The sequence below is a fragment of the Poromitra crassiceps genome, assembly GCF_964638095.1.
Source record: "Poromitra crassiceps genome assembly, chromosome: 3".
In the NCBI taxonomy this organism is placed as follows: Eukaryota; Metazoa; Chordata; class Actinopteri; order Beryciformes; family Melamphaidae; genus Poromitra; species Poromitra crassiceps.
The window spans coordinates 28,365,080-28,433,162 of NC_139625.1; the positions used below are offsets into that span (position 1 = coordinate 28,365,080).

The 68,083-nt window shown below is 42.7% G+C and overlaps 4 protein-coding genes across 4 annotated transcripts in view; 2 read left to right on the forward strand and 2 right to left on the reverse strand.

The window, feature by feature from the left end:
- Positions 1-12, reverse strand: part of rtn1a (reticulon 1a) — a gene marked incomplete at its 5' end in the record, with an annotated part of 33,610 nt that extends 33,598 nt beyond the window's left edge. The window contains one exon of the mRNA XM_083633626.1: positions 1-12. This exon is cut by the window's left edge and continues 226 nt beyond it. Coding sequence (XP_083489752.1) covers positions 1-12 — 12 coding nt within the window.
- Positions 13-974: 962 nt separating this feature from the next.
- On the forward strand, positions 975-24,835 carry lrrc9 (leucine rich repeat containing 9; the record flags this gene model as incomplete). The annotated part of the gene is made up of 32 exons (XM_083632981.1): positions 975-1,031; positions 1,284-1,502; positions 2,115-2,255; positions 2,621-2,684; positions 2,805-2,875; positions 4,153-4,335; positions 5,042-5,197; positions 5,313-5,521; positions 5,991-6,122; positions 6,235-6,414; positions 7,317-7,434; positions 7,783-7,906; positions 8,005-8,145; positions 8,228-8,352; positions 10,609-10,764; positions 12,256-12,375; positions 12,771-12,962; positions 13,090-13,215; positions 13,617-13,757; positions 16,183-16,360; positions 16,705-16,925; positions 17,099-17,221; positions 17,331-17,461; positions 18,117-18,225; positions 18,307-18,446; positions 19,018-19,154; positions 19,629-19,846; positions 20,639-20,707; positions 21,637-21,762; positions 24,052-24,226; positions 24,517-24,679; positions 24,796-24,835. The coding sequence occupies 32 exons, from the start codon at positions 975-977 to the stop codon at positions 24,833-24,835; spliced, it is 4,485 nt and encodes a 1,494-aa protein (XP_083489107.1).
- A 10,385-nt stretch (positions 24,836-35,220) lies between these two features.
- On the forward strand, positions 35,221-48,750 carry pcnx4 (pecanex 4). The gene is made up of 11 exons (XM_083633603.1): positions 35,221-35,342; positions 35,904-36,678; positions 36,819-36,998; positions 38,556-39,091; positions 39,261-39,361; positions 39,587-39,709; positions 41,255-41,615; positions 46,130-46,233; positions 46,350-47,458; positions 47,586-47,772; positions 48,496-48,750. Exons 2-11 carry the CDS (start codon positions 35,981-35,983, stop codon positions 48,745-48,747), a joined length of 3,651 nt encoding a protein of 1,216 aa, XP_083489729.1. The 5' UTR covers positions 35,221-35,342; positions 35,904-35,980; the 3' UTR covers positions 48,748-48,750.
- A 12-nt stretch (positions 48,751-48,762) lies between these two features.
- dhrs7 (dehydrogenase/reductase (SDR family) member 7) lies at positions 48,763-58,656 on the reverse strand. The gene is made up of 7 exons (XM_083633604.1): positions 58,496-58,656; positions 57,409-57,561; positions 56,977-57,083; positions 56,427-56,666; positions 55,483-55,605; positions 53,638-53,853; positions 48,763-50,145 (listed from the first exon to the last, which is right to left on the reverse strand). Exons 1-7 carry the CDS (start codon positions 58,623-58,625, stop codon positions 50,104-50,106), a joined length of 1,011 nt encoding a protein of 336 aa, XP_083489730.1. The 5' UTR covers positions 58,626-58,656; the 3' UTR covers positions 48,763-50,103.
- Positions 58,657-68,083: the final 9,427 nt, after the last annotated feature.

The window sequence follows — 68,083 nt, forward strand, 5'->3', positions numbered from 1 at the left end:
CTTAGCAGACATGCTGTTTTGTTGGCGAGAGGATACACCTAGGCTTCTGTAACGCGGGGCTGTACTCGTACTGTCAAAGAAAGAGCGCTACGTGTGGACAATGGAAACAAATAACTGGTGACTGCCTTCTCTCGTGTAGCTATGGATACTCGGCGTGTTGTTTAAATTCCACTGATAAGGCGGTCCGGTCGGGGAGCAGAAGAGGAGTGAGGTTGATTGTTTTAGTTCAGTGCTTCGACGCTGACGTCATGGTGTCCGTGTAGCTCATGGTTGCCACTTATTTGGGGCAGTCAATTCTGAAAGCCATTTAATCTGCGACGCTAAGTATCGGACAGTCATCAAGCGATATGACGCTTTGTGATGTGAAACATGTATTCGCACAAATGCACTTCAATTTGGAGGCATGTGGCCCAAGAGCACTAATAAACCTCATGCAGGTTTGGTGAATGAGAATGGAAAATATTGGAAACTGGTATTTTATATGTAATGTTTGGTGATGATTTGTGTCTAAAAATGTAACGATATATTTAAGAATGGTTTAGTGTTCTTGTGGAGATTTTGCTTACAGCGTGGCGCCCTCGTGTGGTAGCTCAAAGTATCAGGGTTAAAAAGTTTCAACATGGCTGCCTAGCAACCAGACGCTTGTGCCTAGAAACCATGCGAGAAACATTGCTGAGCTGATCAGATGTTCGCAGTTGTTATGGCCTCCGCCCTGGAAAAAAATAGTTAACTTTGTTTACCATGCAAGGTTGGGTTTAACATTTCAAATTATTTAAATATTACAAGTAATTTATAATAACGTTAACTAACGCTACACAACAACTGCACAGCTGTCTGCACAAAGTGGGTAACAACAGAACCTTAACAGCTATACCGTTAGCTAACTTAGCTAATTGTACTCTCATTAACTCTGTTTGCAAGTTCTTTGGTAAGGATACTCACCTTAGTTGCTGTCAATTTCAGGACAGAAAGTTATGATACTGAGTGAAAAGCAAAAACTCCGTTATGACGAGGAGGTCGTCAAAGAACTGGTGAGTTTGACATTCAATTATAAAGAAGTACAGTAGGCCTGTTTGATATGCTTTCTGACAAGGCATGGCAACATGTCACAAAGTGTAGGCATGAGGGCATGTATTAAACAGGCTACTGTGATATTTTATGTACTACATCCACTGCTCTTCTGTGCACAGCTATTCCATTGCAGGTGGTGATTTTTCCTCCCAAACTATGATTAATTACTAAAAAATATCATCTTGGAACATTATTATTATTTTCCCCAACAGTGCATGGCCAATGGAGTGTCCTATGAAAAAATAGCACAAGATGGGAGCAGCGTCAGCTCCCTGGAGGTCTTCTTCTCAGGTTATCCCCGCATGGTGGGGCTTTCCTTCTTCCCCAGGCTCTGTCAGCTCACTATAGTAGGCCAGAACATAAGCCACATTCAAGGCCTTGACTGCTGCCCTCTGCTCCAGGAGCTCTGGCTGGTCGAATGCCAACTGAGAGTGAGTTTGCCACGCTGATGATAGCTATACAAATAATAACTGGGGTAACAAGTAACAACTGTTAACTAGCCTGGGTAAACCCAGCCCCCAGTGACCTGCTCTCAGACAGACCCTGCTAGTGAGCAGCTCTGAGAGCAGGTCACGTGGGGGCTGGGTTTACCCAGGCTAACTGTTAACAAGAATAACTGATTGCAATAATTACCAATTCTTAGATTCATTAGGGTTCATTATAGCTGCTTTTGCGATTTCAACTTTGTTTTATTGGGCAGGTTCTTAAACCTTTTCAGACTTTACCACAATTTTGGGTCACAACCCATTCTTTCATAGTCTATAGGTAGGCTATTTAAAATAGACACTCTACACCACACTTATTGTATAATAGTAGGCTAGTTATTGTAAATGTTTGCAAATGTTTAAATGTACCCGTGCTTTGTCTGTTTTAACTTGTGCATATATATTTTTTCTGTATGTGAGTACTTTGAGAGAAACTCAAACCCGAGTCAAATTCCTTGTATGTGTACATACTTGGCCAATAGTCTGATTCTGATTTAAGAAAAACTGTTAGTGAACCCCTGGACGCATCTAATGTGCTTTGTCTTCCCTATATTACAGGGAATATCTGGACTACAGAATTCCCTTCAACTACAGAGACTCTACCTATATGATAATCAAATCAGTGAAATAGAGAATTTGGAGTTCAATATCAACCTACAAGTGCTGTGGCTCAACAACAACTACATAACTCGCATAGAGGTTTGTTTCTTTTTTATGTTTATCATTATGCTACTGTAGCATATGTATTTTATTTTTAAGCAGTGCAGCCATTTCTATAAGTGACTATGTGATGTTTGAGCATGGGATGTGTCGTGTGTGGACGAGATGTGTGTAGATTTAGCCTAGGCCACTCCCCCAGCTCACCGGGCGGCAGAGAGAGGGGAGAGGGGGGTGGAGCGGGTGGAGCGGGTCGGTACTGCAAATCTGTACCGCTTACTGATTACTGATTTTTTTTAAATGTATGAGATTGATTTTGCTTGTCAAAAACTACTATAGTGCGTGTTTTGTCAAAATAGCATGCTCCCATTTTTGATCAGATGCCTCGTTTGTGTTTTCTCCTAAAGGGGTTGAACACTCTTCAAAAACTGAAAGAACTGAACGTTGCTGACAACAATATTGAGAAGATTGGTACGTTTAGGAACTGTCTACTTTTTTTCTGCCAAGTTAGATTGTCATTGAGCTGTTTTGGACAAATAAAATAAAAAATAAATTTAATAATAATTAAATAATTTGTTAACTCCTTCCAAGGTCATAGCCTTGACCCTAATGTCAACCTTCAAAACCTCAATCTGTCAGGGAACAAGATCAGCTCCTTTAAGGTAAGACAGAAAAAACATTCCTTCTTTAAAAAGTGATGTCTATATATATGATATATAATTCTTGTGCAATGTCCGGGTTCTTGACCAGTTCCGATTTTTTATTCATTCCTACAGTAGCTCTGTCACAAATAATATATATATATATATATATATATATATATATATATATATATATATATATATATATATATATATATATATATATATATATATATATATATGATTCAAAATACAATGCTACAGCATGCGCTGGGACGCGTCATCAGTGATGTTAACTGGGGTCGTAAGGTGTTTCGGGTCTATCCAACATCATACACCCTCGCCCAGTAGACCCAGCCGAGGCCGATTAAGACCCCGACCCGCGTCCCGGGTATATATATATATATATAAGGACACAAGAGGTTTTGTGAGTCTTGCCTTGATGGGAGTTAATACCTCAGATCATAGTCATCTGCCTGCAATCCACCTTTTTGACCCGCCTCGACTCAGCCATTGCTGAGAAGAAGAATCCAATTATAGTCCTCATTCAATGCATTCAGACAACTGCCTATTCAAAGATGTGCTGCTTTTAAGTGTTTTTCAATTTGTCAAAGTCTCTGCTCTCTTTGTCATTATGATGTGGCAATTCTTCTTTAGCTGCTGAGTATGGAAAAAAAGAAGAAAGGAACAGACAATTTCAAGAAGGAGTGTTTGACTTATTGAGCCATGTAAATGGCACATTTGTATGCCTCCTTTGCAGTGTGCAATCAACAAGTCTGGGATTGCGGGCAGTTCGCTGAACATAATGCACTAATTTGAGTTTTCTTTTTGTCCGTTTTGCCCACAGAAGTTGCTATCGTAAAACTCCCCATCATGCATCTAGGCTGCGTCTATTCACCTATCTATCCAACATTTAACTATTAGTAATGCAGCAGTTATTGCAGGATTGATTTGGCATATTGTAACACAAAACTCATGTCTGTCAGTGTCAAGTGGTTGCCAGATCATTCTTCTGCCTTCGGATTTGATTTGGATTTGGATCTCTTTTAGCCCATTGGCTAATCTTAAACATTACAGCCATGACAGCCTAAGTGAGAAAAAAAAAATCTAAACAATTTCCTCTTGATGGCAGTGCAATACAATTCTGACTTATATGATTGCTACATCTGTAGGTTCTTATAGAGTCAAACATAAATGTGAAGGCTTGATTCATTCTTGAGGAACAGTAGTGCTTAGAGATTAAATAACCCCTGCCACAAACTAGCTAGCCTGTCTCCTCTGTGGTTGTTGTGATATAGGAGCTGACCTTCTTGGCCCATTTACCCCACCTGAGAGAGCTGGGACTGAAGGACCCCCAGTCAACTCCAAACCCAGTGTGTCTGCTGTGTAACTACGCCACACATGTCCTTTACCACATGCCAGGCCTTCAGCGACTCGACACCTATGATGTCTCAAGCAAGCAAGTGAAGGAAGCAGCGGAGGTGAGAAGACCAGTAAGGTCTAGAGATAGTAGATAGATTAGAGAATACCGTTTTTCTGGCCCTTAATGTTTTTTGTTTGTTTGGTTTTTAATATATTTTTTCTTTTTTCTCCCATTTCCCCCCAATTGTACTTGGTCAATTCCCCCTGCTGTCCTGGTCATTGCTCTACCCCCTCTGCCGATCTAGGGAGAGCCACAAAATAGTGCATGCTTCCTCCGACACATGTGCAGTCACCAGGTGCTTCTTTTCACCTGACAGCAAGGAGTTTCACCAGCAGGATCCTATCTATTCAGTATGTTTGGCCTGTAGATGTTTAGCATTCGTAATGTTACTCTGGACTCTGGAGTTACTTCCGATGTTGTTGCTACGCAACGCTGGGGGTACGGGGCTCGCTCTCTTATGGGTTACGACCACTGACGCCAAACTCAATACAAAAACCTGTCTGTTTTACTGTTGTCTTGTTTGTCACTAAGTGCGCCCGACTGTTATAACATGACTTTAGACCTGTTATGAGTCAGTGGAGTCTTTTGTAATATTTGGGCTAAAAACCGAAGCTCAGACCACATATGTGTCTTGTTTATTTACAAAATTCACATCCGCGCTCATTGTTTTGAATGGCAGGTTACCCCCAGTTCTGGGTCCCTTCCTGCCTCCCTTGCTTGCGTGATGTCAGACTAACATTACGAATACTCTGCTTTCCCTGCAGTCCACAGTAATGAAGAAAATGATGTACTATAACATGCGTGTCCGCATTGCTCAGAGGAGCCTGGCAGAGACCCAGGCCAGTCTGATGGAGCAGAAGAAGACTCTGTTGCAGTTACCTGAGGAGTGCATCAGAACACTCAATTATGCCCTCAAAAATGTATGTACAATCCTGGAAATATGTGCAGATAACTCATTTATGAGTTGTTTAGGCATTATCTTCAGCTGCTGTGTTGTTTACAGTTGACTTACATTTTATTTGTGCCCACTCCCAGCTGGAGGGTGAGCTATCAGAGGTGCAGACCGGTTGCAGGACGTCCGTCCGCACGTGTGAGGATGGAGCCTCCCCACTGACCAAAGGTTCAGTGGACAGCGGTGACATGTCCGCTGACATCGGCCACGATCCCACCTTAGAGCACAAAATGCTCAGCAAGATGGCTGCACTGAGGGGGAGGCTGAGAGTGTGGAGCAGGAGACTGGAGGAGTGAGTTTGTGTATTTGGAGAAGATATTGAGAGATTTTCTTTTAATTGAATATAATACCTTTCTTTCTTTACACACATGCCTCTGAACGCTGCATGAAGCATACTCTTATACCAGTGGTTCTCAATGTGGGGTCCGGGGACCACTAAGAGTCCTTGAGGGGGTTCTAGGGGGTCCGCAGCAAATTGATGAATTGTTCAACTTAACCATTATTTAATTTACAAGAAGATAACACATTAGAGAATGTAAGAATGACTGTTTTCATCATAGTTTCACTCTCCACAATACGGATAGTCATGGAATTCTGGACAGAAATCATATCAAACAATAAAGATTGTATTCTCAGATTTAGCTCTGAGAGAAATCTCATCAAATGGGGGCGTCTGTGGACCTAATGGTACTAAATTAGGGACCCTTGATATGAAAAAGGTTGAGAATCACTGCTCGAAACTATGCTCTCTGTTTTTTCAGGATTGAGGCCTGGTATGAGCAGGAATTGGCCCAAGCCACAAACAGGAAGGAATATATGGTTCACTTTCTGTTAATGGAGCTGGAGACTGTTGGAAATATTCGTTTTGAAGAGGGCTGCTCCACAGACGCCTGGTACTTATTGTGGCATTATTAATTATAACTAAAGACACAACATAACTTGAGATGATTGACGTGAAATCAAATTCAGAATTCACTCTATAGTTTTTTCTTATGTGCCCAACAGGTTTATTCCCTGTTACGACCTCCTGCTGTCCCGTTTCTCTGCCACAGAATACAAGGTTCATGGCATCACTGGCATCAAGATTAATCGCATTATCCGCATCCACAACCGTGCTTTGAGGCTTCGCTTTGAGGACAAACTTCATACCCTGTTAGCCAGTGATGAGTCTGCTGTGTTTTCACAGTGAGTGAAACTGGACTGTAATAATAATAATAATAATAATAACAATAATTAATCATTGCAATAATGAATCATTAATCATTAATAATAGGATTTTATTTCGAATCATCGTGAGATGACTCTCTATGGGACCAGATCCTCTCTGGACCCTAGACAGAACCATATTTATTTTCTACACTAAATATCCATATTTTGGGGTCAGAGGAATAAAAATGTTTCCTCCCTCTGCCACTAGGGGCACTAGCCCCACCCTATATATGTGGGATAATCAATGCCATTCTCAGCATTCTTCTTGCCCATGAAGCAGCACACCAGTCCTGTTGCAGTAGCTAGCTTAACTGTTCACAGTGGTTTAGCACCGCAAAGAGCAGTGTGACAGAGGCCACCACTCTCAACTTTTGGGAAACTATCCTCGATGATAAAGAAGCCACTTTTCATCAATTGACTTCAGCCCGAGTCACCCACCCACCCTCGACCTCCATCGTTTCCCCCGTCTACCACGAAAGTTTCTCAAGTTTCACCAAATCCCCAACATAGCCAGAGCCTAATGATTCTGGTGGGAGCTTCCTCTGACCCTAAAATCTGGATATGGTGTAGAAATAATACATATGCTTCTGTCTAAGGTCCAGAGAGGATCTGATCCCATAGTGAGTCATCTCTCTCATATTATTCATAAAACTGGGGTTATATTCATAACCCTAAGTTATTTATCAGTGGGTTAGCAGACATTTAAAACTGTGTATCATCATGAGCACTGTAGCAATACAGTTAAATGTTATGTCTACAGTACTGTACAGTAACCAACTGGGAGCATGTTATTAGAAGACAAAATGATACCCAAAATGAAACCTTGTCATAATAGCTACAAGACATCTGTTTGAATTTAATCTCAACTTTGCCGGTAGGAATTACAAGCGCTGGCTGGAGTACTTGTTCTATGTATCTGACCCAGAAAGAACCGATGAGAAGAACGAAACCTTGTATGTTCCAGAGGAAGGTTTCAAAACAGCAGAAAAGTATAAGGTATGTAAAGTATATTGCTACAACAGCTCAAAGTATTCCCCCCCACCACAGTGTTTTTATTCCAGGTGAGTCCAGGTGCAGGTCATCCAGGTGAGTCACGTGTGACTGTGAGACACACACTCGTCTGTACCTGTTGAAAGAAAGAAGCAGAATCGAATTAATAAAATAAGAAATGAAAAGTTCTATTAGTGTAAAAATGTAACTAATTATACATCTTTACAAAAAATCTCAATCCTCCTCTCGTAATGAGAAAGAACTATACGTCGTCGCCACAGGACCAAACAGGCTTGATTTCGTTTACACAACCTCCAAATTACCTTGATTGTTACCATGTTGTCTTTGTACCAGGCCTTGGGAAGAGCGAGTGCTGTACCCTTATCCAACAGCCTGAGTGTGACTGAACAGCCCAGGATTGAGTACATACTGCGTCAGGCCAGCCAAGGCAACTCTGACAGAATTCCTTTCAAACACGGTCTGTGAGTTCTGCTCATCCTTATATTCCTCTCTTGTGACTATTTGTGCTGTGTTCTTTTTGTCTTGAATAACTGAACTATTTATTTTTGCTTGTAGGTCAGATCATTGTTTCCAAAGTGTTTCTGGGCCATAGTCACTCCGTCCGACAAGGAGAGCCAGTGGACTGCAGCAACTATCCCAAAGCCCAGTCTGTGTATCGCAATGTGAACACCAAGTGCAGAACGATGATGAGAGAAGGTATATATCCAAAATATATGAATAGGAACAATTTTTCACTCAACATTGCAGTGTCATTGCACTTCTGTGTGTTTTCATTCAGAGAGACCCAACTCTTCCAAAACTCACAGTGGACCTGAGTGCAGTCCCAGACAGAGACAGTGGTTTGTGTTTGACCATGAGCTGGTCTTGCCCGAGTACATCATTGACTTTGAGTACATCGCCAAGGTAATGAATTCAAAGGTTAAAGCGCTCAAGATTCTTCATCAATATTTGCAAATTCTGGTCATATTTTAGTCCAGTTTTTCCCCACACAAATGATCTGTTCAATTTCTTCAGTGACCTTTGTTCATCATCCTCAGATGCTATTGCGCCACTAAAAACCAGATCCAAAGAGTAGCCTCGACACGAGATTCAGCCTTCATTCTTGAAGGCTGGATCTCGCGTCAAGGCTAATCCAAAGAGTATTATAACCTTGGGATGAATCAAAGCATTTGTTGTAGAAAAAGAGATTGTAGAAGAGCTGAACGTGGAAAATTAGTAAGATCCTGGTCCATTACCAACATACGAAGAAGTTAGTACTACCGGTATCCCAAATTAAAAAATTATAGATGCAAGAGCTAATTATTTCTCTGAGCTAATCTCCACCAATCAGCATAATCCCAGGATGTTGTTTAGTACTACAGATCACCTTGTTATTCCTGCTTCTCCTGATCTCTCTCAAATGCTGACTGTGACAAGTTTTGTAACTTTCTTTTAAGATAAGATTGAGGACATCAGGTGCTGGGATTTCCCGCCACATTTTCTTTGCTGATGTATCCTGTCATCATCTAAATACTCTGAGTCAATTTAGGCTAGGAACTTGTAGATACTATTAACACCTTAAGTGCCATAGCCGAAATAATTCGTCTTACATAATCCAACGCTTAAGTGCCAGAGCCGAAATAACTCGTCTTAGATAAACATTTTTTTTTTTTGACGGTGGTACATCAATCAACAACTTTTACATCTTCGAGATCACTATTGGAGCAAGATAATGTGTATAATCTATTTTACCGACCCACTAAGTGTTGACAGTGCTCCCCCAGACGACCGAAATCAAAGAAAAAACTGCCGCGGGACCAAGCCGTTCAAGGAAATGCCGTGGCGATTTCACAGTAATCCATTCAAGACTTGTCTTGCCTGAGAGCGGCCGCGCACCGGCAGCAGCACACAGAGAGCGGAGAGCGATTTGCAAAATAGATCATAGGTGAAACACACTTTGAAACACCTCAGAAAGGCCAGAATCAACATCTGCCCATCGCCCACGCATTCCCCGGCCCATCTTGACTCGCACAAGGAGCGTCCGCACGCAGGCAAGCAGGCAGACAGGCACACAGGCAGGCAGCAGCAAAAGCGCTTCTGACACGCCCGCTGTACAGCCAGGAGGAAAAGACACACGGAGGGAGGAGTTTAAATGAGAGGGGTGTTTCCTGTTGTTATGGAGGAAATTACTGTTCAAAACTATTGTTTAGAATGTCTGACGGTCTTACTGATGCCAAAAATGAATGGTTAAAGTGACTGTTTCACAAAAAGCCATTTATCTCTGAATAAATTTCCAGACGCTGAAACCATGCTGTACTCAACGGCTAATATCTACATAACTACTAACTCTGCAAACTAACTCTTTTAGACAGAGAAAGCACACATTCTATTAGTTATTTTTAGATGATTGGTGTTCATGAATTCTTAACAGAAAAGAATCCTCGGCTGTTGTAAAATGAGCCAGAATCGTCAAAAACACCCCTGGCACAACTTACCTACAGGAATGAAAACATGGCTGGCATTCAATGTGTTAACTCATGGGAGTGATGGGACTGTCTTCCAGCACCTCCTTGACAGCAGCTGTCTGTCCTCTGGCTCTGGTTGTATGTGTCCCTGATTAACACTGCTTCTTGTGTTCGGCCTCCCCAGTGTTGATCCTTCTGCTGTTGTTTCTGCTATTTCAAATGTACCTTTCATCGTTAATGTAGTGGAAAATATATCAAGTCACTGCTGGAAGTTTTTGAAAGTAATTTCATACTCCAGATATGTGTTAATGCTGCCTCACTGTAGTACTGCATTTGATAGACCATGCTATTCTAACTGATAGCTTGAGGAAGTGCATTGGCATTTCACGGCCCGTTTTTTGTTGTTGTTGTTGCCTTGTCTGTTATTTTACTTATTCCATTTGTTTTTAAAATGATTTATTTTGTTTGATTGCTGTTTTACCTTATCGTTGTTTCTTGTTGTTTTATTACGCTATTTGTTCAGTCTTTTATTTCTCTTGATTGCACTTTGTAATTTTGTTTTTAAAAGTGCTATAAGTAAAGATTATTATTATTATTATTATTATTATTATTATTATTATTATTATTATTATTATCCCCCTAAAACACATGCTTTTCCCCTTTTCAACAAACAAAAATGCTACTTTAAGCCTTTCGATATGTGCTGTGTTATTAGGACCAAGACACAGATGACCCTCCTTCCAATGATATCAGCCTGGACAAGGAGGTCCTCAACATGGATCCCATGCTGAAACCACGGCCGAAGATGTTGAGCTTGGATGAAAAAACTCTGCTTAATGTGGCTAGAGCCAACGTACTCAGTCAGATCACTGTAAGCATTTCCAGAGGGCGACAGATGGTGGGAAATATAACGTAGGTTATGTCATAACCAAAGTTATACCACTATCGGAGCACTCTGGTTTTGGGCCTGCCGCTCTACCATGTCGCTGAATACACCGGTATGAGATTCAGGGCGCAGTCAGTCTGTATTTATGGTGTCCCATCGGTTGAGGGCTGAAGTGCATGCAAAATGTTCAGTGAATGGTATCCCTTCCGAGGACGTAATGACATAATGCAGGGGGTTTCAAAGTCTGAGACTGTGGGCCTCCCCCCAGACCAAGCTTGGAAAAAGGAGCCCCCCTCACTCAATTCCTGGATGCCTATGGGATCATAATTATGTTATTTGATCCCATAGATACTCAACAATTGAGCCAAGATAGCCTGATATTGCTGTTTGACATACTTCAGACTACACCAAATACAAAGGTCTGTGTGAAGGCATTTCCTGATTCTGGGAAAGTGGGAAACACTCTTTAACCAAATCACAATCACTAGGCTATTGTATGAGATCTCCTTTTAATAAGTAATGTAATATCTTTTCACTTCCATTTACTGAGCCTTCCCTGAAACTGCTTAGAGCTCACCTGGGGAGGCCCGCCTCCCACGTTGAAAACCTCTGCCATAATGAGTCTACCAGAGTGCTCCGATAGTGGTCATATAATTTTGGTGATAATGGCATTACCTAGATCAGTGGTTCTCAACCTTTTGGAGCCGCGACTTACTGTCAATGGCCGTGACCCCCGAAAAGATTTAGGCTGGGGTTCGTGACCCCCCCCCTCCCGCCGCCGCGCCCCTCCCAGTGCGCGTGTGCACTGGGTATGCTACCATACCGTACCATACCAATCATTGGTATGGTAGAGTTAATCATCATGGGAGAAAAATCATTCTCAATTTTATTTTTATTTTTTTTATTTACTTTTTTATTTTTTAAGATAACCATCCCACGACCCCCAAAATAATCTCGCGACCCCATGGGGGGTCCCGACCCCCAGGTTGAGAACCACTGACTTAGATTACCTGAAAAATTATGTGTCATTTGTTATCTTAAATGACATTGAATTAATGCTTAGTCTAATGATTAGAATGATTAGACCCCTTGCCATCGGGGAAGAGATACAGAGCCATCAAAGCCCGAACAGACGGAAGAAGAGCTTTTAACCCAGAGCTGTAGCCTCCGTCACCCCCCTACCCTCCCATAACTGCAGAGGACTGAAGACTTACTGAGTTAGCCTCTCCACCCCCCAACTGCTGTAATTCACTCCACTTTATTACATCTAACTTGTTGTGCAGTACCTTTTTATTATCTTGTTTTCATCTTGTTATTTTTCACCCCAACACTTTATTATTCATTACATACAGCTAACTTGTTGTGCAACACTGTAAGGATTTGAGCCTTTAAACTCAGAGTCTGATTTTGAAGCTATATTATGCACTCACAATGATAGCACTTCCCTGAGTTATCGCTGATGTGTTGAACCTGCAGGTGCTGAACCTCCATGGCAACAGTCTTAACAAGCTAAAGGAAATTTGCTGCCTGACGGCTCTGCGTCATCTTACCATGAGCTTCAACGAGTTCACGCACCTGGATGACATCTCACACATGGTGAGATTGAGAGAAGATAATGAAATTACTTTGCTGAAACGACATACTGTGTTTGAAGTTAAGCGAATGGCATTTAGATGGGGTCTTGTTGCTTCTGTAATGCAACATACTGGTTGAAACAAGATGCTGGGATTTGAAAGGAGGGACTGTTCAAGATTCAGCAGTTTGGAGAAACGCAGTGTCAGTTGGTGTAATTGATCCACAGTGAAAAGTTTTGTGCATAATCTTAAGATATCACAAATTCCAGATTTGTCCAAATGAATAAATTACAGTTGACAGGACACAACTATGGTGTACTAGTACTAAGTTGTGGCTGTGGAGAATTGCAGAAGGGGAAAACGTTTCCCCCCCCACTGTGACTTGAACATGCATTTTCTGTGTTGTTGAAATTCCAGCCCAACCTCGAGTTTGTGGATGCTAGCTTTAACCACCTAGTGACCCTAGATGGGTTGAGGGGGCTGGGGCGGCTTAAACAGCTGGACTTGCGTTGGAACAAGCTGACCAAGGCAAGGGAGGAGACGGCTGTCCTGAGAAAACACACGCCTGCCCTGCTGAAGCTGGACACCCGACACAACCCCTGGCACCGGGTACGTGCTGTGAGCAAAAATGAATCAAATCTATAAATATGACCAGCTTTAGGTTCAACAGTATTATCAATGGCCACTGCATGGGAGACAGTGGGTTGATAAAGTGAAGCTGCTCTTCTTGTTCCAGCCAGAGTCAGTCAGGGTGACGATACTGGGCCGTCTCATGACCCTCACACACCTGGATGATGTGCTGGTAGCAGACGAGGAGGCTGCTGCGTCCGTCCAGATGGCTGCTGGGTCCAAAATTAACCAGGTTAGGAAATACACAGGTCATTTTGCAGCATGTGTGGATGTGAATATGAATTTACACTCAAATGAGCACAAGTATAGTGAAAATATAATATCTCACTTTTCCCACATTTCATATTCATGTAGAATTTCCTGTAGGTGTTGGGGGTCATTTTTGTTTGGAGACCCAGGTTCTAATTGTTCTTTTCTTGGGGCGGCTGAACAAGTAGGCCAAATGATGACTTTTTCTTCTATGTGTATACAGTATTTCTAACTGTCGGGGAAATTCAAAGTTGTAAAGGAGACAGGCAGCGTATCTTTTTGATTGATTGGTAATATTCTCCAGTGAAGGACACAGTAGTAGACTGTAGGTGATATTCTGGTAGGGCTGTAATTCAGTCAGACCTGGTGACACTCTGGTTGCAGGTGTCTCTTCTGGCTCACTCCCGCACCAACAGGGAACGACCCCGCAGCCTCAGCCTGCTTTCAGCAGCCCAGCTCCTGTGTCAACTCAGTCCACCACCCTGGGGCCTCAACAGAGAGCTGGAACCAGGCTGGACTGCAAAGGTGAGCTTTGTCCACAGCTAACTTTCTTCTCTGGACAAGCAATGGTTTCTCTGTGAAGGAGTGGTCACAAAGGTACATCTGCCGACGGGTGTCACTTTGTGTTGAAAAGTTTGGGGGACATGGGATCAGATGGAAAACACACACACACACACACACACACACACACACATTTTAACGGTCTTCAACACATCAAGGTCAGACAACATCGTGGGAGTTTGAGTTGTCACCGAGAATGAGTCACTGCACACTGTGCCGCCTGACCTGAGCAGATTTATTTTTATTTTCATGATTTATTCTTACATTTTCCCATTTCCCCCTCTCTCTCAAGTACCCCCTGTAGTACCTCCACGTACCCCTAGGCCTAGGGTATGTGTACCCTAGGCCTAGGGTACGTGTACCCCTAGGCCTAGGGTACGTGTACCCTAGGCCTAGGGTACGTGTACCCCTAAGCCTAGGGTACGTGTACCCTAGGCCGTACCCTAGGCCTAGGGTACGTGTACCCTAGGCCGTACCCTAGGCCTAGGGTACGTGGGTACTTGGGTACTTGGGTCCACATACCCAAGTTTAGGAACCAATGGAGTAGTACATAATTACAGCAAGAAAAAAATGCATAACGGCACATCAAAAGGACCTAGGCTACTACAGAGTTGACGATATGAAAATACACCGCACAAGTACAGTCATCCATATGCATCACATCCACTGCTGCAACACCATGTCAATCAAACAATGCCAATATCACATCTACTGCAGAAAGCAGCAGTGCATGTCAGTCAGCCCAGCAATAACAATATCCAATATCACTGCCCTACAATATGACAAAATAGAAACAATTGAAGGAATAACGTTACCTTTTTTGGACAATGATTCGTCTATATTTACATTGCATTGTATGTTTTCTTATTGTGCAAATAAAGCTTTTTCAATGCGTTCTGATTTGTTAGTTAACATTTCTTGGTGCACTATTTTTCAGAACATTTTAACAAAGTATGTTTAAAAAAAGTCACGGGTAGTATAGAGGTAAAAATACTTGCTTCCCACCACGGAGTTCAATTCCCGGTAGTCGTACTTCCGGCTTGGTCAGACGTTCCTATGGACACAATTGACCAGCATGTCTGCAGGTGGGAAGCCGGTGGGGTATGATTCCTGGTTGCTGCACTAGCGTCTCCTCTGGCCGGCCTGTTTGGGGGAGGGGGAGGGGAACTGGGGGGAATACCGTGATCCTCCCACACGCTACGTGCCGGTGAAACTCCTCACTGTCAAGTGAAAAGAAGCGGCTGGTGACAGCACATGTATCGGAGGAAGCATGTGCTAGTCTATGGCTCTCCTCAGATCGGCAGAGGGGATGGAGCAATGACCGGGACAGACAGCAGGGGGAATTGGCCAAGTACAATTGGGGAGAAAATAGGAGAAAAAGGTGAAAAATACTTGATAAAAAAAGTACAAAGTAAAACAAAATAAATGATATGGACAAATTCGGCCATTTGAAAAAGTGATGGGGACACGTGTCCAGCAGTGTAAATGACACCTATGCATCTGCCTACATATTAAAGATCTAGTTTGTAAGTTGTTAGGAAAATAGGGTTGATGGGTACATGATACTGATAATATGGCCATTTATGGACTCCACTTTTTCTTTATTTTTCAAAAATCTCAAAATCCTCACTTTTTGTGTCTGTGTGGCTTGCTTAGAATTTCCTCAACATAAAAATAAACAAAATCAGTCATGATGCCAAATTGCGGCTGTAATCACCATAATAGTCATGTCCACAGTCAATTTTCCATTGTTCATAAGTGTTTTCAGTGACTATAATTTGGAGTCGACAAGTGTTGATTGGAGAGTTTGTGCACTAGAAGTTGATATGGCTCTGGGGTGGATGTTCAAAATGAACAAGTGTTAAATTAACTCTGATGGGTGGGTGTGGACTTATAGTAACACTGGCATAGTATTGATTTTTATCAATGTCAATTTTGCTGTGTACCAGCAACTTGATTTGTTGACTGGTTAAAACATCTTTTCCCCTAAGAAGAGGGGTGGGGGGAATGTCTGTAAAGCGTCCTGTAATTTGGATATTGCAATGCAACAATTTCATTATTTTCACAGAAAAAACATAGCTGTGTGTCTGTGTGACTGTGATTAGCTGCACACCTCTGTGTGTGAGATATAGCACAAAGCAGCCGTTTGATGTCTGCCTGAGACACCAGCAAGGTTCACCAGCAACTGCTTTTGGAAGTAAACTATAAACCATAGCAAGACAAAGCAGCCTTCTGCACTATGATTACAGGATTTCCACAGCAGTGCTTCATTTATTTAGCCCTGTTGAATCATCATTTTAGAGATACTTCAATACATAAAATCCTACAAACTGCATCTTTAATATTGTATACATTTTTAATTCAGTTGTGACCTCTGACTTTGGAGTAGATCACAGCGCTGAACCTGGACAGCCAGAGGATCTCCAAGCTGACCAACCTGGACAAGCTGGTCAACCTGCGCTGGGCCTCCTTCAATGACAATGACATCTCTAAAGTGGAAGGACTTGACAACTGCCTGCACCTGGAGGAACTTTCCCTCAACAACAACTGTATCAGCACACTGGATGGTCAGTCACACTGTCAATTTGAGCGTGAAAGTGGAGACATTACAAAACTTCCTCCCCAAACAAAAACAAAAACAAAAAACAACATAACATAACAAAATAAGATGCAATGAAAGAATAGTAAAAACATAATAATAATAATAATAATAACAACAACAACAACAACAACAACAACAACAACAACAACAACAACAGTAATAATAAAATGCATGATCAAAAATGAAAATTACATTACAGGGAGGAAGCACAGCAATTCAACACCAATGTTATTATTCAAATGTTATTACAGTAGAAGTACCTGTAAAATAGATATTGATTTTTTTTTTATCTCTCTGTCTTTCTCATAGGACTGTCAAAACTGCATTGTCTGAACCGGCTGGGGGTGAATGGGAACCAGCTGTCCTGTCTGGATGCCTCAGTCCTGGACCAGCTGCCCAACCTGCACTTTCTGTCGCTGGAGAACAACTATATCAGATCCATGCATGGGATTCAGAGAGCTCGCTCCCTCCTTGAGCTCTACATCGGCGGCAACCATATTTCTACCACACGAGACATCTACTATATGAAGGTGAGGCAATTGATTAAAAATAAATAAATACATAAATAAATAAATAAATAAACAAAAGAAATGGCCTGCATTTATATAGAAATCTGACCTTTTCAATTGACTTGCTTTTTTTTATTTTTATAGTATTGCTTTTTTTTTATAGTATTGTTTGAGAAGATATACCTTTCCAACAGGGACTGACAAACCTCATCATTCTGGATCTTTATGGGAATCCTTTGGTGGAGAATCTGGAAAACTATCGGATATACGTGGTGTTCCAACTGCCCTCCCTAAAAGCACTGGATGGGATTGCGGTGGTATGCGTCAATAACCACAACCAATCTAACTGATCAAATGTTGTAGTGATGTAATATATAGAGCCTGTATCCCACAGTTCATGTTGAATGACTTGGTTGTTTTCTGTAGGAAGTGACTGAGTGTGAGAATGCAAAGGATGTGTATGGGGGACGACTCACCCCTGACATGGTGGCAGAGAAGCTGGGCCACTCAAACTACTCTGACATCACCAACCTCACCCTGCAGTCCTACTCTATTAGGTAATAAACTGCCTCAGTAGACATTTAAACTTGACAAACAGGGAAGAGCTTGAAATGAACGTGATTGTAATTATTATGCTGAAAAATATCTACTAACTAGAGGGCACTCGGTAGAGTGCATACCTCCGCCACGGCATATGTTACGTGATTCTGTTTGGAACTTAGACGCCTTTTTGTGATTGGCTACCCCCAATGCCACACCTCCTTTTAGTCAGTGGGCGTGGAAAGTGAATCAGTTCATCCTTGGCCCATGACCAACCTTTCTGCAAAGGTTTGTGGTGTTGCATGAATCCATTTGGAAGTTAGGGGCCTTTTTGTGATTGAACACGCCCTTTGTCACGCCCACTTTTGACCAATGGGCGTTGCAAGTTAATCACTTCTAAGTTGGCCCATGACCAACCTTTCTGCCAAGTTTCATGCAAATCCATTCATAACTTTTTGAGATATCCTGCTGACAAACAGACAGACAAACAGAGACAGACAGACAGATAGACAGACAGACAGACAGACAGACAGACAGACAGACAGACAGATGAACAGGGGCAAAAACATAACCACCAGCCAACTCCAGCTCCGTGGCGGAGGTAATAACAGTGAGGTGCAGGTGCCTCAAATTGAGAGACAAGGCTACTAAAAAAAGTGGTTTCTTCCACAGGATGGTGGACCTGTCTCCAGCAGACCTGTTCCACAACCTGCGCAGTGTCAACTTTGAGCACAACAATCTCACCTCTTTCTCGGGCCTCATCTACCTGCCCAACATCAAGGTAATTCGACTACGGTAAATGTCAGCAGGTTGGTTTGTAATGAGCCATTGGTCCCAATCTTTTTTTCCCAATCTTTTCCAGGCTCTGTGTCTGAATCATAACCACATCGAGTCCATCCTTCCCAGGCAGAAAGTCCAGGCCCACCTGACTAACAGACAGATACTTTATCACAAAGTCAACTCCAGTGGCTATGGCCAGCAGAGCTCATCCAAAGGCAACAGGTACACACACAGTTCTCATTCAGATGTGACAATGAGGCTTTCCAGAAAAAACTAAGACATGCCAGTTTATTTGTATGCTTCATGTTGTTGCAGCTGAGTGTGAAGTATGGACTTTGAATTGAATGCAACCATTAGGGGGCAGCACTGACCAGCACATATCTGAGTTCTTAATGTCAGACTAGTAAAGGTGCTGGAGGGCGTGAGGTCAGTGTCAAAGCAGCAGCAGTACTATTTTCCATTTCTCTTGACAAAATAGAACATTTCAGTGGAGACAATATTCCAACCTTCTGAAGAATTCCCCCCTAGAATGGAAAATGGGAATTTTCTGTATTTTTGATGTATGTTGTAAAAAATATATATATCCGATTGCATTTTCCTATAAGCAATAGATCAAGTGGATGTCATAAGCATTGCACTGACTGCCAGGCTTTTGTTTGACCTGACTGTGATTGCCTTGAGTTGGTCTGCACATGTGAGGCCCGACCAGTTAAATGAGACAGCGGGGGAGAGAGGGCTGTTTGTTTAACCACAGTCAGCAAAGCATAGACCTCCCATTCTGTCACTGTTAAAGGGAAGCTGGAGCCCCGGACAGCCTGGAGCCACTGATGGGCAGTCTGGAGGTGCTGCATTTGAGTCACAATGGCATCTCAAATATGGCCAATCTGCAGCTCAGCAGGCTCACCAATCTTAAAGCACTCTTCCTTCAAGGTACGTGCGGGCGATGTAGCAGGCCTCCCTTACAAAGCCTGTGAAAAGCACAGTGTATAGAGCCTGTGAAAAGGCAAACGCAGAGAGCAACGTCTCCCTCAGACCTCAGGCCAGGTGGGAAATGAGGCTTGAAGAAAAGAAAGATCAACTTTCTTTTCAACTGTGTTTGATGGATTTCGATTGTGTTTTGCTTTATTGGGATGATTTGTCCCACAAAGCTGACCTTACTTGTCTGGTCTTGCTTTTTGCTTAGAAACCTTTCAAATGGGTAATTTTGGTGCTCTTTTCACAAGGAGTCAATAACACATACCCTGCCTATTTTTATATGACCTTAAAAGGCTGACATTTTAACACTGTTTGGGAAATGTAATTTTACTTTTCTTTTTTTGAAAATGATAACTCCAGATATTTAGTTCACATTATTCCACCTCCATCTGGCACTTTCTTACTTTTTGAGATTTTCCCTTTCTCCAGGTAATGAGATCAGCCAGGTGGAGGGCTTGGAGGGCCTTTACCAGCTCAGAGAGCTAGTGCTAGACAGGAACCGGATCAAGGTCCTGACGGAGAACTCCTTTATAGGCCAGAATGTCCTGCTGGAGCTGCACCTATCGGAGAACCGCATCCGGGAGCTCAACTATCTGGAGCCCCTGACTGAGCTCCGCAAGCTGTTCCTCAGCATGAACAAGATACAGGTACTCCAGCCTGGATCTGTGCCTGTGTATTGAGGGTTTCATTCATGAGAGGAATTCACTCACTCAATTGCTGATTTCCTGAGGAGACTGCCAAGGTCGCGGTCGGCTTTTGTATAGCTTTTGATTTACCCATGACTTTTTACAGTGTAATTCATATGCAAAATGTGTCGGATGTTTGAGAATGTATTTTATTCAACCTACAGCGATATTACTTCCCCCCTGCATTTGCAAACTAAGACATGAAACATAGTAATCATGAGTCGTTACCACCCCACTGGGGCATGCATGGGGTAGTGTTAAGGAGAATCAACTTTGATTGAAGGTCAGGGCTTTATGAGGGAACAATCAAGGCAACGTGTAATCATCTTCTCAGTCTACATCTCCTTCTCACCCCAGGCGAGTGATTTGCACTTTTGTTTCCAGTTGCTTCTTTCTCAATGTTTTCATGCATTCAATTAAGGCATAAAGCATAAATCATCCCAACACACTAGTCATCGAAATGGGTGGCTTCTTTGAATCACGGCCAAGTCCAGTCTTAAACCTGGGGATGAGAGAGATACCCTCATGTCCCTTCGCGTGCCCAAACTCTCTCATGAGATTAACGAGCGCTCACACGTGTAATCCCCGCCATCAGCTGCTTCTATCCTCACTACATCAAAATGATGGAAAGGTTCAGCCCTAATGCATATGTCTCCGTGATCAACACATAGCAGGTCACACCAGTGGGAGAGACAAGTAAAAACATAAATAAAATGTAGCATTATTTAATGTGTGTTTCTCTACTTTCCGTAGGACATCGCAGAGCTTGAGAAACTAGAGGTGCTTCCCTCATTGACTGAACTATCTGTTGTTGGCAACCCTGTGAGTATTACCAACGTTTATCTACCTCAAAGTACACCAGGAGGCCTTGTGAACTGATATAAACTATTTTCCATGATTGCCTGTAGGTACTCTTAGGTAGCTAATGAAACCTTTTTCCATTATGTTATGAGCTCTGTTCATTGAATTGACTCCACTAGCTGTTGGTGGTGGTCACAGGGTTCTTTGCTTAGCGGCTCACTGTCTCAGTTACACAAACCAAAACACTAACCGAGTGAAACTCTGTGGTTCTAAATTAAGCGATTACATGATGGGCCGTCTGCTGTGCCTCACACTGGCTGGCATCAGAGACAAATCCGTTGACCAAATGGCAGGGCACGACTGGCCCGGGCATAGTGCCCATCTGGAGCTCATGGATCAGGCCTGTGCAGAGTCCGCTGCCCAGGGCCTCCCTGTCATCCGTGGGGCCATGCTCAGCTGTGGTGGCCTGTTTACCCCACAGCGCCCATCCCCCTTCTCTTCCCATAGGGGGCTTAATCCTGCCAGGGGGGTAGAAGCCAACAGCCAATACCTCCTGCTGTCGACCGCATGAGATCAAGAACCCGTGTTCCCTAGCCAAATTCACAACAGTGTCCTGCAGGAACACGCAGTTCTGTGACTGGACAGGCTGAGTTTGTACCCTGGCCAGAGGGCGCGTGCCCTCAGTGGAGCAAGTAGAAGGGGAGGGCCAGCGAGCTATATGCAGCTATCAGCTGGGTCACCTCACTGGGATAGCTGTTGGGAACACTATTCTCCGGGGGTTGGGGGCGTCAGGGAGGTGCATGGGACCCACATAGCATCACATTCACACCAGATGTCTCAGGACAGGCTTCATTCAGGCTCCGTACATGCTTTGGCTTGGTGATAGTTAGTGTCAGTCTAAGTTATTTCCAGGTTGTTTCATTGAACAGGTGTTTGTTTTTTTCTCCCAGGCGGCCCGGCGTTCCCTCCACAGGCCGACAGTAGTGCTGTGTCTCTCTAGGTTGCAGGTGCTGGATGGAGTGATGGTCACCCTGGAGGAGAGGACCAGGGCTGAACTCCTCTATACAGAGGCACCAGTGAGACATGCATGCACACACTCAAACATATACACACATACACATACATGCATATCAAAAATAGATAGCCATTTTGGAGAAAGTCATTCATGCTCTTATATAATCTCATTTAGACTCCCTTTGCACCTATCTTCAGTCAAAAGTCGATCTCTCATCTTCAGTTTGTATAGAACATGAGCAACTATAATTTTAACTGCTGTTAAACAAAGAGAGCATATCAATACCAATTCTACTATATTTACAATTGTTGCAGTTGGAGCTAGAATTGATTTTAAAATTGTACTCATTACTTTTACTTACCAAGATCTGACCCCTAGTTAGATGACAGACTTGTCCACCCTTGATGAAGCAGAGTGCAGCCTGAGATCCTCTGGCAAGGCTGATCCTGTGGCAGACACTCTTGAAGCTGACGGGGCTTTCGCCATCCAGGCAACTAGATTGTTAAACAACCTGCCTGAGGAAGTCAGGCTCGCTACAGCCAGAACATATTCTAAATTAAAACTATGCCTAAGACAATATTTTTATAGACTGGCTTTTATGGGAAAGTAGCAGAACCTTTATTGATTACATTTCATTACATTACAATATAATGCTAAGGGAAACATGGATGCTTGATTGACAGATTAAAAATACATGCTATATAGAAGATATATAGAAGAGATGGTTATGATACTGTATCATGTCGTATTGTAGAAGTACTGCAGCGTTTGCAGTTTGCAAGAAAGGAAGCTCTTATCTCTATTCACCTTATGTAGCCCCGCCCACTTGACCCATTGTGTCACAACTTCCTGTTCAAAACGCCGCCTGTTTTACCTGCTCAAACTAGTCTGACTCACCGTTTGACTCACATATGAGTCAGACTAGGTTTATGAGTCACAGGAAGTGTAAACACAATCAGAACTTCCGATTGTGTTTACACTTCCTGTTAGTCTCTCAAGCCAGACTTTCTCTTCTACATAAGGTGAATACTCTTATGTGACTGACCTAAAAAATCAACAAAGGCCTAGTTTATGTAAGAGTCCATAATGGGCCTTATCATATGAAATACAATCAAACAGGACATCACACAGTTGACAGAGAAACAACAACAAACAGCAGCCACCAAAAAAGGGAAGAGAACAAAAAACATGGATCAAACTCTTAAATCAGTCTGACTGATTTGAGGGCAGGGCAGTAATGCTCTTACCTGATGGTGCCAGACAGGGGCGGTATTGTGTTAATGCTCCTCCAGCTCTGAATTAAAAGCAGCTAAGCCTGCTAGCTTCATCCTGCTGATTACATGAAATGTGCCTGGCCGATAATGCACCAGTGGATTTACCCCCTATTAGCCAGGTCAACGCGACCCCCTCTGCTTGTTAATAAGATGTGGGAACGTCACAGCAGAGATCCTGGGCTTTCTCATTAAAAACATCAACACACACCCTCCCCCACTGACCCTTATATCCCTGTCCGTTCAGCCATATGCCTAGGCCTGCTTCTATTGTTTTTTGTTTTAATTTGAACAGTATTATTGACGAGTAGTCATAACCATTCCGCTGTAAGATGCTTATATATCTGGAACAACAGTAATTTAATCATCCATACTCTTTGCACGGGTGTGGGTGCAGTGGGCACCCAGTGATGCCGGGTAGCCTGGTAAGAACCATGTTCTTCGACTTCTCTAGTGCCTTCAACACGATCCGGCCATCACTGTTAGCAGAGAAGCTCTCAGCGATGGCGGTGGAGGACGACCTAGTGGCCTGGACTCATGACTACCTCACCGATAGACCTCAGTATGTCAGACTGCAGGGCTGCCAGTCAGAGGTGCTGGTCAGCAACACCGGCGCCCCCCAGGAAACAGTGTTCTCACCTGTTATGTTCACCGTCTACACCTCGGACTTGCACATGGCCCTGCACTTTACAAAACACGGACTTTGCACATAGACTAACTTATTTTTTTAAATTGTATTGTTTTTATTTATCTCTTACTATTTTCTGTCTGCTCTGTATTTTTAACCCCTGCTGCTGTTGCTGTTTTTAGACGCCTGAATCTCCCCTCGGGGATAAATAAAGGTTTCAATATCAATATAATATATGACAATGGGAGCCATAGGAGGCAGGAGACATAGAAACTGTTACAGGGCAAGCATGCACACATCAGTAGGCCAAAGACCTCGAGTGAAGAGGAGATCATTCTATCACATTATCTGAATATCTGCTCATCCTCTCCATCTCATTCTTGTCTTGCAGTATTAACTCTGCCTCCCTTCCCCTCCTTATGTGATATGTCTCACATAGCCATGCTCGCAGTGCCCCGGGGCTTCTGTGCCTGCCATGGATTTAAGCCTACCTGGACTGCTGCCCCTCATGTCCCGTAGCACGCCTCTAAGAGGAATGAGTCTGAGTGGAGGACTGCAGCACTTCTTGGTGCACGACATCCTGCCATGTAACACGGAGGAGGCCCAACCCCATGACGTATCCAAGAGTGAGTGTGACATTTCTACTCCCACAGCTCATGATGAGTTGCTTTCATATGTGATTGGGCATAACGCCACACTGTAGAGAAGCACTGTATAGCATATTTTGAAATGTGGAGAGGGAAGCTAACTTTTCAGTATTATGATATACTGATAGTGAAAACTATCCAGAAAGTGCATGAGGTCAGTCTCTGCATGGGATTATTTAAATTCTATAATCTCTTCATTCAACATTTGATACTATTATACTGGTCCAGGCACTCTAATCTTACACCACTGTGTTGATTCCCAATCTCAGACAAGAAGCACAAACACGGTAGCGCCGCCGCCGGCCGCAGTAGCCAAGCAGAGATCACCTTCCGGCACATGAGAAGAACAGGGGGCAGCCTGCCAACTACAGGTCTCCTCGCTGATCGAAACAGAGTCATCATCACATACCCCAATCAGGAGCAAGACAGCAGGTCAGTAAAGCCCTAGAGATTTGGGTTTCTGTGATTCTGTTTCTTCCAAAATATTAGAGATCTGTGCAAAAGAAGATACAATACACCGTTTCCTCACACATGTTGTTCTATCGCAGATTCCCGAATGGTGCCGCTCCTAAACCCCCGCCCATGTAGCGGCCCTGGGAGGAAAGCCTTGGTACCAAGAGGTGGAGCACACTGATGCTCGTTGTTAATACAAAACAAGGGCGAATACATGTGCAATATGCAATAGCCATGACTGTAGCTATCTAACTGCCTTACATGTTATTTTGTCATAGTCTTTTTATGTACCGCCACCACGGTACATGCGGTGGTGCCTGTCTCTCAGTAGACACATTCTTGTGAACACCATAACTCAAGAACAATACATGATAGAAAGGTCATGCTTCAACCACAGGTTCCCCCTACAGAGTAGATGATCTGATTAGATTTTGTGCCTCGCTGCACACATTTGCATATTAATGAGGAAAAATGGTGAAACATTAGGCAGCCCTCTTGTTTTCTGAATTGAAGACAGGAGACGTGTACATTGCTGCTCTGCTGAATTCTGGTTTAGAGATGGTTTGGAAAATCAGGCTACTTGAAGGGACCATGCAGTACTGTACATCCCTTGTAAATGTGTGTATAATGACTATGACTGCCATTTTCTATCCACATTATGTGGATCACTAACCATGGTAATCAAGATGAGAGGTTTTTGTCCCATCCCATCCTTGCCCCTAAACAAGTAGGGGGGGGGGGGGGGGGGGGCACCCCCAGATGCAAGAGCGTGTGAGGCTGGCATGCTGCGCCCATCGGGTCAAATGGATCCCCAACAAATGGATAATCCAGCTTTAGCACACCTCTCTCTGGACATTAATCTGCAGTCACTCAGATAAAGATGTAATCTTGAATGAGTTCCAAATGGATTGCAGAGATTGTCAGTTTCAATCATCATGTTAGCCTCTTTTCAAAAAGCCCACCACAATTTCCCCAAAAATAGGCAAATTGTGTGTAGTAACTGGAAATGAAGAAAAACATCCTCCACTTGGATGGTTTGGATGATGTTAGTTCTGCAGAATATGACAGTCATATGTCAGTCTAACCTTGTAGTCATTTGGTTAACACAAACACCAGTCCAATCATAATGATATCTGCCTGCAGCATTAGCCTTGAATGTGTAAGAAATGGCCGACATTAGGGGATCTAAAACATTTTCATCTCAGGACCTTCAATTGATATTCAATGGGCTAGAGCAGGGATACTCAACTTGCTTTGCCCGAGGGGCCACTTTAGTGAAATGATAGGAGGCCAGGGGCCAGTTAATAAACAAACAATATACATTTTTCTGTAGCGGATTGTAGCTTTTTAAGGTGTCAGCCAGAGTTTAGTCTGACAATGTTGTGCACACCGGATAGTTAGTTAGGTTAAGTTAGTTAAGTACATACATAAGTGCCTGGGTAGCAAGCAGACGGCGGTATTTGACAATTTACATGGAGCTCAGTCAAACTTTATTTCACGTTAGTTTTTATTGTGAATTAGATTCTAATTCACAATGAAAACTAATGTGAAATTATTAGAAAATGGTCGGGGGGCCACTCTGCACCCTGTCGCGGGCCACATTTGGCCCCCCGGCCGCAAGTTGAGTATCACTGGGCTAGAGCGACCTCTATCTGAAAGGATTGTGACATGTGACACCCATACCCTTCCATCACCCTACGGATGGGAATATTATTTTGTATATATAAATATATATAATGGAAATAGCCATTTCCATGCATTCTCACTGCTGCTATCTGAATAAGTTATTTTTCATTTTTCTGTCAAACTTGGACTTTCTCATACTCCTACTACTAAAATAGTAGCAATAGCAAATAAATTGTTGAGTATTTCACTCACAACACCTCCAGACCCCACTTTGAGAATCACTGCTTTACATGACACAGTAATAGTTCTGCAGATATGTGAATGAATTCTGCCTTTGATGATAAAAGCATGAGCTTTGGCACACTGTTAGAGCATACCCTAAGACCATTTTTGGCTATAGGGACATTGCATTAGTTATTTTACCGCTAGCTCAGGTTCTAGACCACCTAGGATCTTGATTCCGGTGGCTAATCCCATATTTACAAGGATGAGAAATACAGTGGTACTATTTACAACAGTGGTACTCAACATTTTCCCTACTCAAGAGCCACATTTACCCAAAAAAAATCTTTGCAAAAAGTCCCTTTCCTCCCTTTATTTATTCTTAGATATTTATTTATTTATTTATTTATTTTAAGTAGGACTTAAAAGAGCCACAACTACCCATAAAGGAGCCGCATGTGGCTCTAGAGCCTTGGGTTGAGTATCACTGATTTACAACATGCTAGCAACTACCTAACTACATATGGCATTCAGGGAACTAAATATTGTAATAGTAAAACCATCAACATATTTAATACATATGTTTCTGAGCTGTGAATGCAATGCAAACAAGCAATGCAAACAAGAGCTCACTCATTGAATGGTGAAATCTGAAAATGTCTTAGCAGCACCAGGTTGGAGCATGTTCACGAGAGCAGCCCCATCAAGGATGATGACCTGTAATGTGGGGTTAGATGCATTCTCTTGTGAAGGAACCAGGTCCTCCAAATAGTCAACCAAGTCTGACTTGGTACCAGTTCTCAGCTTGGACATTTGTGGCAATGCTCGTGGACACGCCTGGTTTTCATGCGCAAAGAACTCCTCCAGATTTCCATCACGTATCTGTGATGCAATGTATGTACAGCCCAGAGAACAGGGAACAGTTATTCTTCAGGTATGAGAGCTGTTGTTGGTATCTGGACTTCTCTCTGACTGGACTGACGGCCAACTGAATAGAGGGAGGTCGTTCCTCTTGATGGGATATTTGATGGGCCTTGTCTGGTTGACCAGGTGCTCACTGACATACAGTAGGTGTCATACTGGTCCTCTCCAAGTATCTCAGTCCGGTTCACAGTGTCGATGACTGATGCAACTGCAAGGTCTCTGGTATCCAGTACGAGAAGATCTGCTCTTTTAACAGAATGGATTGCCCATGTCTTCTGAATCGATAGCATCAGTTAGTGCTTTATCTCATGCAAATGCCATCTGTGCATGTTTGGTCTGGTCTCCTTTCTCTTCTCAGTGGAGGCCTAAAACTCTCCAACCACACGTACATTACAACGTTCAATCAGACAAGTACAGGAAAAATAATCAATGTTTTTATACTTATTCAAAAATTGGTACACATCAGCTACATAACTGCATGGCCGCCATTGCTGCCATAGGATAAATATGCGATGTCCACTAACATGTCAAAGACCATTGGGACATGTTATATTGATTTGCAAGATACATAATCATTGGGAAGTACTGCATTGTGAACATTTTCATAGTTCAAAAACATGTCAATATTAAATGTTGATGGTTTTACTATTATTTAGTTCCCTGGATGCCCGATATATGTAGTTAGGTAGATGCTAGCATGTCATAAGTAGCACCACTGCATTCCTCATCCTTCAAAATGTAGGATTGGCCACCAGAATCAAGATCCTATGGTGTAGAACCTGAGCTAGCAGTAGAATAACAACCGGTGGCCGCCGATACCAGTGTGCCAAAGCTCATGCTTTTATCGTCAAGGGTACAATTCCCTTAAATATTGCACACATCTATAATAAACCTGGAAGCAGAGGAAAGTTTTATTTTTTATCCCTTCCACCAACTTCATCCTCTGACTTTGTGCATCGGCTGTGTCGGTCTGACCACTAGGTGTCCTTAGTGTTCCATTAGCTCTTCCTTTTATATGACACAACTAATCACCCCCTAATGAGTGTACCTCTTGTTTTTGAGGTAGTAATGTGATCAGCTGAAGCTCAGGTTCAGGGTTATGCTCCAGGTTGTGTTTCCAGCTAGTGGCATCTAGTTCTATAGGGAGCAACAGTGAAAGGCTCTCCCTAACGAGTTCCTCTAATGCATGTACCGTACTTAACTTCACTCAATGTGTGTTAATTGACAGCATTAAGCGGGGCTAATGACTGTGCAAGTGAGTGTGCTGTCATTACCTTTCTCTGACTGACAGCAAATGGCAGCTGATGGGCTCACACTGGGGGGGGGGCTATAATGCACAGATTTGGGGCGCAATGAGAGTGCTTGGATGCATTAGGTATTGCAAAGGATAATTACACATTTTATATTTATGTACAGTATGTCATAGGCTAAATGTTTTCAGGGAATTATATTTATGCGCGTATAGTAGGATTGTAGTGAGAATACTACCTCATACAGTATGTTTCTCCCGCATGTCTGTCAGTATTTTTAACATTAAAATGACATTAGCATAAAGACTGAATAATTCATTAGTCTTGAGTGAACCCAGATGCACAGGGCTGCCCTCTCTCTCGCTCTCTCACCCCCCCCCCCCCCCCCCATGTGAGTAGACCACATGGTTCATAGCTGGTTTAATGGGATGGAATGTGACAGGTTATGTTTTCATCTGCCTGATATGGAGCCTAGCCTGGGAGGGAGGGAGGGAGGGAGAGAGAGAGATAGGGAGGGAGAGAGAGAGGTTGAGTCTCTACAATTCTAGTGTAGATTTCTTAATTAGACATGTTTGTGCTTGTGAATCAGTTAGAGATGATGCCCAACTGCACGTACACGCATGCGCACACACACACACACACACACACACACACACACACACACACACACACACACACACACACACTGTATGGGGCCATTACTGCTGGTCCACTGACTCCCTACATTCTGCTGTGTCTGTGCATTCAGAGCACCATTAGTCCAAGACTCTGTGAATAATTGCTGAATGGACCATGTTTTCACTGTATTGGGGGTCGAGGTTGTGGGTGAAGTGAGAGGCATGAGGACGTTGATTGATGTTCGAGGCCAGTCACACAGATAATACAGTGTCTTGTGCATTATTATCCAGGCATTATGCATGAGTAATATGAACAACAATACAGCACACATGCATTACACATTTAGTGGATGCATTAACTTCGAGAAGGGCTTCAGGAGATGTTGCAATTACATCAACATCAATCACTTGGATTAGAATTGCTAGTGTGAACATGAAATGGTCTGATGGCAGTGATGGGGACCGAATGCGGGTCATCATCAGAATGTGAATGATTTTGTCTTCAGTAGTAGGTGCATATTATGTCCCAAGTTCATTTTTCAGCCCCACACATTCTGTTTAAAAACAATCTTGCCATATTGCCTCTCTAAAAATCTGTCATTGAGTGAGTGATCCTTGTCGTTTGTCATTTTCCTGTAATTTGTTTCCTATTAGGCTCCCATGAAAGAATAGAGGAAAAAGGGGAAAACCTGGATAAGAGATTGGAGTGACAGTGATCATTAGAATGAGCAGGAAAATGCATTTTGTGTTGGAAGACATTCTGCTGAGAGCAGAACGAGCTACGCCTTGTACAAACATTAAATTTTAACCGCTATTCATTTGTGGACGTGTGATTATCACATTATTGGACTTGCGTGTTATTTATCACATTACAATTGCACAAAACCTGTTGCTCGAATGAAATTAGAGAAACATAATAACACAATAACAAAGCAATAGACAAGCAGTTCTCTGGTTGTGGATCAGAAATACATTTTCAGAGTATCCTGAAATAGTCTACCATTTTCAAGATTCAAGATAATTTAATAGCCATAGTGAGTTATGTTACAAATGAGGAATTTGTCTTTGTGCAGTATGCAGCGCAGCGATCACAGCAATAGGGAACACAAATATCAAAATATGGAGCAGACAGTAGTAGACAATCTTCAAATTATAAGTTACTCATGGACCCGTGGGAGTTAGACCTCCCTGGTCACACAGTGGTCTCCAAAGCGTCCGGGACACACTCAAAATCATCATAAATCACTGATGATATCACTTATGTAGCCTACCTATACAATAGGTGATGTCACCAGTGATGTCACTTGAGCAGTCAATGATGACTGTTTAATTCCTTTTGATCAATATTGTTTCTTGTATTGCCATGCACAATCATGTATTTGTTGAATCAATAAAGATATCAATCAATAAAAAATAAAGTCATCATATGTGAGCCCGCGCAGCGGGTGATCTGCAGCGTGGGTGAGGCCACGCATTTGTGTGGTCTGACCTAGCTTGTTAGTTAGTGGAATATTATTCAAGCTTTCTAGTCAGGTAGGTAGGGTCCAGAGCCATTTTTAGATAGAAGAGTCCCCACATCTCCATTCACTCCAATGGACCAGTTTTTTACTCTCAAGAGTTCCAGGAAGTAAGGTCCTGGATTAAGCAGCACTGTCAAGTTGCAGCAAAATAGATAGTTTATACCTGTAGTTTATTCATCCAAAAACGTCCGCCTTGGGAGTCTTGCTGTGACGTTAATATAGATTATTCGTTATAGAATAGATTAGACATAAAACCTTCCCATTTTTCTTACATCTGCTTTTTTCAAGGAGCTGACTATAATCCTGTCTTACATCTGGAATTATAAGAACCATAGAATTTCAAAAATTCACCTGCAAAAACCCAAGTCTGAGGGAGGGTTAGCCTTACCGGTGTTTAGACACTACTATTGGGCCGCTAATGTTAGAGCTTTAATGTTTTGGCGGCAGGGGACTCCTGACAATTTGGTTCTCGGGGCCCCCTTATGGCTAAAAATGGAGGCCAGCCCTATTGTAAACTCCTCACTGTCGGCCATGTTATTCTCTAGGCTAGAGATGCCAGGGGCTCTAAAGGATTTAAGTTTTGTTGTGAAAAACTCAGTCAGAATCCTGAACCAGATCAGGAGAGTTTTGAATATACCAGATTTTTCTGTTCATACACCAATTTGTTTTAATCACTCCTTTCTGCCCGCACGGTCAGACAGAACTTATCGTGCCTGGAGTGAGAAAGGGCTGTTTTCCATCAGAGACCTATACATAGATGGTTATTTCGCATCCTTTGATCTTCTGAGGAGGACATTTGAGTTGCCCAACACACATTGGTTCAGATACCTACAGGTCAGAGATTATGTTCGGCAGGGACGTGCAGAGAACATTAGAGGGGCAGGGGCTCAAATTCATAAAAGGGCACTACTAGGGAAATTTGAGGCAATTTGAAGGCCAATTTAGGGGTATAACTCATTTTAAATATTCCGATTTTAACCAGATTTAGAGGAATATCTCATTTTAGGATGAGACTTTGACAAACATACATACCTGATTCACGTTGACTGACTGATATACAGTATCTGTCAGACTGTGTGCGCCTGTGCTGCTGCTGTCCGTCTGCATGGTTGCTCTGGCTGAGTGGAGTGCTGGAGTGGGTGGGGACGGCCACGTGCGTTTTTGGGTTGGTGCCTTCAGGGGCGGTTTAGAAAAACACTGCTCCATGCAGAGGCCTATTACAAATGGTGCATTCAAGGCCAAGAGAGCTCGGAAAAGGCATTTCTCTTTGAATGCTGCCTTCAGTGATGGCATGGAAAGGGCAATTTCCATACAAAGCACCATTAGAAATGCATTCATGGTCAGGAAAGGGCACTTTTTATTTTATTTTTTCATGTGTCTGAGCTGTTTGTTTTGTTCATGTGTTGTTGGAATGAAAATGACAAATGTATTATAATAATAAAAAAATAAATAAAAAAAAGGCACTTTTTACAGACTGAAAAAAAGGCAGGGGCTCAAGCCCCCTTTCATGTCTATGTGTGCACGTGCCTGATGTTCGGTCCAAGATTCGTGACTTTGAAATTCTCCCAGATGAACATGCTTTTTTTGATGTCTTGTTGAGCCCCCCCCCCCCCCCCCCCCCACTCCAGGCACCATATCTCTAGATTTGTATATCTGTTTGATGGCTGTGTCAGGGCGTCCACTGAGAGGATTAGAGAGGCATGGCAGGAGGAACTTGGTGTTGATTTGTCTGAAATAATATGGGACAGGAGTTTGTCTGTGGTCCAACTCTGCTCGATTAACAGCAGACACCAGCTGATCCAATTTAAAGTCACTCACCGTCTTCACTATTCCAAGTCAAGGTTACACAAGATCTACCCTTCTGTCTCTCCATTATGTGATAGATGTCAGCTGTTAGAGGGTACACTCTCACATGCTTTTTGGTTTTGCCCTTCACTATCTGGATTCTGGGCCAAGATATTTGACTGGTACTCTAAGGCCTATAAAATAACCCTCCAGCTGGAGGCAGAACTCGCCATCTTCGGCTGCTCGGAATCCTCTCTGCTCCTCCCCACGGCTGTGCAGCAGTCTCTAACGCAGGGGATGACTGTCGCCAAAAGACTAATTCTGAAAGATTGGAAGTCCCCCTCCCTGCCTTCTTTTCAATTGTGGCTGGCGGACATGGTTTCGGTTGTACGTATGGAAAGACTCAGGTTCTTGAGGACCAACTCACTCGGGAAGTTCTCAACCATATGGGACCCGTTTCTGGCCTACTTGGACGAGGTTAGAAACGACGAGTAACTTTCCCAGTCAAATTATTTTGTAAGCGCATAGGCTTCTTAGGTAGCTGGTAGCACCATGTCGCAATGGTGGTATGTTTTTGTTTTTTTGTGTTGTTGTTTTTTCCTTTCTCTGTGTTTGAGTTTGTTTAGCTTTTTTATGTTTTTTTTTTGTTTATTTTGTTTTTCATGTTCATGTTTTAAAAGTTGAAAAATTGAAAAATAAAATAATGGAAAAGAATAGATTAGACATACCCATGAGTGAGACTCCCAAGGTGGAAACTTGTGAGCCCGTAGTGACGACATGGTTATGATATGGTTACGACATGGGAAGTTGTGTACACGATATTGAGAACTCTGAGCTTTCAGAAAATGTTCACTTCCCGAGTGGTGAATACCACAGGAGGGGCATTTATATGAACACGGTGAACATGAGCCCATTTGAAGGCAGCATTATTGTGAGCAGCCCATGACGCAGCAATAATCCTGCTGTTTAATCAGCATCTTCATATGCCACACCTGTCAGGTGGATGGATTCTTTCTGTGAAGAAGTGCTCACTCACATGGATTTCAACACATTTGTGAACAAAATCTGAGATAAGTAATTAGCCCTTTGTGTGCATATAGTAGTAGAATTTTTAGTTCCACGCATGACAAATGGGAGCAAGAACAAAAGTGTGTTTATATTTTTGTTCAGTATAGATATAGGCCAATATGGTGTGCCTTTTTTCACTCCACGGTATTTTGCATTTGTGTTGCTCCTTTAATGACCCAGGAGGACCTAAGTGTTAATTCATAGATGTTCTTCGCCAGCCAGTCCTAAAACGATACAGGAGTGGTGCTGCGGGAGGATTACAGGGTGTATGTGTCTGTCATGACTGATGAGCTTTTTTGTTATTGTTGTTTATCGTGTCCTACACACAGCAGAGATTGTTTTTTTCAAGATGACAAGAGGAGCATTACCTTCATGGCCACCCTTATCCCCTCAGCCCCAGCCAAGAATAACAATAATAATCAACCTAATCTCCTTTGCTCCAGATTATTGTCTTTGTGTTGATATTGTGACCTTTTTACTTGATCACTTTATGATCCTCCTCTTTGTCCTCCTCCTTTTTGCCACTGAAAGTAAATCAACATTTGGGAGAGGCAGAGACACTTAACCACAATCACTTTTATTCTATTGAAATAACAAAATACTCTTAGGATTTGTTCTTTTGTTAAAAAAAATTATAACATGGATTTACAATGTAATATTAATATTACTAATCCTATGTCAGTTTTGGGGTAGCTTAAGCGCTTAAGCTTCAGGATTTAAAGATACTGACAAGTGCCAAGGTGGAAATTTACTTAGGATAAGGAGTAAACAGTTGCGTGGGGCATGTCATTTGATGTATAATTGCAAAGAGGGATGTTCTTTTCATTGTTCAACCAGCTGTAGTGGTAAAATCCTTTGTTGTCTGTGGGAGGACATGCTTAAGGATTAATCTTCTCTATTTTTCATCAACTCTTCATTACAATAGCTTCTAATGGAGCTATAATTTGAATGTAATTTGCACTTTCACTTCTGACATTCTTGGACTGACTTGACAGCATTACCTTCTCATATCTTATCATATTAACAGCCTTATTTTAATTCAGAATTATGGTGACCTCGACCTCCACTTACCTAATTGATGAATGAATTACTTTTTTTGAATGACTGATAAAAGAAATCTCAATCTCTATATATTATTTATTTTCCATTTTGATTGCCTGTCATAGTGTGTGTGTGTGTGTGTGTGTGTGTGTGTGTGTGTGTGTGTGTGTGTGTGTGTGTGTGTGTGTGTGTGTGTGTGTGTGTGTGTGTGTGCGTGTGCGTGTGCGTGTGCGTGTGTGTGTGTGTGTGTGTGTGTGTGTGTGTGTGCACGTGAGAGAGAGAGAGAAAGAGAGAGAGAGAGAGAGAGAGAGAGAGAGAGAGAAATAGAGAGAGAGGCGGTGATAGAGATTGTAGGAGGCGGGGTGTACAAGTTTGCGGCCAATCAAAGATTCGCTCTCTCGCAGCCTGGAGTCCCATTGGTTACAAGGTGTCTGTGTGTCATCCTGTTGTTGCTTGGCTTGCTAGCTCTTAGCTAGCGGCTAATGTTGTTAACGCTAGCGGTTTCGCCTGTTTCTTATAGTACTGGCTGCTCATACTGTCAAAACATATAACAAGGAATCTTTTCCAAATGACAGTTCTACTGTTAAAGGTAAGTCCGTTCCTCCCAAACGGCATTGCATGTAGTCAGTTGATTTTATTTACCTGCTAGCAGTAGCAAGCTAACGGATAACCCAGCTGACAACACTTGCTGGCTTGATAGCTAAGGCACTCTACACATAATGGGACAAAGAAGAGTCACAGAGAGATACAGAAATTAAATTGACTAAGCTAGTTATAGGTTTGGTTATATTGATACCTATTTGGTTATAGCAAAATGCTGGGCTACTAGCTAGCTCAGGTTAGTTGTCTTTAGCTGTCTACTACTCAGCAAGCTATGATGGTGTGTTGTGGTAGCTGTTGCTCCTGTCTTGTATCTTAGCAATGCCACAACATGTCTCATACTGTGCTATAACTTATTAGTATAACTGATAGATCAGTTCTAATATAAGTCCCTTAGATTGTTAATGGTTTGTAACCAATACCCCCGTTAAGGCAGTCCTGTAACAATTACTCACTAGTTAGATTCACCACCTCAGGTCGTAACATCCACTGTGTATTTAATATTAAGTGTGCCTCAGATGTAGACCTAACTGCTGGTGATTCATTGCAGACCACTTGATTGTGTCCAGGACGATGAATGGAAACTCTCCCTCAGCTGTGTGGAGATGACCTGCCTCCCCTTAGGGAATGGTCAGGATGGGGCCAGATGTGCCCCTTCTCAATGAGTACAAGCAGGAGTTCTTCTGGAAGCGCTTCCCCCAGACCGTGTTGGGGGGTCCACGCTTCAAGTTGGGTTACTGTGCCCCGCCTTATGTCTACGTCAACCAGGCAGTCTTGTTCCTGACGCCATGGCTGTTTGGAGGCATCGGTACGCTGCTGTGCCAGCTGCAGCTGCTGCAGGAGCTCCACGCCGCAGTGCTGTCTGGTATGCTCATGTTCGGGGCTGCAGCGGGTGTCCAGGCCCTGGCGTGGTACGCTGCACGGAGGAGTGGCACCGTAGAGAGGCTGGGAGCACCCAACGTCCTGGCTGATGAGGAGGAAGTGGAGTTCACCCACTGTGTCAGCCCAGAGACCGTCAGGTTCATCGCCCCCGGGAAGAGGTTTGGGCTGAATGTGGTGCTGCATACAGTCCTGGCCGGGGTTCTCTGTGGCTTTGGGACGTGGTATGTGTTACTCGGAAAACTGACCGCTCTCTATGGTAGCTTTGGTGTATCCCTGGTTGTCTTTGTGCTGAGTTGGGTGACGCTGTGTATAGCAGAGTACTCCCTCATTGTAAACACAGCAACAGAGACGGCCACTTTCCAGGCACAGGATACGTATGAGATCACCCCTCTCACCCGGCCCCTCTACATCTTCACTTTCATCGCTGTGGACTTAGCTGATAGGTGAGCAACAGCAATGTGGTTGTTTCATGGACTGGTAAACACTCTTATAGCATGCTACTGTATTTAACAATCTAAAATCATGTCATGGTAGCATAGCATCGATGTTGCTGTAATTCTGTTAACTTGATGCCATCATTCAGGTTCACAGGCCCTGTCCCTGAGCTTCAGCTGGCAAGTCAGGTTCTCCATGTGCTGTTCCTCTTCCTACCTCTGCTGTGGGCGCTTGGTATGCTGTCTCCCCTAGATGCCCTGCTCCTCTGGGGCATGGAGCAGGCTCTTGTGTTTGGTTTGGGAGGCTCACCCATGTCCAGCAACCTCAGGTACGGTAGATATTTCGTCACTGTATTAGTTTTTTTGTTTGTTAATATATGTAATGGAAGCTTAATAAAAGTAGGCTATGCACTCTACTGGCCCTATCTTGCAGGAGCCTGGTGGTTGGGGTTGTTACTGATTGAGTGCACCTGCGCCCAGTGAACTCCTTGGGCTTTAAAAGCCTGCAGATCATTCAGTGTTTCTCTTCCTCCTCACCTGTGTGCACCTTTTTGTTGTTCTGCCCCCTCCCCAGGTCAAAGTTTGTCTTGTATAATAATAATGATAATAATCTTTAGTTTTAGGTAATAAATTGTTAGAACTTTTACTTTGGTGTGTACCCACATTTTCTTTACCACTACAGCACTGCTCCACATAAAATAAAGAGCTGTGTGACGTTTATAATTGATGAACGGTAGGTTCATTTAACACAAGCCAAGTAACGTTAAACTATATTTTTTTACATTTTCCCCTCCAATTCCGCAATCATCCTATGAGAAACATATATGTGTGCACCTATATATTTTCACTGAGAAGGACAAATCAAAATACCAGAAAAACATGCTCAACCCTCAATAACTTTAATTTCAATAAATTTGAATTTTTATTGTCTGCACACTCACAAGACACCGGACCCCCTGATCCTCTCTCCCCAAAGTCTAACCCCCCCCCCCCCTCCCCGCTGAAGTCTATAAATCCCCCCCATGTGAAGCAAATAAGGGGGGAATCCCCCCCCATTTGCAAAATAAATGTTAGGCCCTGTGAATTGGGGTGTAAATAGCCACAATAGCTGTCTACACCTACACCCGGGTACAAATAGCCACATGTGATATTGGGATATTTACACCCGGGTGTAAATAGTCACATCATCTATTTACACCCGGGTGCAAATAGTATTGCCTTTTGCAGGAACCCTCTGATCACATTCACACACACATTAATACCTGGAAGCTAGCTGACCAGTACAACCACAGTTTGATCTTCTGGCCACTGTGCAGCTCCACTGGTGGCTTAAGGGCCTTGCTCAAGGGCACCTCAGTGGTGGTAATGAGGGAGAAGCAAGCACTGCTTTCCACTTTCCCCACCCAGATGTATCCTGCCGGTCCAGGGGATTGAACTGACGACCTTCTGGTCACAAGCTCGCTTCTCTATCCTTAGGCCATCACTGCCTTGTTTTGAGATCTAATTCCAGACATTGGATTCTATCAGATCACATCTTTGCATGTCTACAATTGGCCTGAAAATGTCTGTTATGCATCTCCTCTGTCTATATAAGTCTGTTCTTACCTTGCTTTTTCACGCTCTCTCTTAGTCTCTCTTCCATCTCTCTATGTTGCTTCTATGCACATTGTGGTTGAATTGCATCCAAACTACATAGAATTCCAATCACGATGCAAGCCGAATCACTTCATATCTGATTTTGAAGATACATCAATGTGGGCAAAATCCAGTTTTTGTGCGTTCAGAACTTGTCCCATAATGTGTTGTGATTGGATTCTAAAAGTCCTATTGAAACCCTATCCCGTGTATTCTCTGTCCTGACTGTTTGTGTGTACTCTGTCCTGCAGGCTGCTGGTGATGTTTGCTGTATCTGTTGGCGTAGCTGTTTGTAACTTCTTCATCCCATCCACACTGGGTGTGGTTCTTTTCTCCGTCTCCATGGGATTTCTGTTGAGCCTGGACCTCAGCCAGATTGCCACTCTGTGCGGAGGGTCCAAGCCGGCCTGCGCGGACCGTGGATGGTGTAGAGGGGGGTCACCTCCTCCTCCTAGTTCCTTTGGCTGGGGTCTGGGCTGCAGGGAGCTGCTGCTCTATTTAAGTGTGCTACTGCTGGCCATGGCAGAGGCAGGACTACTGCATCATTTCCTTGGTTCAGCCCAGCCCCAGAGCTTGGTAGGCGGACCCCAGGCGCCTGTCAGCTACCTCCTCCTTGTCCTCTTCATCCTCTGCTGGGCTCTGGGAGAGATCCAGGGGGCCTATGTATTTGGAGGGGTGTTGCTCAATCCCCTGTACCCAAAAGGAATGTCCAGTGTGCAGACGTTCAAGCAGAGGAACAGAGGTCTATATGTTGCTGCAGCAATCAGAAGAGTCCTTCTCAATCTCGGTGAGCTCGTCATTGATGGTTATTTTCTCTGATGTTCTTTGGTCTTCACCGCTGCCTCAGGCATTTCCAACTGTATGTGAAAACAGAAGTACAACAGTGCTCTGTACATGTTGTGTGGGTAAATGTGTGCAGTTTTCTTTTAACATAGAACTTGTGTTTCACTCCACAGTGTCTCCATTTACAATCATCGCTTTCCTGTCCATGGACAAATCTCTGCAGCTGCTCCACACAGCTTCCCTCAGTGTGGGATTAACACGGGCCTTTAGAGTGGTACACACAATTTGATTTTTTATCTAAGCATAAACATGGACATAAATAGAAAATCCCAATCAATCATCCCAATAAGCTTTTCTTCTGTTATTCAGAATCAATCAGTCAAAAAACACATCATTGCATATCGATTGGTGATAATGGAGAAAAACAAATGCTTTTGTCTGCTCTGGGTTAGCAGGCCTGCCATGTTGAGTTCATTGTTAGCTCTTTGTTCATGTGCAGGTGTGGCAGAGCTCAGAAGATGCTCTGCTCCAGATGGTGCTGGTGGTCTCAGTGCGGCTGGCAGTTGGAGACAACACACTGCAAGGCTGGGACAACCTGGGAACCGGAGTCCAGCTCCTTCTAGTAAGAACAACTTGAAAATGTTTTACCTTCTTTCAGCACCATGGGTTGTCCCAAATATTGCCAATGCACAGGCTTAAATGATAGTTCCAGTTATTTTCTAACCTGAATATTTTCCTGGTTTTTGCCATCATGACAATTTGATTGTGTTCAAAATTGTGTCACTGTAGAGCTATTGCTATTAAGTAGCTTCAGTTCACCACTAGTGCGTGTTCTTCTCCAATACGCACTCAAGGGCCAAAGCAAGCTCCCAACTGTTTTTAACTGCAACCACAAAAAGTTCACCACCCTCTGGCGGCCCACAGTTTTCGCCCTAGGAGGCTGAAATTTGGCATGGAGGTCAAGTGTGTGTGAAGGTGTGTGTTTTTGTTTATGCCAATTGACTGAAAGGGTGGTGGGGGGCACATTTTGAAATGCAGTGTGGCAAAGGCAGAGTAGGGTGGGCTGCCCCTGCTACCTGCATTTTGGAAATTCGCATATATTTTAATTTCCCACCTTTATTTCAACTGTTCATGTTTACTGATGGTTTACCCTGCTGCTATTTATCTTTACTTTGACACTGTGGTAGAAATGATAGATTATCCAATATCCATACCATTATAACGTATTAGATATACTCTCTGTTGCTGTGGGAACTCATGCTGGAATTTGCAAAACATGCTCTTCTGTGTGAGATAAGAGCCAGCCTGAACTGGTTTTCTGTTCGCCCAGACAATTGTTATACCAAAAACATTTCCAAGATGTTCTCCATGTATCAAATATTATACAATTTTCTTGAATGAATAGAACTGTGGACCTTGTCATCAGTTTATGACAAACAAGTGTTATCTGACTTTTCATGACTCAGCTATTTTCCAATATAAAAGAAAGACAAAACGTTGAATCTTTGCCCTTTTGACTGTTTTGATATGCGGACATGAGTCTTACTTGCAAGCAATATTAAATCTATGGAAAGGCAAAAAAGGAAGAAGAGGAAATTTGCATGTGGTCGAGGCAGCTATTGCGAATTCGTGCTTGTTTTTAGCATTGCTCACCTGCCAGATTTCTGCTATGTTCAGGTCATATCTTAACAGAAGAACAAAGCTTTCATTGCTTCAGCTTTCAAGCGTTCTTTAGGTTTTACTCATTGGAACACCCTCATCCAAAAAAAATTGGATTTAAACCACAAACAAACTACAGCAGATATTTCTCATTTTTCGGATATTTTTAATTTTTAATACCATAAACTGCTAATATCAGTGATACGCTGCTATGTTGACTGCATGTGTTGAGACTTCTGCAATTGGTGATACAAGGTGAGAGATGGTGGAGCCCACAAAAAAGTCCCACATACCCCATTGTAATTACCACGAGCAGATTGATGTGAACATTTATTGTTCTACATTTTGGGACATTTGCTTTGCATATAGGGTTTACTGAAAAACAGTCAAATACATAATAAAACAGGAAATAACACATAAGAGCACAATGAAGCACATGAGTCATGACAAATCACGACAACATAAGGGCATCCATGCTGTAATGATCACTTCTTTCTGCTTGACCCAGGTGGGCCTTCTGATTGACCGAGTAGTCCAGTTCCTGGCCAAGCTGAAGTTCACGCTGACCGTGTTGGTGACGTCTTGGACGGAGAAGAAGCAGCGTCGTCAGTCGGCCGGAACTCTCCTGGCACTGAATGCCTCCCTGTGCCCGCTGCTGCTGGCAGTGCTGACCCTCTCTGCCATGCTGTCTGCCCCACTGCTGCCCCTCTTCACCCTGCCAATCTTCTTGGTTGGGTTCCCCAGGCCTCAGCGCAGTTGGCCGGGGCCCGTCGGTACTGCCTGCCCCTGCCCCGACTCCATATTCTACCAGCAGATGAGTGGGAGTCTGGCCTCGGCTCTGAGGACGGCCTTCGCAACAGGATCACTGGGTTAGTTGGCCACGCCGGATATCTCTTAGGTCCCTCTCTGGTCGCTTCATCTTTCAGAAATATTTTGGAAGTTAAAGGTGTTTGATATTTCAACATTTATATTGAATTTAAAATTAGAATTAAGGTGCTTTCGCACCTACCTCGTTTGGTCCGGACTTTCGGACTTTTCAGTTTGATCCGAACCAAAATGACAGTTGTGAAAACTCCCACGGACCACGGTCCGGACCAAACAGCCGAACCTTGGTCCGAGGAAAAGAGGTGGTCTTGGTCTGGATCAAACTGCACCATGGTGTGGTTCGCTTGCAATGTGAAAGTATTTTTTTTATAGTTTCGCCAGGCTAGAGGAGGAGAGCAAATGATGAGTTTGTTTGCAAAAACAGGTATCTCCGTTTGGATTTTTTATAATTTTATTTTATATATTGATGTATTTATACTGTAATTCATTTATTTTTGGGGAATTTGTATTATCAATCATAACTAAACATATTCATCTGGTAATTGTCACATAAACCACCTCAATAATGTTTTCTATGTGCACTCCAGGGAGTATTAAACATATGTTGTTTGTTCATTTTAAGAATGGCGTTTACCTGTTTTTGCAAATGAACTCTTCAAATTGTAATAGAAATATGGTCCGACGATGTTATAAAAGTCAAATGGAAAAAATACAGACACCAGCTATTTTTGGAGAGGAAGAGAGAGGGGGGGGGGGGAGCATGCTGCATGTCAACCCAAACTAATGCATCAATTATTAATTATCCAACAATGTATGCAGCAGGCAGGGAGAGTCCCAGACAGACAGACGTGAGAGAATGACAGGCGATCCAGTCGGCTAAAGGTGGATATTGTATGGAAATAAGTGCTGTTTTTATGTTGAATGTATGCTAACGATTCATAAATCGTAATTAGCCATTTATTGTTTTAGGCGGCTTGTATCGCTGCCGACAAGGAAGGCAGCATTAAACTGACAAGATTTCTGAAGTTTGGTGTAAAATATGCACTCCATGCAAGTGAAAAGTGAACAGTACACTAAACGCTGGCCGCCTGGCATACTTTGTTCAGCTTTGAGTTTGGATGGCAGTAGCCTATATTGTAGTCAAAAAATGACTGATTTGGTAGTTTTGCGATTGGTGTGAGTCAACCTCCTTAACACTGTTTCAAATGTCAAAGGAAATAACGTTACCTCGATATTTACTAGGTAAGTGCAACAGACCCATTCATAAAATAAAATAAATCCCAATTCCCAACATGCCAACGTCAGACGCACGCCAATCTACAAACCAATCAATGTCAAGTATAGGGAGCCCACGCAGCTATGTCATGTCAAGTCCTTGGGTCCGCTTGCATAATTGCAGTGTGAAAGCAAACCCAATGGGACCAAATGTATATAAGTTATATATATAATGATGATATAAGCACTCTTAGTCTAGTGCAGAAGTTTTCAAAGTGGGAGGCTCCAAACAGTTTCAGGGGAGGCTTAGTGAATGGAAGTGAAATTTGTTATTAAAAGGAGATCACATATAATAGCCTAAATGTGTGTGATTTGGTTAAAGAGATAGTTTATGGTGGTCTCGACCTAGTTTCAAGATGAAGACCAGACACGCTGCCTCACACCACGCGTAATCCTAGTGACCTCACCTCATGTAATCCTAGTGTGACGAGCACAAGTGTAATCCCAGCGTGACGTCCGCGTGACGCACTTGCCTATATGACGCCGATAATGTCGTTAGTGCCGAGGCTATGACGTAGCAGTATTTATAGCCATGCTCAGTGGGTCATCGTTCTCTTTCCCTGATCTTCTGGTCGCTGTACCCGAGCCGATCGCATCCCATTCTCTGAAAGCTGTGTTTCGACCCACCCACCTCCCCAGGCCACCACCAATGTCTTGACTCCTGAAGAATCCCCTACGGGGGGGGGATTCTCTATTCTAGTCCGAGCAGATGCCCTCTCTCACCTCAAGAAGAGGGGCATCTTAGCGCGGAGTCATTACGCCAAAGAACTAGTCGCCATGCTGCCATGCCATCAGAATTAGTTGCCATACCGTCCCATGCCATAGATCTTATCGCTCTGCCATACTTGAATAAAGCTTGCTTGTTAACTCTACCCTCTGGTCTCTCATGATTGAAACAGAGATACAGTAGTTTGGGGGAATTTGACAGTTTTTCCCACTTTCCCAGAGACAGAACAAATAAATGCCTCCAGACAGACCTTTTTATGTATTTGGTCGGTGTAGTCTGAACATTGAAGTATGTCAAACAGCAATATCAGGCTATCTTGGCTCAATTGTTGAGTGTCTATGGGATCAAATAACATTATTATGATCCCCTTAGGCATCCAGGAATTGAGCGAGGGGGGCTCCTTATTCCAAGCGTTGTCTGGGGGAGGCCCACAGTCTCAGACTTTGAAAACCCCTTGTACTCTAGAGTTAGTTAGTTAGTTTATTTCGGTCCATTCAACAAAACATGACAATACACACATACAATGAGTTGTGGCAAGAAGGGCCGAAAAGGTGTAGGCTGAAGCCGCAGCTTATTTTGCCTACCCTATGTAAATAAAAGAAAATTACAAAAACAAAACATGTTAACGCAGTTTCAATCATGGTAATTAACTAAACTGCAGAAAGAATTTTTAGAAAGAAATTTACAAGTGATCGTGCTCATATATAATACATACATATATAGATTTATTTTAACATATATATATATATATACATATACTTCAATATACCATATATACACCATGTTAGACAAGTCAATGCAGTTGTTTCAGGTTAGTAACAAATACATTGGTCCTTGTTTGTTTAATTTGGTTTTGGTTGATCATTGTACAATCTTATCTTCGATTTTATTGGTGGTACAATTGTAGTGCTAAGTTAAACAGCAAAACAACAACAACAAAAAACCATATCACTTGATGAGGCTTGAATTTGGTTTAAACTTATTGATTTTGCCGTGCCATTTACTGCCTGCAGCAGTACAGAAGAACACTCGAAACCAGGCTACACTTGAGTTGTAAATAGAGTTCATTAGCATTCAGAATAAATGTTGTCTTACAGTGTGTGATGACGTGTAATTGCGGTGACATTGTGAACTTTGAGATGGGACATTAAAGCAGGGACTGTATGCAGATGAGAGAATGTGAAAGGAGGAGTGCCTCATGGTTTAATATTAAGAGGAATGTTGTTGTGAGCTGTTGGCAATAATGCAAGCTCGCATGATGCCGTCGAGCTTCCTGTGAAGTGACCCGAAACAAAATAGCTCTGATCTGTATTCATTACATCCAAATGTTTCCACACCATTAACCATGTAATACTCTTAGGCCAAACGGAGCCGCTACTGGGGTTTTTGTACAGTGCTCTATGTGCTGTCAGGAGGGGGCAAGAGGGGAAAAACAGTGCAAGTACAAGCTTAATTATTTATGGATTGATGACTTAAAAGAAAGCTGCAGTGATGTCATCACTCATTGTTTTCCTGGCGAGCTTGGGGTGCCCTAGTTGTGATGTATAATTCAAAAGAAGCGCTCGTGAAGTCGTTTGATGCTCACAGTCTAAAGATGGCAGCTTGCAGTGTTCTTTTGCTTTCCTCTGCCCCCTGTGTGACACCGGGGGCTGTGGCGCAGTGAGCAATGAGCAGGAAAGGAGTATGCCCAGCATGTCACTTAGCGTCTGTGACTGTTCCCCCATGCCATTATGAGACATGACATTATCCTTGAGCCATGCACACAGTAACACTAGTCAACTTAAAAAGCAAAAAAGCCTCAGCACCTAGTCGTCCATTTTGAAATAAACTAAAAACACACCCCTTCAGTCTAGTGACTAGTCTACACCTATCAGGCTAGTCTACACCTATCAGGCTAGTCTACACCTATCAGGCTAGTCTACACCTGGACCCTTCTTGAACTAACCGCTCTTCAGAAAAGGAGAGAAGAAAAGATAAATCGACTTATTCCTTCAACTATCAACAAATGCTCTTATCTGATGAAGACTGTGATGATGCACAGTTGATTGCACTACTGTTGACAAAATGTACTATTGTAAGTAGCTTTGGATGAAAGCGTCTGCTAAATGACAATAATGTAACATCTGTCCGCTCTTTTCTGCCGCCCAAAAATGAAAAGCCACCACTGTAGGAATTGTCCAAGTCGTCTTCCATCAGAAGAATGGATCTTAGAGACTAATGGAAAAGCCAAGACCGAGAACAGCTTCAATATTTAGATCTCTGTGCAGTCAGCCAGTTTAAACAGCAGCATGACCTTCCTGTACAGCTGCCATGGTAAGTGTCTCCCTGCAGCTCATCCGCTAGCCGAGTTATCCCCATAGTCAGCAGAGCGATGTGCTACTGATGCAAAATGAAAGGGCTGTGTGTCCAGGGGTCTCTTACTTATGTACATGTTACATGATGTACTGTATATGTTGTGCATTCTCTTCTTTCTTGCCCCCAATTCTCATATCACAACAACATCTCTCTAACGTGTTAGACGCACGGATGGCTGATGATTTCTTCTCCCTACTGTAGGTTCATTAGCCCCGGGCTCTCACTTCCTCGGCCGCTTTCAGGACCGCATGGTTTGGATAATGATCCTGGAGCGAGGATACGGCTACTGTACTGTCAATATAAAGGTACTGTATCTGTTTACTTCAGTTTGGCATCATTTGTGTGTTAGGAATCATCACTGCTGATGTCCAGTGATTCATCAGGAGATTGAGTTGTGCGTGTGCTGTGTGATTTGGTCCAGGGTCTGGAGCTGCAGGAGACTTCTTGCCACACGGTAGAAGCACGGAGAGTGGACGAGGTGTTTGAAGCAGCTTTTGAACGCCCTGAGAGGCTTGGTTTCATCCAGGGCCTTAACCTGCACTGGGGTAACGCCCTCACCCCTTGTGCCACCCTCCCAGTGCGGGTCTACTCTGACGCCCGGAATGTGCTCTCTGGCATCATCGACTCTCATGACAACCTGAGGAAACTCCAGGACGACTTTCTGAAGGCGCTGGTCTGGTTGCTCCTGCGCTACTGTGTTCAGAAGCATAAAGGCTTTCCCTGGAGGAGCGAGGAGGGGCCAGGAGGTGGAGGCAGGAAGTCCCGGTCTTCCCAGCTGGCCCAGTCCACTCACACCCAGCCTGTAGAGGCTGTCATAGTGGAGTCCAATTTGTCCTCTCTGAAGTTTAGGCAGGACAGCTCTAGTTTGACCTCCTTTGGCGACTGGTCAGATGAAGATGACTTATTTGGACCCCAACCAGCCAGGCGGACAGTGGCATTAGTGAGTACAGAGGCCCAGTTGGGACACACGGCACTGCAGACCGGGCCCTCCCTCCCAGGCTCAGTGGAGATGGACAGCCTGTTTGAAAGCATGGCCCTCTCGGCCCTGCAGCCACTGCAGCCTCTGGGACTAAGCCTCGGGCTTCCAGCAGTGGATAAGGGCCGGGACCCAGAAGCCTTGAGAGAAGAGAGCCCTGGATCTCTCCCGCTTTTAAATTTCAGCTGCCCCCAGTCAGAGGTGTTCAACCTGCCCACAGGATGGAGGACAGCCCCCTTGCTACCATCCCGTTTGCTGCAGCTGAGGCCTTTGTTCCCTGAGGACTGGTTTGGGTTCACCCTGGGGCAGTTTGGGCCTGCCGTGCAGGGTGAGGCCTCAGAGGACATGACCAAAGCGCTGAAGGAGGACGAGGCACTGAAAGAGCTGCATGCTCAGGTGGCACTGTCATGTCTCGTCTCCTTGGGGGCGGAGTCTGCCTTCACCAGCCCCAGTTATGTGTACAGGCTCTACTGTGGCGACGTACCATGGACTGAAGGACTCGACTGGCTTTCTTCTAGTAAAGAACTTTACCAGCTCGCACTTCGCGCTTTCAGGTAAATGGGCAATGAGTGTATTCTAGACTTTGATCACTACTGTACAGCAGCCACACTTCTTCCTGTGACAACAACAGGGCCATGATTTCAATGTGTTTTCTGCATCTGTGCTTTTGTTTGCCTTCAGGTTCAGTTTCAAGCTGCTTTTTGATCAGGCAAGTCTGGGGCCCATGGAATCCCCTGAAGAAGTGTTGAGCACCTTGGAGGACTATGAAAGGGACTGGTACATTGGCCTGGTAACGGAGAGAGGCTGGCATGACAGCGTCCTGCAGGAGAAACCCTTCCTCTTCTCTCTGGGACACGACCTCACTATGGTAATCAAACACACCACTCACCCTTTGTATTCTATTTTTTTGGACATCTGTTAGTATCTAACATATCTACATATGTATCTAACATAGATACACCCACCACTCTGATTAAATCATTGCCATCTTCTTTCTTACTTATATCCTATATAATAAGAATGAAAAGTGTGCGTGTGAGTGAGCACAATTTTGTCTGGCCACAGCTATGCCGTTTCACGTGCGATCAGGCTGAGACTTTCAGGGGGTGTAAAGACCACCCGTGTGGGTGACCTGACAGAGCCAGATTTTTTAATTAGGTGATTGCCCTAATTACATAATGATGTGATGTCATCAGTGATGTCAGTGATGATGTCATCAGTGATATAATTCTTCCTGGCTGAGGCTATTTAGTTCAGTGATGATGTCATCAGTGAGGATGTCATGTTCCAGGCCACATCTATGCCGTTTTACATGCAATTGGGCTGAAACTTTATGGGAGTGTAAAGAGCACCCATGCGGGTGACCTGACAGTCGGATTTTGTTTAAATTCGGTAATTTACCTAATCTAATGATGTGATGTCACTCGAGCAATGATGTCATCAGTGATGATGTCATCAGTGATGTCATCCTTCCTGGCTGAGCAGACTGGATGGTTTAACTCCCAGGGGGGGAGGGTCCAGGGTCCACTAGTACAATAGAAGAGGCAATTGGATTAAAATATAATATAGTTATTACTGTGCTTGTCCACAGGGTACGTACACGGGGCGAGTCCTGTCACTGCAGGAGCAGCTGGTGCAGGTGGGCCGTCTGAATGGAGAGGGGGTGCGCGGACAGTGGGCCAACCTGTCCTGGGAGCTACTGTACGCTACTAATGACGATGAGGAGCGCTACAGCATCCAGGCGCACCCCATCATGCTGAGAAACCTAACTGTTCAGGCAGCAGATCCCCCTCTAGGGTACCCCATTTACTCCTCTGCCCCCCTCCACTTCCCCTGCCTCTGACCCATGGCTCTTTCTGCTGAACTCCCATTCACTAACTTGACTCTTCTGTTCCTACATTCCGGAGAAAGAAGAGGATGCCTTTCAGTTGATACTACCACAGCAAAATGTCAAATTCGTAAATGAATGGTTTTCATGAGATTCCAAAAAAAGTTGTTCATGTTAAAAAAAGAGCAAAGGAAACAATGTTCATCTCTGAAGTTTAATTATTGAAACATACTTGAGTTGAGAAAGTTTTGTAAAGGAACCTCTTTTTGCTTTTCACATGGATTTGTCTTTTTGGTTCCCTGCGCCACCCTGGAAGTGCAAGTTACAAAATCTGTTGAACAAGTTGCAGCAACAAAACAATGTTGAGTGCTTTCTAGAACAGTACATTATGGCAGACACGTTTGCTTTAAATATTTGTATCTCCGACAAGAGTTCTCCCACTTGTGCCACTGATTGGATTCCACATAAGCCTCTAAGTTTTGTGGTTTTATTGTTTGTGCCTAAAAAAAGTGAAGAAATGCGCCCACTACCCCTTCAGGAGATGCCAGCAGAATACTGTACCTCTGGTTTCATTGTACTTTTTAGGCTTCACGATTTTCAGGTGTTTCCCTCATTGTCCACAAAAAGGGACATGAATTTTAATGTTTTATTAGGAAGTGTTAAATTCAAGGATGTGCCTTGTTTGTCTTGCAGTATATGTGATGTGGTTAGTAAATATTTGCTATCGTTTTGTTTACAGTTCACTTGTTTACAATTTAGATTGAAGAGTTAATTGAATTTGCCATAGTCTCTTGTATATATTGTTAATTTTATATGTGTAACTGTATATACTTGTAATAAAATAGCTTGCCAGAAGCAATTTTGGTATTTGTTTCACTAGACACACTTTGCAATGCAGTGATTTGATCCACTAAATGGCATTAGACATTCAACCAGGTAGTGCCAGTGGTCAAATGAAATACTATTCCCACAATCTTGTAGGCTCTCTGCTAGGTGTTAGCATGAATTTGAATTTGTTTGGTATAAAGATGGTGAAAGCATAAAAAAGTGGATTTACTTTTCATTTGAGATGAAAGCAGTGCTCTATATTCATCTAATATAGTCTTACATTAAAATCTGAGCGGGCACAACCAAATTTTAAAGGTGACAATTTGGGGTGAATTGAAAATGCACCAGTCTTTTTCCCAAACCCTGTAATGCTGGGAAGGGAGCTGCGAGCCTGCTTTCAAGCAGTTGTGTCCTTATGAAGCATTTTCCTTTAATGTCAAAAGAAAGACCTTGGAGATACATTCTGCAGGTAAACCCCTCTCAATATCCAGTTAAAGCATTAGGAATGCAACAAATGATGTTTTCCTCTTCAGTCTGTGATTTTCAGGAGGACTTGGGCTTAGTGAAGTATGCAGAGTCTGCATCCTGCAAAAGAAAGAAGAAGCTCACCGTTAGCATTCATGGTCGACTATTGTAAATGATCACAATTAATCTTGGAAAGTTTGTCAATAGGCGAGTTTTATTCAAATTAATTGACATTGCTCTTCTTCTTGATAATGCTGCGCAATGGTGCATAATGTGCTTGTTCATTATAGTTGATCAGTCACATACTAGAGTGCACCAGTAGGCTGTGTGCACTATCCAGTTTTGTTTCTAATTTATATAGCACACAAAAACCGACATAACTTGTGGTTTATTAAACTATGGCTATGAATGCGGTGTATAATATAGTAATTCCAGCTATATAGCAGCGATCTAAGAGCACTGATGCACTCAAGAGGGTTTCTGACTACACCTGTAAATGTAGGGTGAAACATTTCATAAATCCGGAATAATTGCATAGTGTGTATATGACTGCTTTTTATCCTTTTAAGCTGCAGTAAGCAGTTTTAAACATCATCAATGGAATGTTAACCATAGCAACATAGCAGAGAGTAGAACCTGAGTGATAGACGCTGAGGACGGCTTAACGTCGAAACGCGTCCGTGTGATACCGTGTGATACTACGCTGTGCGTTGCTGTTATGAACTAATAAAAGTTCCTAGTAAAAGGACATTGGAGTGCTGGCTGCTTTTTCCCTATTTTGAACTTCTGTGAGCCTTGCACCCGGAAAACTGCACATAAAAGACGGAGAGTGCGCGTTTATACCCTGCTTCTACTGTAGAACCTGAATGACCCTTGTTTGTGTGCTGTGTGATTAGCTATGTTCTATCTAGCGAACCCTGATTGTTTTTTCTCAGACCTACAACAAAATTATTATGAAATATTAAATCATATTGCCTAGTACTGCAGCTTTAACTGCAAGATGCATGACCCTGACATTGCTTTACTGCAGTGACTTCATCATTTTAGGAATAATCTTTAGATTTAATTTATATACATGTAGCCTACACACAACCGTTTTTTTTTTTTTGGTCTTTCAAAATTATTATGTCACACCACAGGCCCTACTGTAACACTCTCCCAGCTCAACCTATCCAACTCGGGTAACACTGTGTGACGCTAAAATGTCTGACTGGTTGGAACATGACCTTTTTGCATGGCCCTGCCCCTCAGCTGCCACTGTCCAGCAGAGGCCACCAGACACACTGACTGGTCAGTCAGTCAGTGCTGCCGGTATCAACAAGCTCACGGTCAGACCCTGGCCACCCCCTTCTTCTAGTTAGACTGAAGCAAGGTCAGTAACAGCTGAGCACCCCCAGCTGTTAAGAGACAGCTCTAAATAGTGTCTGCCATGTTGTGCTTTATTCAAGTGTTAAGAGACAGCTCTAAATAGTGTGCCATGTTGTGCTTTATTCAAGTATTTTCAGACTGTTCACACAGCGAGAAATCCCCCAATCCCAGGTCTTTTGAAGCAAGGTCAGCCTTCCACAATGCAACAGCAAGCAGGCCCGTAGCTACTATTGAAGACACCGAGGTCATGACCTCGGTATTTTCAACAACAATTTTTTTTTTTTTTTTGAAAAATAGCCCCGGCCCCCAGATCTATTCATCTGTCATTTATGTTTTAACACATTGAGTGCCAGCCGTTTTTTCAATCCTGTAGGTAAGTTGTGCCAGGGTTTTTTTTGAGGATTCTGGCTCATTTTACAAGAGCCGAGGATTCTTTTCTGTTAAGACTTCGTGAACACCAATCATCTAAAAATAACTAATAGAATGTGTGCTTTCTCTGTCTAAAAGAGTTAGTTTGCAGAGTTAGTAGTTATGTAGATATTAGCCGTTGAGTACAGCATGGTTTTAGCGTCTGAGACAGGAAGCTGAGATAATCGCAGTTTTGTGAAATTCAATCAAACAGCAGAACAGTCACCTGCCTGTGATTATGGGTGCCCTTGGGCAAGTCTGTATACTGTATTGTGTGTGTGTGTGTGTGTGTGTGTGTGTGTTCGCGCGTTGCTCCGCGGCTCTGAGAGGAAGAGATCTCTGTCCGTTCTTTGCCCCCACAGCGTGTCTGTCTCCCACTCTGTGTGCTCTCTCTCTCTCTCTCTCTCTCTCTCTCCTCTCTCTCTCTCTCTCTCTCTCCTCTCTCTCTCTCTCGGGACTAGAGAGAGAGAGAGAGAGAGAGAGAGAGTGTGTGTGTGTCTCCAAACTCCTCCCTCCGTCTGTGCTGCGGAGGGGGTGGAGGCTCCGCGGCCGCTTTCGGGCAGTCTGGACTGTAAAAAAACTGGCTCGTTCGTGTCGGCTGAGAGCTTTCTTTGAAGAAGCTTTTGCGATTCTGGTCTTATTTATGCGCAAAGGTACTCGAGTGTGTGTGTGTGTGTGTGTGTGTGTGTGTGTGTGTGTGTGTGTGTGTGTGTGTGTGTGTGTGTGTGTGTGTGTGTGTGTGTGTGTGTGTGTGTGTGTGTGTGTGTGTGTGTGTGTGTGTGTGTGTGTGTGTGAAATCGAAAGAGTTTTCGCCCAGCTATTTCCTTGTAATTAGACTGGCTTTCTGCAGCGGACCCGCCGTGGCTGTGGCTTTCTCTCTGTCTTGGGAGAGAACTGTCGCCACTTAGTGGTCGGTAAAATAGATTATACACATTCTCTTCCTCCAATATTGATATAGAAGACGTAAAAGGGGTTGATTGATGTCCCACCGTCAAAAAAAATAAATGTTTATGTAAGACGAGATATCTCGTCTTTGGCACTCAACGGTCGGATTATGTAAGACGAGATATCTCGTCCATGGCACTCAAGGTGTTAAATCCCTCATAAATAACATGATATATGACAGTTGATCAGAAATGCAACAATTTGCTTCCTCTCTGTGTGCTAATAGAAGGAAGAGACATAACTCACCACAATGTTCAAATTTTGCATTGGGGCTAGATTGGGGCTAGACTTTGGGGACAGTTCTATTGAAGTGAATGGGTAAGTAACTCCCCTCTAAGTGATGTTTGTGTAGATGGGCCATTGTATTTAATTGAGCAGTATTCTGCCATGTGACCTGTATGCAGAATATAAATTATATTATATGGGGAGACATCTATTTTTTGTATCATTTTAAAGCAACAGCACAGTAAATAAGATATTAATCTAACATGATGTCTGTAGTTCTTTATAGATCTAGCCTCTTAATTTTGCTCTCAAAGTGCACCAGATTGAAGCATTTTACTTTAAAATGGACAAAATCTTCTAACCGGGGGGACATAGCCCCCGCACAAACAGAACCAAACCAGATGACAAACTCAATGCCTGTCACATATTAGCCCTTTATGATGGGCTCTCTTTTCATCCAGTTCCTGCTACAGTGGCTCATCTGCATAGTCTGAACTCTGAAAACATTTTTGCCACAGCACAGCACATGGAGGATTTTAAGTTTTAAGACCAAATAAAAGACTAAAAGCATCACTGGAGCGATCAACGCTGACAATAAACCTAGCATATCATTAAGTTTAATATGTGCCATGGAAACCCTCTTAACCCAGTAAGATGTGCACCTACCAGGCCAGCTTTGAAATTCTGCACTCTTTTTCTGCCCAGCACGTTTGTGATGAACCAGGCCCATGTGGGAGTGTACTGCCACACGTAGTAAAACAGGAGGAAGGGCTGCTGGGCTATCCACATTTCCTTGGCACCATTGGCAATGCCCACCAGGATTAAACGCACACAGCGGCTCGTTGGCATCTTGTGTTGCTGGTCACCAACTGTGGTTATAGGCTTAGGGTAAAGGAAGAGAGAAAAATGGAAAACATGTCAAGTTATGGAACCAAACCAGGCTCCCATGAAATTAAGATTGTCAAAAGAAAAAGAAAAAAGTAAACGGATATAATAATTTGCAACAGGTATGATAACATCGATCATTGTATCGATAAAAAAAATGAAACGGGTACAATTACTCATTTCCAACAGTATCGATCCCAGCAGTGCTTAATGAAAAATCAAACATTACTTTTTCCCAGGCGGCAAGCTCGGGCTTGGACATTTTTGATTGATTGATAACTTTATTGATTCAATAAGAGCAGAATTGTGCAAGACAATACAACAAAAATATTGATCAAAGGGAATAAAACACAATAAAGCCCAAGGGCTTGTTTCCATTGTGGTCCTTTGTATGGGACAAGTGGAGTGAATATGTGTGCAGGTGTGAGCGTGTGTGTGCGCGCGGGCAACAAACACAAACAATGAAACATTAAACAACACAGCCATACACTCAATGACTGATTAGTCATTGAATGAATGGTTATTTAAATAACAAAAAAAAATGCACCAATCAATAAATAAAAAGAGAGACCAGCTCATATAATAAATCAAAGACCTACCTAGGGTTTAAAAACTGCGAGCATACAGGAGACAAAAGAAAAATAAAAGGTTAGGAACCCATTTGGGAACCAACCAACCATTTTTTCAAGGCGAGCTTAAAAGAAAACCTGGAATTAAGGGTCTTTATACTCTCAGGGAGTTTGTTCCATAAAATAGCTGCTGAGTAAGAGAAGGTACATTTTACCCTTTAAAGATTTAAATTTGTGGGTGGAACAATGTTGGAAGTGCTTCCTCTTGTGGAGTAGCCATGTACAGTACATCACTGACTTTACAGAAGTAGTCAGAGAGGTAGCGAGGAGCCTCCCGTTTAAAAATCCTGAAAACCATGCACAGTTTGATCTGAGAAACCCTCTCCTCCACTCTGAGCCACCTAAGGCTAAGGAAGTGAGAGGGGAGGAGATGGATTCTGGGATGCAGTTTCAGGATAACCCGTATTAATTTATTCTGAGATGCACGTTGATTCCGCCCATCAAGTTAAAAGTGTTCTGATAGGCTGATGATGACTAGAGCAGGGGTAATCTGCTCTGTAAGTGTAACGTTTAATGAGTTTTATTAGGCCTAGACTATTCACCTTATGTAGCCACTTGACCCAGTTGTGTTACGAGTTCCTGTTCAAAACGCATATAACACAAGAACACAATATAAGTACTGTATTGTCACAGGAGTGTAAACACAATAGGGAGTAATTGGCTGACCCCCACTTTGGAACATAAGGTGAATAGAAGCGTGCGTCTGTCCGTCCATCTGTCTTCATGTTTATTTTTAACCCCCCCCCCCCCCCAACCTTTGTATGTATTATTTGTTCATTTGAATTTGGTTTCTTTGGATTCTCTGTAGTAGAGCGCTGATTGCGGCTGGGGTGGACTGAGTTTTTTTGTTTTATTTTCATTGTGTATCTCATATTTGTCTTCTGTTGTATTCCTTTCATTTTTCAATAAAAAATGTGGTCGCAAAAACAAAAACAGAACAATCTTTAAAACTATTGAAAACTTCTAATAAGCTGCATGACTAATGAAAGAGCCTTACCATGCATAGTTCCTCTGTGAAGGCATTGTGGACAATCTGTGATTGCACAGGCCCTGGACACACTGTGCTGATGAGTATTTTTGGATAGTCGGTCAGCTCAGTACGAAGGGAATTGAAGAAGCCCTGTGGACATCACACATCACAGACATCACAGACATCACACTGTAACCATCAACAACACGATTCGCTCATTCAGGATCAGGATTATGTATGCTTGGGCAGATAATAACTTGGAAGAATATTTATTTTCATAGATAAAACTGGAGCCAAGTTAAAGATTCAAATTGGTTTGATTTGCTCCAGTATAATAGGAACCTATCCCAACAGTGGTGTACTATAACACAGAACACATAGAATTATTTGACACAGATTCCACTTAACCATTAAAAGTACTAACACAAGCTGAAACTAAGTAAAAGAAAGGTAAAGGCAAGCACTCCTGAAAAACAAAGTAAAGAATAAATGAAGCTGGGGCACTCGGTAGTGTGCATACCGCCGCCAAAACCTTCTACTAAGGTGTTACGTGAAGTTAGGTGCCTTTTTGTAATTGGCCACCCCCCCTTTTGGCCAGTGGGCATGTAATGTTATAGAGTTCTTCCTTGATCCATGACCATAATGACCATAATGGTTTTACATGAATCCGTTTGGAAGTTAGGCACCTTTCTGTGATTGGCCACACCTCCATTTGGCCAGTGGGCATGGAAGTTTAATCAGTTATACTGTAAGTTGGCCCATGACCTACTTTTATACAAAGTTTTGTGCAAATCCGTTGAGAACTTTTTGAGATATCCTTCTGACAAGAATGATAATAAAATAAAATAAAATAAAAATAAAAAACAGGGGCCGAAAATATGACGTCCTGGCCAACTCCGTTGGCGGAGGTAATGGCTAAAAAATGAAATGAACAGTTATGCAACAGAGCTCTGGATCAAAGAAAATGATACCTGCAGAGCATGTTTGCTAGCAGAGTATCCGGTTGCCAGGGGCGCCCCAGTGAGACCGACCACACTGCTGATAGTCACAATACTCCCAGAGCCTCGCTGCGTCATGTGAGGCAGCATCTGCTTGGTGAGTGAGACCGTTCCCAGGAAGTTGAGCTCCATCAAGGCCTCGTACACGTCCATACTGGTCTCCAAGCACAAGGAGCGCTGGCTTCGCCCACCATTATTAATTAGGATGTCCACCTGAATTAGTACACCAAAGTGGACAGAACAAGAATAAGTAATGTCATTTATGATTTCAGTTTATTTATTTAACAGGAAAAAAGCATACAAACACCATAAAAGGTAATTTTAATACTATTGAGCCCTACTACTCAGCAAAAATGACGGATGAATATTCTGTCTTTTAAATAAGTAAATTTTAAGTGTGTGACCAGAGAGCTTGTCTACCATGTGACTGGAACCTAAATCTCGTGATTGAGTAGTTAATAAAATGGAAATATTCCTGAAATAAGGAAAAAGGGCTGTATTATAAATGATACAGAGGCCTTACATTGCCAAAGTGCTGGAGAGCAGCTTTCGTTTTTTCTTCATGGGTCATCCTCTCCAACAGATCAAGTGGAAGAACCAGAATATCCTGATCTTGTAAGTTGGAACACTCTTGAGGAATAAATGATGAGGAGAATTCAGCTGGTCAAGAACTAAGAGTACGATGTAATGGAAAAGAGTCGCAGTGAAAGTACATAAAGTCATTTCTTCATGTTTGGAAAAGAAAAGCCGACCAAAAGATCATGGCAACGTAATAACAAAAATATGTTATTATCACCATATTATTCTGTCATGTTGAGTGTTTACCTAAGATGTAAACACTTTATATTTATTGCATTAGATAATTTTAAGTAGGCCTATCATGTGACTTTACTTTTGGTTTGGAATGCTTTTTAACCAGTCGATATTGCAATTTGACCAAAAAGAAAGCACTCACCCAGGCAACGACGCTTCACCCTGTTCAGCTCATCCACGCGGCGGGCAGACAGGACAAGGCGAGACCCGCAGCCTGCCAGTTGATAGGCGAGCTCCTCTCCGATGCCACTGGAGGCTCCAGTGACCCACACCACCAGACCTTTCAACCTGGCCTCTGCAGTGACACAAAACGGATGTTACACAGATGTTGAAACATGCTGGATCTGTGGCTACTGTACATGAACATCAGCCTCTCCTGTCACAACAGAGATGAATTAGATCATGCTTCAGTGGAAGACAAATAGAATAATTGAGATGTGAAGGCAAAGTTTCACAACATACACTATTTTCATCACAAAAAAGTAATGTCAAAACCCACATGTTAATTCAAAGCACATGCGCTTTCTGGATACATGTTCGTTTTCCACATGTGAACCTTTTTTTAAATTATGTAAACATTTCCATTTCTAGATGACTTGACTGATATCTATCTATCTATCTATCTATCTATCTATCTATCTATCTATCTATCTATCTATCTATCTATCTATCTATCTATATACATAGCCTACATACATACACTGTGTGTGTGTGTGTGTGTGTGTGTGTGTGTGTGTGTGTGTGTGTGTGTGTGTGTGTGTGTGTGTACATATATATATATATAGGCTATATATATATATATATATATATATATAGGCTATATATATATATATATATATATATATATATATATATATATATATATATATATATATATACATATATATATATATATGTATATATATATATATACTGGCTGCTAAAACAAAAAACAAAAATATTTGGCTTCATACATCAGAGCCTCTCCTAAAATAAATTATGCATGATAGTTCTGATTACTCAACTGAGAATGTCAGAAGACAAACTTTGACCTGTAGCCTACAGAAGATAAAGCCCTCCGCCGCTCTGTCCACAGGTGACAGCAGTGCCTACCTACCCTATGCCTACCCTAACCCTATGGTGACAGCATCTCAAACAAACTGCCACTGCCGCCATACAAGTGCTCGCTCATGTAACGTAAAGGTTAAGGGGGGTAAACAATCAAAAGGAAGTGGGGCAGGTTAACTTACCTGGTTTGGTTCCTACCATGCATGCCCACAGCAGAGTGAAGTCAGCATCCGCAAAGATGAAGCGCAGGAACTGAATGAGTAAGTACACCGGTATAAAATAACACACTGCAGACAGAACGCAGATATCCATTAGGAATTAAAACAGTGGAGCTGTTGAGAGTTGGACGATGCAAGATCACAGGATATGACGCCACTTCCTGCCTGATGTTTTCAAAATAAAAGCTCGTTATTATGACGTCGCGAATCCGAATACAGCAGATCTATTTTATCCATGTAGATCCCAGCCTCTAAAATAATAATAATAATAATAATGATAATAATAATAATAATAATAATAATAATAATAATAATAATAATAATAATATACGTATTATTATTATTATTGTTGTTGTTGTTGTTGTTGTTATAAATCTATCTATCGGTGGCGCAGTGGTAGCGCTGTCGCCTCACAGCTAGAAGGTCCTGGGTTCCATTCCCACCTGGGATGCTGTGAGCGCTGAAGGAGTGTCCGCATGTCCTCGAGTAGGCTACCCACCGCCCGGGTGGGGTCATCAAAAGAATAGGAACCCCTCATTTTTTTCAATTTTTAGGAATTTATTAGATTCCTAGGCTCGCCCACTGCACGGCCTCACCCGCCCTACAGCTCGTCCGCTGCGTGGGCTCGCATACACAGCTTGGCCGCTGCGCGGCCTCGCCCACAGCCTGGCTGCTGCGTGGCCTTGCCTGCTCTATTGGTATATGCAGCCCACAATTGCTCAACTTCGCATCACTGATGACATCACAATTGCTCGAGTGAGGAGTGACCATCACTGATCACATCATGGAGTGCTCGAGTGATGTAACCTCACCCACAGCTCGGTTGCTGCGTGGTCTCGCCTGGTCTATTGGCATGCGCAGTGCGCAATTGCTCAACTTCACATCGAGTGCTCGAGTGACATCACTGATGTCATAGACATTGTGACATCATTAGTGACGTCACAATTACAGTGACATCAGTGGCACACAAATTTAAACAAACAAACAGACAAACAGAGCTTGCTTATTCACTTGATGATACAATGAGATCTTTATCTAAAACAAAAAACTCCCTCGATCTCATGCGCAAATTATGCTAAATTAAAACATTATCAATCATTTTATGGCAGCCATCATTAGTGAAACTCCCATCTGCTACCATTTCAAGAATGCTGACTGGAATGTCTTCTTTCTCCACTCTAGGTCTGTATTGCACATCTTGATCATTCATATTACAGATGAATGTCTGACTTGGTATTTTGAGTCCAGTAGCCTATATAATACTTGTCCAAATATTGATCCAGATGTCCAATGTCAAGGTCTCATGGCCAAAGTTTTCTGTTCTGTGCCAGATACTGTAGGACGCTTCATTTCTTAATGTTGATTAGATCTGTTCTGCAAGCCTGTGGAACCTTCCCAAACGGGTTCGTGTACCCCTGGGTCCTTGCAAAATGACACAAGTCCAATTTCACTGTTACTTTGTTCACTAGAAATGACTAGTCTAGTCTATAAAATTGTTGCCCTGGTTTGGGATTTAATTGACTGCCCACTATAATTATCCACTTCCAGTGTAGGCTATACATGGTTAGATAGATTATGGTTAAGTCACAGAATCCCTCTCAGATGGGGTCCCAAGTGGGGTCATCAAATGGATCTAATGTGTATCTAATAGGAGTCCTTGACCTTGACATTAAAACGTTTATGAACCCCTGCACAATACTGTCTGTATCTGCCAGAGCAGCAGCGCTCTTCTGAGATGATGTCATGTTTTCAAGTACGCAACCTGCAACATCCGGGTCCTCTCTTTCTGTTTGGCTCTGCTTCTCAGCTATGGAGGGTGGATCGTGCCTAAATCAAATACAATACACACAACTAAATACAATACACACATTGAAATACAATACACATATTGGAAATACAATACATATATTGAAAATACAATACATGTGTAACAATAAATACAATAGCAAAATGCTTAAATACAATACACATATTGAAAATACAATACACATCTCGAAAATCCAACAACTGTATTGTATTTTCGAGATGTGTATTGTATTTTCAATATGTGTATTGCCTTTTCAATATGTGTATTGTATTTCAATGTGTGTATTGTATTGAATTTTAGGATGGGTGATTCGTGCCATAATCAAATACAATACACACATTGAAATACAATACACATATCGAAATACAATACACATATCGAAAATACAATACAGTTGTTGGATTTTCGAGATGTGTATTGTATTTCCAATATGTGTATTGTATTTTCAATATATGTATTGTATTTTCAATATGTGTATTGTATTTTCAATATGTGTATTGCATTTTCAATATGTGTATTGCATTTTCAATATGTGTATTGCATTTTCAATGTGTGTATTGCATTTTCAATATGTGTATTGCATTTTCAATGTGTGTATTGCATTTTCAATATGTGTATTGCATTTTCAATGTCAGTCAGGAATGTTTCCCGTTTTTTTAGTTGTGACGTAATCACTCCGTTCCCGCTCCACTCAGCTGGCTCGAGTGCGCCACCCAGACACTTCTTTCTGCGACCATGTATCGAGAGACATTTTCTAAAGAGTATAAATTAAGCTTAAGTTGGCTACCTTGGCTACCTTGCTGGCAAAATGTCGACGAAGACGGTGGCCGATCTGCTGCGGGAGGCAGCTAATGCCATGGATCGAATTCCTCCCCCCAGTACCCCTCCTCCATCAGCTCATCCTGTGCCCCCAATGTCTGTAACGTTACCCTCACATGGATCAACTTCCATGGAATCAAGAGTTCGTGGTGCTGTGCAAGGTAAGGTTAACGTCAAAACCACTGGAAAATATCAAGTTAGCTAGCTCAGATCGCTAGCTAGCATCGCGCTGCTCGCTGCTGCCAAGACGCCAGCATGCATTGAGAATGAATGGCAGCCGGTCGGCTGCTCTCGCTGCTCGTGACGGTCCCTTTGTGAATCCACAGTAAACGCTAGCTGTTGGAATGAAAGGATAGTGCTAGCTAGCTAACAACATTAGCTAGCTAGGCTATGATAAGGTGACCAGATGTCCCCGATTTTCAGGGACAGTCCCCGTTTTTGGTGACCTGTCCCCGGCTGGAGCTGTCCCCGAAAATGTCCCCGATTTTCTACTCCTCATCCGTGGCTGACATGACTGTTTTTCAGAGGCTGTAGCGGGCTCATTGTTAAAGCTAGAGTGAATATACTGATATCATATGAAACTAGAGGACCCAAGTCATCCCCTGGCCACAACCACGTCATTCTAGCTTGTCAGTAAGGGGGCTAAATAACGCTCCAAACAGGCTAGATTTGGGATTGTCCATTTTTTGTATTTCATAGATTATAGCATTGGATATTTTAATGATATATTGATTGCTGAACTGGAAATGTCCCCGATTTTCATTTCAGAAATCTGGTCACCTTATAAGAGAAACCCAAAATACAGATTTGAGCTTGGTTACCGACCGTGCACTTTATTAATGTCCTCTACTGCTGCTGAATAAAAAACAAGTAATTCTTGCCGAAATGACACAACAGAGATTGTATTTTAATCACCATAATGTTTATTTGATTCAATATTGATGTAGGTGAGGTGTCCAGGCTGTTTCAGCCTTACAGCCACCGTCGATCAACGCCATTCAGGAGCCCTGCTGTCCCAGCAAAGAAAACCAAACTGCTGCCCTACACACACAACTTCTGCTGCCTGGGCGGTAGGAAGGACAACAGTGTCCCTTCGATCTACGAGAAGGAGGTGTTATTGGTAGCTGGTCTGGGCCACAAAAGGATAACGTTCCCAGGTAATTGATAGTCATTCATGAAACTGAATGACACTATTTGAAGGGGTGTACATAAGACTAACATGACACTGTCATGAACCTGTCATATAACCGTGACATGAATGAATGAATGACTTTTATTTTTAAAGCAGGGACAATGTACAATAGACAGGCCCAGTTCTATGGGGGGGGGGGGGGGGGGGTGTGCAAAAGCAGCATTGCACCCTTATTTTAATTGTCTGCATGCTCAGTTGAAAAGTAAAAAAAAATAAAAAAAAATGCTGCACACTTACTGTTTAAATTTGAATTATAATTGTTGTTTTTCTTTGTTCTTTGATGGGAATTTATGGCTTTTTGGCACCTATATGTAACCTTTTAAGGTTGAGATAATTGTATTATCATTATATGGTCCAAATATTTCAGTAAAGCACTTGAAACACTTGAAATATTCTTGCTTGGGTGGTATCATTCTACTTGAAATGATGGTAAAATGTATTATTTTTAGTAAAATAACATGTCAAATTTCGGCCGGGCATCTGCACCCCTTCCTATCTAGGATGCATCCCTAGTCATCTTGTTCTAGAACCGGCCCTGAATAGACAGCTCTGCCTATTTCGTGCGGGCAATACGCTGGATTAATACAACACTCGTGACCCCCTCCCAGCCAATCAGAATCAAGCATTTAGAAATTAAGTTGAATAATGACACTTAATGACAGTCAAACACATTCATAAAGCTGCATCGTGTGCCATATTATCGTTATGGACAGGTTCATGACAGTGTCATGTAATTCATTCTTACTGTATGTACACCCCATTCAAATAAAGCATTGCCAAAAACTAGTAGCTTGTCTTAAGGGGGCTATTTCATAACTTGTTTTTTGGACTCATCCTAAACGTAACTTTCATACTTTTCAGACAAATCTTGCAGTGCCCAGGAGTTCATTGCACACTTAAAGGTGAACTATCCGAAGCTTGAAGGCGGTGGAGGAATTCAGCTCCTCAGGACACTAGGCCAAACAAGATCAAAACAATTGGATGCCATCCCATGTCCTACTACGGGATACACACCACTCTTCCTTTATGGAGCAGAGGCGGCAATAGGAGTCTCCACTATTTATATAAGACCGCTGCAACGAGATCTAGATCTGGATCCTGTAAGTGAAGCGAAGCACAGCTTTCTTAACACATATTCCTGTTATGGAATTTTTCCTTTCTGATTATTATTATTATTATTACTACATATAACATATTTACTTAGCTGACGCTTTTGTCCAAAGCGATTTATAAAAATAATAATGATTCCCATGCATTTGTGCTTGACATGAGAGCCGGACACTTATTATTATCACATACTGTTTATTATTTAAATGAGTGAGATACATATTATTTCAGACATGTACAGTAGTACCTGCAGTAGTATTGGGACAAATTGAAATGTATGGATACAACAATTCACTGTATTGTCTGTTATTGTTGCATGTATCTGATTTGATCTGTGTTGTGTTTGTCTAATTCCAGATGCCTAAGGAAAACATTACAGTTGGACCCCAGGTGGAGTGTCTCTACTGTGGTCAGCCGTTTGCACACTCCACCATTCAAAACCATGTCGACAGTTGTGTGTAAGTTTGACATTCTTGTTATTTCATATTATACAACAGGTAGTTCCGACCGTGCATTGTGATTGGTCGAGAGCATTCTAAACCGTTCATATATTCAGTCTAACCGTACGGTTTGGAATGGTCAAATCACATCAATGCGCAGCTGGCTTTAGAATGTAGAAACAATGGCTTTAGAATGTAACTTTTACAATAGCAACATTCATTAATACACACGACAAGATGTTACTATCCCTTGTGCCAAAATCCAAGGTAAAACACATTAGAAGCCAATCCAGATTAAAACAAACAAGTGATATCAGATGCAACACCATAGGAGACATCAGGCTACACCGTCATAGATCTACAGAGTCATTCCTCAGATGGACAAATCACCAGTTATCTACACTAGCCAACAGCAGTATGCAGCATGTCATTGGGGTTCTCAAGTGGGCACCTTCCTTCACCAATGTTTCGTTAGAGTTAGGCCCACGACAACAATCTAACTCCATAGTAACAAGGCATGTTTGGGAACTATTTCTCTACACAAAGTTCACTAAAATCAATATAAAAGACACTAGAATTGTATTTTTTCCGGACGGTGTAACCTGTTGTATAAAAGCAATAACACACTCAAAGCCAGTGCTATATCATGAATATTGGCACGGCTGTGTTGCCTACGGCTCTCGAGCTTCGCTTTCGTGCCTGCGGGGGCATCACAGCCGTGCCAATATTCATGATATAGCACTGCTTCTTGTGTGTTATTGCTTAATTATGCAATAATTTTGTAACCCGTTACATTTCTACCACAATTTCTTTTGTAACCAAATGTATAAACATTTTTTAGGGAAAAGCCAGTACCTCCCGGTGCTTCTGCCACTGGGGACCCCACCATGCGCACCTCTACTACAGGGGATCCCGCCAGACACAACTCCACTACAGGGGACCTGACCATGCATACCTCTACCTCTGGAGACCCGACCCTGCGCCCCTCCGCCTCAGGGAATGACAACATGCGCCCCTCCGCCTCAGGGAATGACACCATGCGCCCCTCCGCCTCAGGGGATGCCACCATGCGCCCGTCCGCCTCAGGGGATGCCACCATGCGCCCCTCCGCCTCAGGGGATGCCACCATGCGCCCCTCTGCCTCAGGGGATGCCACCATGCGCCGCTCCACCTCAGGGAATGACACCATGCGCCCCTCCATCTCAGGGGATGCCAGTGCCACCATGCACCCCTCCGCCTCAGGGGATGCCACAAGCACTTCATTTGGTCAGCCTGGTGCAGTTGGTGCATTCTTTGCTATATTAATCAGTAATACATTTGGTAATACTAGATGAATTGAATTCCTATTGTTACTCTATTTTTATTGGTTGTGTCTTGCTTTAGACTATGATTGCTTTAAAGGCCCTGGCAAGTCAAATCCACTAAATCTCTCTAACTATGTGATATTCTATACACTGAAGTTTGTTTCAGGAGATAGTTTTGTGTGAGTGTTCCAAACGCATTTCTCTGTTGCTTGGGAATAGATTCTTAAACGTTTTTACTTGGCTGTTGAAGTTTGTTGCTTAGAAAACTTTTGTTGTTGGTAAGTTAACCATGTTATAAGAGGGATAACGTATGGGTACTTGGTCATTATCGCTGCGTTACAAATTTTACGATAATGACCGCGTACCCAATACATTATCCCTTACAAAGATGGTTGAGGATGCTTAAAAAAACACTTGGATAAACTTGGATATTATATGCATTTTCCTGTTTCATTTTGACTTGCCATAGCCTTTAACATTACTGTTGCAAAGCATGACTTTTTACCTTTGAATAGCTGTGTGGTTTTGAATGTCATTTTCTTTTCTTCACAGAATGGAAAACGGAGCCGAATATTCAGCGGGCAGCACTGTTGTACACAAGGCACCTAGTCCAAAGTGCTGAAGACAGCCCGGACGTCAGGGTCAGACTGGACCTGCAGGACAGTCCTGCAGACCAAGAGAGAACTATTTTGGGCTTTTACAAGCAGCAAAATGTGAAGTGGGCAAGTCACCTGTCGGTTCACCTGATGGGTAATTTATAGCTATATTTGTTTATAGTTTATAGTTTTGTAAATATCTAATTTACTAGTTTGCGATATGTCTTGTTTCAGTTACAATAAGTGTGTCAATTTGTAGGTGATGTCGCTGTTGGGATTGGAGTCTCGAGATTCTTCTTTGACCTCACGATCTCCAAACTCCAATTTGGATTTAACATCGGCCTTGGTACCTCTTTCACTTACATAATAAATAAAAATCACATTGTATTCTTAGGCCTGGACTACACGTATATAGATATTTATTTTTATTACATGGCACTCTGAAATACTTGATTGTGATTGGTCAATTGCGCGTTCTACAGGTCCGTTATTTCTCGATAACCTGACCGCTGAAAACAATATCAATATCGGACCGCTGTCAAGGGCAACCCATTCATTTTCAATGTGAGACGAACATTCTAAACACTGAAGGTTTGTTTCAGGCCAGCACTACTAGTGAGCGTTCCAAACACATTTCTCTGTTGCTTGGAAATAGATTCCTAAACGTTTTTTCTTGGCTCTTGAAGTTTGTTGCTTAGAAAACCTTTGTTGTTGGTAAGTTAGCCATGTAAAAGCGGGATAACGTATGGGTACTTGGTCATTATCGCAAAATAATTGACCTTCACTGCGTTACAAAACCCAGTCCTTGTAATCTTAGTTCAAACCGACTGTTTTGTTAATGCACACGTGCGAACAGCGCTTTCACGTCATCGGATTCACTCCATCACCATGTAACAGCCGTATAACCATAACCACACCAATCCACTCAATCGGATATTTTCCAATTTCTTCACTTTTTTATCTGGGTTAAGATTTATCCGTTTATGTGGGTAAAACTCATGTTAGTGTGGTTGGGAGGCCCAATTGAACAGGAATATGTGCGTTTAGAATTATATCCTTACTCGTGTAGTTGGGGCCTTAGTCATGAAAATATTTGTATATATTGTGTGGATAATAAAACTTTTTCTTATTTCACTCCACTTTCTAGATGGATCAGGGAAGACCCTATTGTTTGAAGGGCAAGAGGATCATTTGGTCCCATCCACTTCAAAAGTTTTTCTGGATAGTGGGCTTTTCGTGGTTGCGGGCAAAATGATGGGGCACTCCTTCATTCATGGGGGTCCCAGGCTGACTGGATTGAGTCTGGCTCTTTTTGATGATAGTCTCCTGTCCTGTCTGGACTGCCCCGATATGGACCTGCGAGAAATGGTCGAGACTGTGAGTTACATGTTTATTAAAAGCTCCCCCATCCGCATATTCTTGCTCATCATTTGACTACAATACTGTAATGGTGGCCAAATTAATTTAGTTTGGGATAAATGCCTGCTGGTAATTGAAATAAAAGATTAACTGATTTTGTAACATGTAACCTTCTAACATGATTTATGCCGCTTTGTTTGTTTTGAAATTTACAGCTTGATAGTCAAAGAAGCCTCACTGATGAGGAGCGACAAACACTCCATGACCTGTGCCTGAACTGGGACCTGCCCCAACTAACTTCAGAAAACCGCAAATGGCTGGCTGAGAAGATTCTCATACACGCAGTAGGTTTCAGCAATAGTGTTGACTCTATTGCCCTTGGTTTTGAGGATTTCTGTTGTTAATCGGAGGGGACACCTGCCTTGACCAAGGTAGGCCTATTGGCCATTGAAATTGATTCTTCTAATGACTATTGTCATAGGTCCTTGGCCGGAGAAGAGAGCAGATTAAACACTTGAGGAAGGGGCTGAAGGAGAGTGGAGTTCTTCAGCTTCTGAAGGAGAGACCAGATACGGTGGAGGTCCTTTTCCCAAGAGCAACAAGCATAAATGTGGTCCCAGAGGTATTAACTTGCAATACAGTGCATACTGGCAATTCACAATGAGCATGTGATGTCTCACGCCAGTCAATAGCCTGGCCTTGTCACTACTTACATGTATATGTCCAAGAGTACACGCACTGTACATGTCCCATGTTACCCATGTTTTGGAAGTAAACATGAGTTTTATTTTGATTAACTTCCTCTTATTTTCTTAGATGCTTCTAGAGCGAATTGTCTGGCCATCTGGTGGCCCAGACAGTGATGACAGCGATGGGGAAGACATTGAAAGCCAATGTCGCATGGCTGGTTACATCCGCGAGTACATTC

Bases quoted from the DNA above. Each gene is read 5' to 3' on its own strand.
- pcnx4 (XM_083633603.1), top strand. From the start codon at position 35,981: ATGGTCAGGATGGGGCCAGATGTGCCCCTTCTCAATGAGTACAAGCAG. The intron at 39,710-41,254 runs GTAAGAACAACT...TGCTTGACCCAG, and splicing joins CCGGAGTCCAGCTCCTTCTA to GTGGGCCTTCTGATTGACCG. The intron at 46,234-46,349 runs GTACTGTATCTG...GATTTGGTCCAG, and splicing joins ACTGTACTGTCAATATAAAG to GGTCTGGAGCTGCAGGAGAC.
- dhrs7 (XM_083633604.1), bottom strand. From the start codon at position 58,625: ATGGATATCTGCGTTCTGTCTGCAGTGTGTTATTTTATACCGGTGTAC. The intron at 56,667-56,976 runs GTAAGGCCTCTG...GTACTAATTCAG, and splicing joins CTCTCCAGCACTTTGGCAAT to GTGGACATCCTAATTAATAA. The intron at 50,146-53,637 runs GTAGGTGCACAT...TTTCTTTTGCAG, and splicing joins AGAATTTCAAAGCTGGCCTG to GATGCAGACTCTGCATACTT.